Raw genomic sequence first — 69406 nt, forward strand, 5'->3', positions numbered from 1 at the left:
AAAAAAAAAAAAAAAAAAAAAAAAAAAATTGGGGCTCAAACAGGAACCTAATTCCATGAGTTGCATTTCAATTGGTTCGCAGAGAATGAGGGACCCATGGGTATGGGGGCATGAGCGGTGGCCCACCCACCTCGCCATTCGTATGAATGGGGCACAAGGAATTTTAGAGTCTCAATACTGGCTAACGAAAAAGAACAGCAAAGAAGTAGTTGTTCTACAATCCCCCGAAAGTGTATGCAGGCAAGGTCTTGCCTCATAAGGTTGGGAAGAGGATGAAGAAGGTAAGGGAGGAACAATTGTAGGTCCAATTATGGTAGATCTCCCTTAATGAATTTGATTAAGTTTCCTTATGGGTATTGATTTTCCTGCATCCTCAAGGTTCACGTGCTAATTTTTAGAATTGATAAGGTATTTTCCTTTTCAAATACTTTCATACTAAACAGCATATCGAAACTCGAATTTGAAAGTCAAGGGAGTCTTGGACCGAAAAAACCCTAAGTGCTTCACTTTGAACATCCAATGATCGATGGGTGGGGCTTAAGTTATTATGCGAAGATCATAAGGGATGATAATTGTTGACCTCAAGAATTGAACCATCCACGTGGCCAACGGATAGCTACTCCACGTAATCCTCCCTGCGCACGACAACACATGGTCAAAAGCACACGGTCGGAACTAGCGACGGTGATGGCGACCGCATACACTCCGACGATCAAGTCAGCGTTGGGTAATCGAAACAGTGCTCAAGTTATGCAAGAGAGTGGGGGGGAGAATATATATTTCTTAGTATGGAAAGCTAAGTTAATAAGAGTTTCATTACCTCTTTCTCTTGCCAAACCTTGGATATTTATAGATGTAGAGCACCGTTGGATGTGGGACACATGTATACATCTGACGGTGTGAGGCGTCTACTCATAGGCTTCAATCAGTCGCATCTAGAGTGGGCAGGCAATTAGTTCTTCTGGAGTTGATATAAAGTCGATACGTCACATCAACTAAATCTATGGAGACGTCATATCAATTGATCTTTGGAGATATCTATCTGACAGTGGCGATGGAAGGATCTGTTAAGGGAGTGCCTCGGAGTGTTCAGCGCTTGGGAGTTGAGGGACACTTCGGTTACTTTAGTGGATTTACTCTTTACCTTGCAACGCACCATGTTGAGGTCGTCAGGAGTTGGCATCACTTCGGAACCACTTCGGACGAATACGTGGCTGGGTGGCGTGACCGTTTCTCCAAAGTGGTTTAGCTAAAAGATGGACACGTGGGAGTGGTGTGACAGTTGTTCCAAAGTGATTTAGTTAGGGGTGTAATAGTCGTCCCCCCAAGTTCAGGCATGAATATTCATATCATGGATGGACTTGCTTTCCCGACTGTGTATGCCGACCTTAGAGTAAGTATTGTGGATTCTGATGAAGTGCTGATGTGGGAGGATGGAATAAGCATGCATGCCGAATAGGTGTTGGTTGAAGCAAAGTGATGACCGAGGTGGTGTGGGTAGGGCATTCTCTCGATTTCGCCGAAGTTTGTAACGGCAGGCTGAGGAGTTCATCTGCCACGGGCACGTTGACCCACAAGGGACGACGCGTTGGAAGATGGCTGAAACCTTGTAAAGCTGAGGGATCATGCGACTGAAGCGGTGACCCACAGGGGACTCCACGTTAGTGGCGCTGAAGCTTTTGAAGTTGGATGAAGAGCTCATCTTCTATCGGTGCGCTGACCAACAGGGGACGACGCGTTGGGAGATGGCTAAAACCTTGTAAAGTTGAGGGATAATACGACCAAAGCGGTGACCCACAGGGGACTCCGCTTCAGTGGCGCCGAAGCTTTTGAAGTTGGGTGAAGAACTTATCTGCTACCGGTGCGCTGACCAACAGAGAAAGACGCGTTGGGGGATGGCTAAAACCTTGTAAAGTTGAGGGATCATGCGACCGAAGCGGTGAGCCAAAGGGGGCTTCGGGTTAGTGGCGTCGAAGCTTTTGAAGTTGGGTGAAGAGCTCATCTGCTACTGGTACGCTGATCGATAGGGGACGACGCGTTGGGGAATGGCTAAAGCTTTGTGAAGCTGAGGAAACGTAGCGTCCGAGGCGCTGACCCACAGAGATCTCCGCATCAGATTCGTTAAAGCTTGTAAAGCTGGTTGAAGAGCTCATCTACTATCGATACACTGACCCACAGGGGACGACACGTTGAGAGATGGCTAAAGCTTTGTAAAGCTGAGGAAACACAGCGTCCGAGCTGATGACCCACAGGAATCTCCGCATCAGGTACATTGAAGCTTGTAAAGCTAGTTGAAGAGATCATCTGCTATCGATGTACTGACCCATAAGGAATGACGCGTTGGGAGATGACCAAAGCTTTGTAAAGTCGAGGAAACACATCGTCTGAGGTAATGACCCACGGGGATCTCCGCGTCAGGTGCGTTGAAACTTGCAAAGTTAAGTACTTCATCCAAGGTGTATTGGGATGTATTGTCTTGATATGAAGCGTCTGATTATGACGTTAATCGATGTGACAGCTGTCGCATATTTCAAGGCGACAGTTGGATGTGCTGCATGTTCCCATAAAAAAGGCTGATGGATGTTGTTGTTCGAGATGACACGCTTTATACATGCGTGAGGGGCATAGTCAGATCTTGGGCGTTGATCAAATATGGTGTTTCATTTCAACGATTCAGATTTGTGATGAGATGAAGGGTCTAGATTGACATCGTTTGAATTCAACGGTGCGGATCGTCTAAGGTCTTCTATAAAAGGAGGACTTAGTGCCATTCAAATGTTTTTACTTTTGAAAACTGAGAATCCCTATTGCTCTCTAAATTGTTTGCGATTTCCCACGAGTTTCAAGCATTTTTCGACAGTATTTTCAGCTTCCGGTGACTTTCAGAGGACCATTTCCTATTTTTCAACCGTAGAAACCCTAATCCGTTCGCTTCAGTAAATATTTCTGTAGTTTACGTTTTTTGAATTATAATGGCTTCTGAGAGTAGCAACGCTTCGGTGAGGGAACTGGGTGTAGTTCGGACGGATGACCCTATATTGGAGACGTCCAGTGAGGTGCCCGAGGCTATATTAGGGGGGAGAACATCTGATGGAGGCCTGATAGCCTGGTAGACACGTCAGAACACTGGGGGGCATCTGACTATCCATCGAAGTTGAAAAATGCCGACCTGGTTAGACTTAAGATCGAGTATAGAATCCCAGATACTGTGGGTTTGATACTCCCGAGGCCGAATGAGCGAGCTTGTTACCCAAAGTCGAGGTGCGTAGCTGTTAGTGAGTCCATATTGAGGATGGGGCTTAGGTTGCCCATCCACCCTTTTTTTAGATATGTATTAAAGTCCTAAGGCCTAGCCCCCACCCAATTGAATCCGAACTCCTGGAGCTAGATGGTGGGTTTGTGGATGCTATGGAAGGAGGCATCCTATGGAGAGGAGATGCCCTTTTCTGTTTTCTAAATAATGTATATACCCAAGGATGCGACGGGGGTGATAAGACGAAGGGATGGTACTACCTGACTTCCTGGGGTCTTACACTCCATTCGTGCTCGATCTGTCGAGCTTCATCAAAGAATGGAAGCATTTGTGGTTCTGGACTTCCGGGAGATGGGACACGATAAAGGGTGACCCCATGGCGCCCCTTACCGTTCCCACCAAATACTCCACATTTAGTGAGTACTAGTACCTCACTTCTGAAAATATGTTTATGTTCGGAATATAACTCCTTTTCTTACAGGTCCTCTTCCTCGGTGCGAGTTGTCTATAGAGGACTTCGACACCATCTGCATCGTCTATCAGCTTCTCCTGAAAATGAGGTCTTACAACGAGCTGATAAGGAAGAATATCCGTTTTGTGGATCACGAGCTGATGGCCTCTCAGGGGGAGTAGAGGTTACATCATTAGTCTATGGTTGAAGCATTCGAACTTAGTTGATTTTCTATTGTTTGTTGCAGATAACTTTAAAAAAAAAATGGCCTTTGAAGCTGAACTTTCAAAACCATCCAAAGAATGATGGCTGAGGCGATGGCCCTGAAGACCTCCTCTTCGACCTACAAGAAACAAATAGAGGACCTGGCAGCTGCTAGTAAGAAGCTCCCCCGGGCTAAGGAAGAAGAGCCCTTGCTGAAGAAGGGCAAGAGAATAACTAGGCCCCTACCATGGCGAGGGCGGCCTCGAGGCAGACGACGATCCCCAAAGCGGTTGTGATTGGAGAGAGCCCTGCCAGCCTACCTAAGACGACCTCTGTGCTGGCATCTGCCCATACTTTTGTAGCTTCTCCTATTTCGGCTCCTGTAGAGGAGAGGAAGAAGAGGGCTCGTCCTTCGAAGAAGTAAGACTTCTTGGGCTGCACCTCCGAAGAGCTCGTGAAGGGAGTATTGGAGACACTCCCTCTAGAAATTGCTACTGTGGCTCAGGTCCATTGTAAATACTGGACTAGGGCCTGGAGAGACCATACGTCATCTTGCTCAGCCGAGGACCTCGTAGCCGCCAACAGTACCTCCCTCGCCCGGGCATTGAGCACCAGTGTCCAGCTGGAGGGTCTAGTAAAGGACCTTAGGGCAAAGAACATCGACCTAGCCCAAAGGTTGGAGAAGGCCTCTCTTTATGAAGACGAGTTTAAGACGACCCGGGCCCAAGTAGAGAAGGCCAGGAAGGCAAAGGAGGAGGCAGAGGCGAGGGCGGTGGAAGCTTAGGCCACGTCAGAGCAGCTCAAGAAGGAATTGTATGAGACTGAATGCCAAGTAGCTGCTCTGGCAAGGTGGATCGACTATGTCAGTAAGCATCATCGCCTAGCGGTGGAGGCCTTTAACGCCTCGAATAAGGAGAATAGTGAGCTGAGGCAGCGGGTAGAGGCCCAAGTCGAAAAGATTGACTCTCTGAAGACAGAGGTAAGGATAGTTGGCGAGTCAGCCGTGCAGTACTTTATCGACCACTTTAAGAAGCATGAGCTGTATGACACCTTCACCAACTATTGGGCCTCGTGGAACACCCAGGCTATGTTGCAGCAACTTACGGAGGTCTATCCAAACCTGGACATTTTAGTCTTGGAGGAAGAGTTCAGTAGGCCTATCGGAGGTCGCCCCGACATGGCCACTGCTAAGGAGGCTGCTGCTCTGGGAGAGGTTACAGGGGGAGACACTGCTCCCAAAGAGGCCAAGGTAGGGACAGGGGCTATAGTGCCAGTAGAGTAGGATCTATGTAATGGCTTCGGTCCACCTTGTAATTTATTTTGATATTAATGGAATCAAAATTTTACCTAGTATTGTTGCTTTTCCTCTTTACTTTTATGTTGGACTGTCTATATCTTGATGAGTAAAGTAAATATTGAGCATTACTTACTAATAATAACCAGTTGATGGCAGAAGAACTGATCCACATAAAATATTGAAGAACTGAGGTATAAGTTGATTAAACCATATAACATAACGGAGAGTTGAGGTATTTTACTAAGACAGTTTCAGCACTTAGCAAGATAGGAATGTTACAATAGACTGGACAAAATGGAGATCGAATCAGAACATACACTTATTACTGATAGTATTTCCTCAAGTGTTTAATGTTCCACTGATGAGGCAGCACTTTCCCTACCATGTCTTCAATTTCATAAGTACCAGTTAGGGATTCGTTGAAGATACGATAAAGACCTTTCTAGTTCGGTCCAAACGCTCCGAACCCAGTTGGCTTTGTTGATTGGAAGACCCTTCTGAGGACGAGGTCCCCCACAAGAAGAGTTCGATTTCTGACCTTAGAGTTGTAATAACAGGTCATCTTTCTTTGATACTCAGCCAATTTTATTTGAGAGGAATCCCTCGTTTATTTAAGGAGGTTGAGCTCATGCACTCGAACCTCATCGTTGCTAATCTCAGTGAAATGTATCCGACAATGAGAGGGGACACCCACCTCGACAGGACTCATGGCTTCGAATCCGTAGGTGATGGAGAAGGGTGTTTCACCTGTTGCAGTTCGGCTGGTTGTTCGAATGGCCCAAAGGACATAGGGAAGTTCATCGACCCATGCCTCTTTCGAGGCGTCAAGCTTCCTTTTCAGGGTATGCTTGATAGTTTGTTCACTGCCTCAACCTGTCTGTTTGCTTGGGGGTGATAAGGTGTTGAGAAGTCCTTCCTTATGCTGAGTTCATCACACAAGTCTCGCATCTTCTTGTTGTCGAACTGTCTTCCGTTATCAGACACTAAATGCCGAACCTACAAATGATATTTTTCTAGAAGAACTTTGTGGTGTTCTCTTCAGTGATTTTTGCTAGAGGTTCAGCTTCAAATCACATGGTGAAGTAGTCAATGGCAACAATGGCAAAAGTAGCGCTTCCTCTTCCTTTTGGGAGCGGGTCAACAAAGTCTATACCTAACTTGGTGAACAGCCACAGGCTGTGACCACGGAGAGGCTTTGAGAAGGCCGCCTTTGAATGTTTGAGAAGCGTTGGCACTTGTCACACTTTTGAACAAACTGGCAAGAGTCCCTTTTCAGGGTCGGCCAGAAGTAGCCTTGTCGAAGTACTTTGTGTGCCAGAGCCGTTCATCTGGAGTGGTTACCTTAGACTCCCTCATGGATCTCCCTAAGTATATAAATGGCCTTTTCCCCTCCCCCGCATCGGAGAAGTGGGGAGGCAAAGCCCCTTTTGTAGAACACATCATCCTGAAGAACAAAGTGAGCAGCCCTCCTCCTCAATTTCTTCACCTAGTTTTTTGAGGCTGGCAATGATTGATCTTTGAGGTAGGCTATGATGGACTGCATCCAAAGTAGGGTGCCTTCAATCCATAGTACCTCTTCGCCTCCAGAGATGGAGGGCTTCGATAGGCGCTCAATTGGGACAATTTTTAGCAACTCTGATTCCCTGCTGCTGGCCAACTTAAATTGGGCGTCGACGTGTGTATTTTCGAGACGTGGGACTTGAACCAGTTCGAATCTCTCGAAGTGAGGTACTAGGTTCATAACCAATTTCAGATATGCAGCCATGCCACTGTCTTTGGCCACAAACATTTTGTTGACCTGACTTACGACAAGCTGGGAGTCGCTACTTGCTAGGAGCCTTTTTACTTGCAGTTCTTTCACTAGTCTTAGGCCCTCTAAGAGGGGCTCATATTCCACGGTGTTGTTCGAAGCTTTGAAGTCGAACCTGACTGTACAGTTTAGCTTATGGCCCTCTAGGTTATCCAAAACAACTCCTACTCCGGAGCAAGTGTCTCCTGACGATCCATCCACAAACAGGTTCCATGTTGGGGGCTTCATTGGTTCCATTGTCGCCTCCATTTCTAGGACTTTGGCAAACTCAACCACGAAATTTGCGAGGGCTCCGCCCTTTTTGGCATTTTGGAGTTGGAACAGGAGGTCGAACTCGCTGAGTTTGATTGCCCATTTTAGCAAACGGCCCGAAGCGTTTGTTCTCTACAACACTTGTTTCGGGGAGAAGTTGGTGAGAACCTCAATCGAATGGGCCTGAAAGTACGGTCTCAACTTCTTTGATGCTGTAAGAAGGGAGAGTGCAAGCTTTTTCATATCTGGGTAGCACGTCTCCGCTGGGAGTAATGTCTTGCTAATACAGTACACCGACAGTTGACGCGTGTTTTCCTTTCTGACAAGGACTATGCTGACAGCCTCGTCTGAGACCGCCAAGAACAACAGCAGTGGTTCTCGTAGTTCAGGTTTGGACAGTAGAGGTGCCTCTCCTAAGTGCTTCTTCAGCTCTTGGAAGGCTTCCTCGCACTCATCTGTCCATTGGAATTTCTTTCCTTATTTCAAGACTTTGAAGAATGATAGGCTCTTATCAGTGGGCCTGGAGATGAAGCGGCTGAGTGCGGCTATCCAACCGTTGAGGCTTTGAACCTCCTTTGGCTTCTGAGGTGACCTCATTTTTAGTAAGGCCCTTATCTTTTCAGGATTTGCCTCGATTCCTCTTTGGTTCACAATATACCCTAAAAATTGACCCGAAGCTACCTCGAAGGTACACTTCAGAGGGTTCAACTTCATTTTATACTTTCTAAGAATCTAAAAGTCTGGTCGAGGTGACTTACGTGGTCTTTCACCTAGAGGCTTTTAACTAGCATGTCATCCACGTAAACTTCCATAGTTTTGCCAACGAGCTCGACAAACATCATATTGACCAGCCTTTAGTAAGTAGCTCCGGCATTTTTCAACCTGAAGGGCATCATCTTATAGCAATACAATCCTCTGTCTGTGATGAACGATGTGGATTCCTCATCAGGTCAGAACATGGGTATCTGATTGTACCCTGAGTATGCGTCCATGAAGCTCAAAAGTTCATGTCCAACAATGGAGTCCACTAGCTGGTCTATCCTCAGGAGAAGGAAGCTATCTTTGGGACATGCCTTGTTCAAATTTGTGAAGTCTACACACACCCTCCATTTCTCGCTAAGTTTCTTTACGAGGATCGAGTTTGATATCCACTTCGGGTAGATAGCTTCTCTGATGAAGCCACTCCGACTGAGTTTGTCGACTTCCTCTTTGAGCGCCTCATATCGCTCTGAATTGAGAGCTCGTCTTTTCTATTGATGTGGGGTGCAAGAGGAGTTAATGTTAAGGTGGTGGCAACTGATCCTTGGGTCTATTCCCACCATATCTTCATGCTTCCATGCAAAGACATCCAAGTTCCTTTTCAGGAAGTTCATCATTCCTTCTTTCACTTTGGGGGGTAGTGCTTTCCGTATCCGCTAGACCTGAGTGGGGTCTCTAGGATTGATGGGAAAAGTCTCCAGTTCTTCCATTGGAGTAGCATTTGGTTCGGACTCGATAATTTGAGGATCCAACTCATCAAGAGGATGCCCTCTTCAGGGGCCTCTACCATGTCGACGTCTTCCTCCTGTTCGGAGGTATGCCTTTGATCAGGGGTGTCGAGCATTTCTATGTCCATGTTGGCTTCGTTGGTGGTACCGATTATGATGACATTAATAGTGCAGGGTTCAGATTTTCGTAGAGAGTTGAGGTAACATGCCCTTGAACCCATTTGGTCGCCTCGCACTGTAGCAATTCCCTGTTCAGTTGGGAACTTCATACACAAGTAATGGATGGATGTAACTGTCCAAAGATCTTTCAAGGCAGGTCGGCCCAATACTTCGTGGTAAGCTGATCTGTGGTCCACCACCAGGAACTCCATGAAGTGGAAGGCCACTAAGGGGCTGACCTCATCTCGACAGGTAGAGTAATTCGCCCTCATGGGATGATATTGTCGCCAATAAATCCAAATAGCAGGTCGGTCATGGGGATCAACCCGTGTTCAATTTGTATTTTATCAAAGGTAGATTTGAACAGTATAGTCATTGAGCTGCCATTATCGACGAGCATACGTTTGAGTCCGTTTCGAGCCACTACGGCTCTTACTACTAACGCATCACAATGGGGGTCGTGAACTCCTTGTGTATCCTTTTGAGAGAAAGTGATCGGAGCCATCTTGTTAGCCACCTGGGTCTGATTGATAATGTAAGTAATCATTGGTGGATCCTTTACTTCCCTTGTGTAGTTCCTCTGAGCATTCCTGGTGTTGCCCCCGATGTGAGGTCCTCCAATGATTGTATCAATTTTCCTGATAACTTGGCCTCCAGATGGGGCCTGATCCCTATGCCTAGATTTTCCTCTGTCCCTGAATTCTCTTCTCCGGGGCGATTGGTCTCTATATCGCCTTTCTTCCCTATTCGTGGAGTTGGACCTACGGGTGTATTCATCCCTTCTCGACGAGCGTTGGTTACTTTGGTTTGAGGATCGAGGAGCATCTTTACATTCGCTGGTGTCGTGTCCGTAAAGTTGGTAAAAGGTCCAAGTCTTACCCCTCCCAGGGGCTTGTTTGATTGCTTCTTCTTTTTCTTTCGATTGTTTGTTCCTCAGGATGGTCTTACTTTGGCAAGAGCATTTTCATAAACTAGCACTGGTACTGCATTTAGAGTGACTAAAGCCAACGCCTGTCCGGATGTGGGGACTACCGTGTGATCGACCTGGGTCCATTGTTGGGTAACGAGGTACGCGGTTGGTCCTTCACCCATCTGCCTCTGAGACGGGGAATGTCCCTAAGCTACACAGTTCCGGTGGTCAATCATCTCCTCATTGACGATTTCCACCCTCATCATTTCAATCAGCTCGCCATAGGTGGTGGGATTCTTGATGCGTACATCCCTCCAGAACAGAGTGTTCATGTTGAGGCCACCTTTCAAGGCTAAAAGGGCATCCCTGTTAGTGACTTGCTCGCAGTATGTGATTTCATCGGTAAATCTAGTGAGATAGCTTTTCAGCGTCTCAAGCTATCTCGCCAGGGGCTTGCCTCATATCTTGTAGGCGCTGCACTGGAGCCTCTCATTCTCTTCGTGAAAGGTATTGGTTCAAAAATGCCTACTTCAGATCTGGCCAACTTCTGATGCTCGGGGTGGTAATCTGCTATACCACACTTCAGCAGCTCTAGTGAGGGTTAGATGGAAGACCCTACATTTCAGTGTCGACGAGGCTCTTCTGAGGCTCATTTGCATCATGTACTTAGTCACGTGTTTCTGTGGGTCCTCTTTCCTTCATACATTGGGATTTTAGGAAGCATGAAGTTTGCAGGCATCGGGAAGCTTCAGATTTCTCTAGAGAAGGGGAGATTGTCATCATTGTCACCGATTTCGTAGGAGCAGCATGGCCCTTCAGAGCCTTCCTCCTCTGGTACATTTTGGGGAGGTGGAGGTGCCTCTTCTCGACTACCCCAATCCACTAGGTTTTTCCTCTCCCCACCTATTCCTAGGTAGAGGAAGTGCTTGTTCTTGCTCCTACTCTTGTCGGACAGATCTTTGTACGAAGCGGACCCTATTGCTAGAGTTCTGCCCTATTCTGTTGAAGACATCGACAGATCTTTGTGGTTCGTATTCTGGTGGGAAGTTATCTCCTAGCGGTGGTTCTACTGGTTGGCTTCCCTGCGCGTAGGATGTCACATCCACACATACTTTTCTTTCAAAGGGGTGTTCCCAGTGCTGGCCAGAATGGCCTTGGACATGAGGCGCAGGAATTTGAGCTGGATATGATCCTTGAGGCATCTGGAAGCCTTCATGGCCTTGGGCCTGCATGAAGAATTTACGCATCGCCACATTCTGAGCGGCGATGTCCCTCATTTCGGCAGCTATTTGAGCCATTCCTTCAGTGAGCGCCACTGTCCTGTTGCCTCGGTGACGCCGGTGATGGGATCTCCGATGAGTGACATTGGTCCTGATTACTTCTTCTTCAGAGGCATCCCTGTGCCCTTCAAAATTTGCATCTTCATTACTATAACTCATTTTGTTTACCCTTTCAAGGGTGTTAAGAACTTTGTATGTTGACTTTGTTCTTTTTCAAGAACGTGCCCTTTTCAGGGTAAGTCAATGGTTTGCGAATGGCTTTTCTGGTGGACAATGTGGAACTTTTGGATGGAAATATTCCCACAGATGGTGTCAATCTATTAACCTTGAGAATTGGACCCTTCACGTGGCCAACAGATAACTACTCCACGTAATCCTCCCTACACACGACAACACACGGTCAGAAGCACATGGCCGGAACCAGCGACGGTAGTGGCGGCCGCATACACTCCGACGATTAAGTCAGCGTTGGGTGATCAAAACAGTGCTCAAATTATACAAGAGAGTGGGAAGGAGAATATATATTTCTTCATATGGAGAGCTAAGTTAACAAGAGTTTCATTGCCTCTTTCTCTTGCCAAATCTTGGATATTTATAGATGTAGAGCACTGTTGGATGTGTGACACGTGTATGCATCTGACGATGTGAGGCGTCGGCTCATAAGCATCAATTAGCCGCATTTAGAGTGGGCGGGCAATTAGTTCTTCTGAGTTGAGTTGATATAAAGTCGATACGTCACATCAACTAGACCCATGGAGATGTCACATTAATTGATCTTTGGAGATATCTTTCTGACAATGGCAGCGGAGGGATCTATTAAGGAAGTGTCTCGGAGTGTTAGCGCTTCGGAGTTGAGGGACACTTTGGTTACTTTGATGGATCTACTCTTCACCTTGCAGCGCGTCATGTTGAGGTCGTCAGGAGTGGGCATCACTTCGAAACCACTTCGGACGAATACATGGCACTTCGGGGGGTGGCGTGACGGTTTCTCTGAAGTGGTTTAGCTAGGGGATGGACACATGGGAGTGGTGTGACTGTTGTTCTGAAGTGTGGACACGTGGGAGTGGTGTGACAATTGTTTCGAAGTGATTTAGTTAGGGTTGTAACAATAATAATGCCGAAGTCAACGCTGGTGGGTCAGATACCTTCACTCAAGAGAGCGAGGAGCAAGCTGAGTCGCCACCTAGCATATCCTAGAAGGCCATTGCCTTCACTGTCGCAATGATTCCTACGTGATGTTTTCGAAGATTTCGGGGTGCAACAATTATTTTTCAAGAATAGTTGAGGCGTTGAACATTTTTTTTACTATTGGAGCCTTTATGAGAAAAAGCATAATATCAATTATCTACAGAAATGCTGCAATAATTTCCATAATTCTTTAGCTTAAATGGGCAAAAAGGCAACAGCATGGCGAGTGAAGTCCTTTTTCTTGATATTCTGTAGTTACATAAACAAGTGGAGGCAGGCTAAAATTATTGCAACATTGATTGAAGTGGCCAACAGGAACTAATGACGAAAAGGTCGTTCATTTCTATTAGTACCACTGGCATATATAGTAAAAGTGGATATAGTTTTTAATAAACTCGATTGCAATATGCTTTATAATTAGAAATTCCTAGGCTACATTGTAGTGCTCCGTTGTAGAGGAAATTGGTTAATTTTCATGACCAACTAGAGCTAGATAATATTTAAATTGAAATTTTACAACCACGATCTTCAATTTTTGCCTCGTGTAACAAATGGAACCATAGTTAATTTTTGTATAAGATTCTAAACCTTTCATTTTCGGTACAAATTGGTCTTTAAATGAAAGCTGTAAAATATTCCGTCAAACAGTTCGCCTGACTCCTTTAGACGAAATGTTCGAGATCCTAAGAGAAATACATGATGAGCAATATTTTATTCACTAGTTTATTAGTTGACTATATTCCATGCACTTATTAAATTTTGTCGATCAAAATATTTCAACTCCATATACCAAATTAACAATATAAATCAGGTCATCCTACCTAAATAAAAATGGTTAGGTTTGTGATGAATCTGCAAACAGTAGAGCCTACGTGGTCCATCTTGCTTCGTCATGTCGTCTCACATTTTCTGAACATGTCAAGTTTATAATTATAGATGACTTGCAAAGAGATGAGTTAAGCAAGTGAAGTCGGTCCAAACAATTTACACAGCTACGCCAAACAAAACTCAACTGGTGTTGACGAGAGAGGCAGAAGGTAGGGTATTTAGTGCTATAACAAGAACACGTTGCTTTCTTATCATTTATGTCTATAGATACACGCCAACACATTCAATTATGTGTGGTCACATACGAGTAAAATGTCATTTGCCTTCAATTATTGTTAAGTCATGTTTGCTTTGTATTTTAATGACTTTTTTTTGGGAAAAATATTTTTTGAAATAGTGATTTTCGGAAATATGTGTGTGTGAGTGAGTGAGTGAGTGAGAGAGAGAGAGAGATTAAAAAGTAGGAAAATATTTTGAATTTACGTGCAAAATATTTTATGTGAATATGTAATTGAAAATGAATTTGAGGGGAAAAAAAAGAATTTTGATAAAATGAATGTCAAATTGGGGGCTAAACATTGTGAGGTATGTGAGTTTGCACTTTCAACCTTGACGTAAATGTTCCGACTTCCAACCTCCTTTTTTTCCACTCTTGAAAATTGTTATCGCGAAAATCATATCTGGGGAAAAGCTTAATGTCCAGATTTTGATAAAATTTACGAAATTTATGATTAAAAAATTGTGAATCTTATAAAATATGTAATTAATTTAGACTTAAATTTTAATCCAAAAAAAAAAAGTAATTTTTGGTTGAATGGAATGATTGAAATTTTTTTTTTTTTTTTTTTTTTTTTTTTTTTTCTTTTTTTTTTTTTTTTTTTTTTTTTTTTTTTTTTAAATTTGTTGGTATTATGCACTGAATTCACATGGTAAATTATTAATATTCGAATGGATCAGTCGCTCTCGATGACTCAACTCCTTGTGTATGGTAGTAACTTGGCAGCAAAAAATAAAAATAAAATAAAATTGCATTGATGTGGATTCTTCATGTTAATAACTTGAACTTGAAAATGACTCAAAATTTTGCAAAACAAGGTTGGTGAGTTCAAGTATCCTCAACTTCAACAAGACTGGTTTTATATTCTATCTAAGTATTTAATCATATAATTTTATTTTAACATATCAAGATATGCCATATATTTTTGAGTATTTGAATGTGTTTAGACATTCAAAAGTTTCACCAAATGCATATTTTAAGGGCGTGTATTAAATCTAAACTTTTAAAAATATTTAGAGGTTTAAAATATCTAGATATATTCAAAGATTCGTAAACTTTTAAAAAGAATTGTGCTAAATATACATTCGACGTTAACACCTCGGATGATAACTCCCTCACAAAAGGGGGGTTAGCGATTTTTTTATTACGCCTTTCTTATGAAAGGGATGTACAGACTATAAAACTCTTTTAAAAAGTCATTAAAAATCATGGGGTATAAAATGATATGGAAATGATAAACAAACAAGACTGGAGATAAGGGTTATTGACAGGGAGCAGAGGTGGTATCTCCCTGTCAATAGCCTTGTTTCCAGTCCTGTTGCTGTAGCAGAACTCTAAATGATATTAAATCATGACTTTTTAGAAATTTTAAAAGGTCGCAGATTATTCAAATTGTCAATGACTTGTATAAAATTCTTCACACAAGAAATTTAAAGCATAAAATATAAATACTCTTCTCGCATTCAGCAAAATAAATAAATAATATCTTTTTTCATTCAGATATGTCTCTTTCATCTGTCATTAAAAAAAAAACTGTAGTTTCTCTCTCTTCAACCTGTTATTATTTTTATTCTCTTTTTAATAATTTCTCGTCTTTTTCTCCTCCTTTCACATCATTCTCTCCTTTAATCTATGAAAAATATCAATTTGTAAACAATAATTCTTATAAAAATTTTAGTATTGAAATGTTTAATCTTTTTTGTAGTTTGGTTTATCTTTCTTATTTGAAAAATAATTTTATTACTGTGTGTTGTGGATCATTTGGTCATGAAGTAGTGGTTCACAAGGATGTGTAAAATCTATAGAAATTTATGAACATTTTCATTGATTTTGTAAAAGTCAATAAAAGTTCATTGAACTTTCCAAAAATCATTTACTTACAAAAGGTCTCTAAAATCCTTTAAAAATCAAAATTGAACATCCCCTTAATTTTCGGGAAAAGAGCTTTTTAAGAAAGTTCAAAATTGGAGTTTATGTTTATCTAAAGCAACTTTATTTTAGAAAATAAGCAAATTTATAAATTCAAAGAAAAGCATTTTATATTTAGAGATTAAGAAAAATCGATGGCTAAGAAAATAACTGCTTATGCAAATACAATGTACAGTTTTTGCATGCAATCCATCATTCCAAGCTAGTCGAAAAAGAAAAGAAGCATTTCAAAAAAAAATGTTGAACCCCAACCTTGAGGATCCTCACTGCCCCGCCTCTAGAGATTTGTGAGGGAGGTAAATCGCGTGACGTACCCCAGCAGGCCATGGAAAAAGAGCTGTCTGTACACTGCGCCTACAATTAGTCAAATTTCATGTTTCAAGAATTGAACCCCCACACTGCGGCTATCAGCAAGGCGTGAGATAACCTCATTTCTATTCTTTGCACCACTGGACTATGCCCTGGGGGGCGGAAAAAAAAAAAAAAGCATTTCTGAAACTATTAGAATGAGCATCTAAAGCATGAAAGACTACACCAAGAAATACGAGATAAACTCGATTGTGAAGTTAGAGGAACTATTCGATTTTAAAATGTAGTTATATTTACAATTCATTCACTATATTTTCTCTTGGTGAATATCTGAAAACACCTTCGTCTTCTTACTCTCACTCTCTTCTTGTAATCTATAATCCCCTTGGCCCCCTCCCCGTGTTTATGTTGAATCAATTATTTGAGTGACTCGATAGTGAAGTTTCTCTTGGGTAAGTGTGTTTAACTCAACAAGTAAATTGACATAGTATATTAATTTTCTCAAAATCAATTTCGGGTGAATAAGAAATTACGATCAAAATATGTTATTTGAAGTCAAAATAAATTTGAAATCAAATTTGTTGAAAATCGGAAAAGTGTGCAATCCCCTAGGAACATCATAAGCTGAAAAATCACTTTATATAGCTCAAGATTGACGATTGAATTTGAGCTCCAACAAATACCAATAATCTTTGAACGGAAGATGATCTACGTGCTAGTAGATTTGGTCGAAGCTCACAGGCATGACGCGCGATGGGCCAGGCTAGGTTGTCCACGAGCCATGGACCTTAGGCCTCGGGCTTGGACTTATAGTAGGACCAAGATGATGTGTATATATTTGGTATAATAATATTTTTAATGGTATCATTTTTAAAATTAATATATAAAATATTTTATTATATTATTTATTTATCTTCCGAATTTTCTCTGAATGACACGTGTTTACTTCTATAAGGTGACAAGTTGCATAATTATCTACCTAACAGCTGCTGTCCAAACATGCTTTATTTATTCAACACACAACCTTTCAGAAATTATATCTTTTTTATACGACAATTAATTTCTATAAATTGGCCCTTAGATCTTGAATTTTATTCATTCATAAAAATATTATTTTGCAAACTTTCTCTCTCGCACTATTCCATGTGCTTCATTTCAATCCCAAACATTATTTTTTGCTTATTTTAGTCATCTTCCTGCTCATAGAGATCAAAATGTTAATCAGCTCTTTAGGTCTTTCAATTTGAAGTGTTACTATTACGAGTTGTTGTATCTTGGAAAACGAATACCAGAGTACTGTCAATACCAATGTGGACATTATCGTCTTAAGAAAATATAGTCTAACGGTTGGCTCCACCATATTAATTTATCTACTTTATTCTCTTGTTCGAGTAAGTCGAAACTCTATTCAATTTTTCACTTATCAAAAAATTATTTTGAATATATATAAATGCATGGTAAATTCGTTATTGCATTTTCCCAAAAACGTCGATGTTCCAAGCTTGATTTTGCTTAGAAATTGGAGATTCGAGAGAAATTGGCAAAGAAAACGTGAAAAGTAAAGAATGGATACCTAATTTTGTATTCATTGGAGACTACCATTAATTGTGTACACCTAAATTTTGTATTAATTTGAATCATCTCTCTTTCACTCATTTTTAATTTTCACAGCGCCATGGCATGTCAACACAACATTTCATCACGTCAGTGGAGAAGACTCTTTCAAGATCGAAAAATGGAATTGATTATTAGTAACTTAAAATGCTTTTAAACTATTTTCACTTCGATTGTTTGATGAATTATTTGTAATCTTTAAAAATAAACGAATATTCAACAAATATTCATGAAATATTAAACGGTTAATGTTTGCCTATAAAAGTTTTGCATAATTCATCTTTATGGAAATGTACCGTCAAAATTGCTGTACTTAATTTAGTAAATCATTATCATTACTTATTAGACAATATTTTGTATGAGAATGAAATTTGATTTGTGTATTCAAGTTATAACTATATCTGTTTGTTAGTTTGTACTTTTATGATCTCGATGATTAATAATTTAAACTTGCTGAATGTTTAATGTTTATATTTTTATTTGGATATATATTATTAACTTATGAATATGATGCTAGTTTAAAAATTTAATAAATGAAACTAGAACCAAATCAAATCAAATCAGAAATGAATGGTTCGATTCCGATTTGATTTCATATATCAAAAAAAATAAAAATATTTGGTCTCATTAGAAAGAAGTTATTGATTCATAATTCAATTCGATTATCTTGAAACTAAAACCAAATAAAATTGTATATACCCTAATTTGTAGTGTCATTATCATTCTACAAAATTGCTATTCATAAATAAAAGTCCAACAAACCTAGAATACCACTTTTTGGCAGTTCAGAAGAATACTCCCACAGTAAGCATCTATCTCAGCTTTTATTAATCATTAACTATGGTCACGTAAGGCCATACGAACAAAAATAATCCAATTTCCCCAGAAAACTTACTTTTTCACTTGAGAGAAAAAGGCTTTCTTGCACCAGTTCTTGTTTCTTTTCATTTACTCAACTCTCTCTCTCTCTCTCTCTCTCTCTCTAAAATGACACAGATAAAGAATTCTTTAAGACCCTTCATTTCAGGCGGATAAACCGGTGTATCATCACAGATCCAAGAGTACAAAAAGCTTGGTAATTTTCTGTGCTTTCTTAACCATTTTTCAATGAGTCATTCTCTCGTTAACCATTACTTAATTTGTAGACACCCAATCTTTACATTTTGCTAGTTTACTGTTTAACTGGTGTGTTCTTGTTAATTGATGTTCTCAAATAAATAAGCCCATTGGTTTTTGGAGCACGTCTTAAGTGTGTGTTTTATATTTCCTTCTTAGCTTGTCAATAATCCTATCACTAACTCGACGTTTTACTGTTCTTAAGCTTTTTTTACCATCTGCCATGGCTGATCTGCACATTCCTTGAAAGTTTGTTTATATATTTAAGTGCAATAGGGTCTTTGAAGCAAGGTTTGTTTATATATTTAAGTGCAATAGGGTCTTTGAAGCAAGGTTTGTTTATATATTTAAGTGCAATAGGGTCTTTGAAGCAAGGTTTGTTTATATATTTAAGTGCAATAGGGTCTTTGAAGCAAGGTTTGTTTATATATTTAAGTGCAATAGGGTCTTTGAAGCAATTTCCAGCTGAATTTTGCTATGAAACGCATTAATTTCTCTCAAATTTGATCTAATTTTTTTTTTTTTTTTTTTTTTTTTTTTTTTTTTTTTTTTTTTTTTTTTTTTTTTTTTTTTTTTTTTTTTTTTTTTTTTTTTTTTTTTTTTTTTTTTTTTTTTTTTTTAGTGTGGAATTTTTTTGTCAAGAATTGATGGGACCTTTCTTTTGTTTATGCATAAGGTCCATTTCCTACTACTGCTTTTGTTTATATTCTCAGGCTTTGTTATTTAGCATATAATTTAAGGTGTAGAACTGTAGAATTATTCTTTCCTATCTGCTACTTCAATAGTGGGTCATCTCGGTATCTGTTCCTTCACAATATTTTTAATTATTTGAAGATTTCTTTTCTGAAATACAGAGAAAAAATTTCATTTTTCAACTTTTGTCACTAGAAAAGGTTAAGTAAATGGACGAGGGAGTCGATTTTCAACGATGGGATGAATTAATACCAGATGCGCTTGGTTTAATATTCAAGAATCTGTCACTTTTTGAGGTACTTACTGTAGTACCAAGGGTTTGCAAGTCATGGGGAAGAGCAGTACGGGGCCCTTATTGTTGGCAAGAGATAGATATTGAGGAATGGAGTCGAAACTCCAAGCCTGAAATTGTCGACCGAATGGTTCGATTACTTATTGCGAGAAGTGGTGGCTCCCTCAAGAAACTGTGTGTCTCCGGTCTCTCTAGTGACCAGACCATTTTGTTCATTGCAAACCAGTAAGTATATATCCTGTTTGAGGTTAATCTGATGTGTTTTATTACTAAATAAAGTTAACTCGATCAATTGATTGACACTATCATACCATTGGTGTGATTTACTCATTTTGGATCACAGTTTTGCTATAGTTGCATCAAGTTTAAGTGTTTGACATTGTTGTGAAATGACAGTTTTTTATACGTTGATTTTAACATCACTTAAAACACATCTTGGAATGTCAAAATAAATGTACACAAAGAATGTACAGGTAGTTTAATTCGTTGGATTATATTCATTTTCTTCTGTTTTGGTTGCAAGTGCGAAATCTCTGAGGACTCTGCGACTACCAAGAAGTGAAATAAATGATTCGATTATGGAAATGGCTGCTGGGATGCTTTCGACTATTACTTGTTTAGACTTGAGCTACTGCATTAACATAGGAGCCGAAGCCCTTGAAGCCTTAGGGAAGCACTGTAAATTTCTCACCAGTTTGCGCCGCATAATGCACCCACTGGAAGTGATCAACAAACTTTCCCAAGACGATGAAGCCCTCGCCATTGCTGCTACAATGCCTAGACTCAAGCACCTCGAGATTGCCTACTTGCTTGTTAGCACAGAAAGTGTAATCGAGATTCTTAAAAACTGCAAACAACTCGAGTTACTTGATCTACGGGGTTGTTGGAATGTCTATCTAGACGAGAAATTTGTGAAAAAGTTCACGAAATTGAAGGTGATTGGACCCTTAGTTGTTGATTGTTATGACATGAATGGTTGGGAGAACTGCTCGGATTATTCAGCCTCGTCTGGTTACCTAGCCTGGGACTTTGTGGCTGGCGATATAGACGATGATTATGCTGAGATGTTGGGTGATCTTTGGGAAGATGAACATCCTTTGGAGGACATTGAAATGTGGTTCTACGACGACGTCAATGCTATTGATGCTGGATATGATTGGCCTCAATCTCCCTAAGTTATGATGAATACTAATGTAATTTTAGCAGGCTTGTGCTGAGAGAACTTGCTTACCTTCTGCTGTCTGTTGGGCTTGTGCTTATTATATGTACTACCTACAAGTTTACAATTTGGCTCTGTATCTTACTAATGCACTCTAGTAACGGGTAATTGCTGTGATTAATTGAATAAAAAATACTTGTTTCTTTCTACTTCCAACTATTTTACGGAAGTGTCACATTTGTGAAGTGAAATAGATGGAAACAAAAGTTTTTGACATTTTACGGCTTTCGAAAGACTATTGAATCAATTTTAAACGACTGTTTACAGCCGTTTTCTGAATAACAAACAAATGCTATGTCAATAAGCAATTCTGGACAAAACAGTACAATTAACAAGATTTTAATTTGGAAAATGCCGAAGTGCCAGAATTTTGATGATCGACCCTCACATAGAGCGTGAATACCGTGTGAATAAAATAATGCTCGACCCCCGAGATCTGAGCGTTAAGTCATTTCGCATGTCAACAATTATGTTTATATAGCATGGTCCTTTGAATTTTCATTAACTGCTACAAGTGTGAAAGAGAGAAAAAATGAACAGATCTTTGCAGATTTTCCAAAAGTCAATTATCGTGTTCTTCAGTCCCATAACAACTTGCTTGACAGTTCATGGTTTCGATGTGGGTAACAGGAAAAATATTATTTGACCATCTCTGAGTTAATGAAACAAAGATTGCATCCATATTGCAAAATCCCAACCTAATAACCATCACGATGAATCAACAGCTGGGAGTTTGAACACGATCAGTCCAATTCTCAACAACTTACGACTTAGAAGTCGAGCATTCAGTCCGATATTTGGCCTCGTCTTCGACCACCATCGGTAACTGCCATGTTCCAAGCGGAGAACCACTCGTCTTTCCACCTAAAAATGTAAATTACACTTGAGTACTAGGGGAAAGGGAGTCGTTTGATATATATATGCATATAAAATGATTACAGCAGCTACAGCTAGGTTACGAGAGATCAACTAATATAAAAACAAGTCCCCTAAAATGGCATTACCTTCTTTGGTAGCTTCTTCACATCTTTTCTGATACTTCAGGGACAGTTCTGGACCTAATTTTTTCAATAACTGATCGTACTTTTCTTCTGCCTCAGTTATAAATTTTGCCTTGGTACAATAAAAAAGGTTCAAGACAATGACAATGTAATAAAGTTTAGCTTCTCAAATAAGTAAATACAAATAAATATCAATATTACATTTTTCCACAGTAACAAAGTAAATACATTATCTAAAATGATCAATTTAGTTTAGGATCAAATTATTGTAGCATCAGTTAAAGATGAATATTATGATGTCCCTAGTTTGCATTCCAGACTTATTTTTCTCTTGTATGTTTGATCAAGAATACATAAGTACACTATATATTATAGCCACAGTCAAGCCCAACTTCATTGCAAATTCAACTGCATCAATTTTCAAAACGAATAGAAGTAATGAAGTCCAAGTCAATTTAGGGACATGTATAAACATCTAAAACTCACAGAGACGTGCAGAAAGAGAATCGGAGATAGTATCAGCAAATAACTGAGTTTTTAGTGCTTTCCTAAATATGCATCCAGCACCAACAAACATATTAGTTGCTCAATAAAATTATTAACGGAAGATAATTCTCCAGTTACAAGAAAGTTGAGAACTTTGAGAAATTTGTCTTAATCTCGTGCAAGGACAAGCTGTTTCACTTTTTAGTTCAAAGAAACAAGTGCCACAACAAAAAGAAGAGTAATATATTAGTAGTTCTATCAAATGATTGCTTAAAAAGAAGAGTAAAATATTAGTAGTTGTTCTGTCAAATGATTGCTTAAAATATGTACAGTGACAGTCTTAAGTAAAATTCCAGAATGACAAAGTTAAATGGAGGACTTCTGGAAGTGCTAGTTTGAAATTTAATATCAAGAGGAAATTGCAGACCCATTATTTGTCTTTAATAACATCAAATGCCTATCACAAGTGTGATAGTTCCATTCATAAAACCTTTTTGCATTAACAAAAATTAATTTAATACTGACCAGCATGGCTGGTGCTGCAGAAGCACCATAGAATCTGACAAACATGCGCAGAATGTTGAAATTATTGTTCAAAATGTCATCCTACGAGGAATAAAAACATTTTTAGCTTCAACCAACTGCAAAATGCACTTGGCAAGACGAGTATCGAAAGGAATAAAAGATCAAAGAAAGACACACCTCGTAATCAAATCTGCAGCATTTCTTGAGATGTATCAATGACAATCAACCAAATTTTGCTTCTCACATGCATTACGAAAGTAAAGAACTTTTTGCACTTAGTTGTAAAATATAAACATCTGCAATGTAATAGCCCAAGTAGAAACCACAAAAGAGATGCCACCACCAGGAAGAAGAATCACTTACAGGTCGTCTGATACTTCAACGAGCAACTCTGAAAGTGATAGAAATTCCATATGCAATTCATTTACCTTCAAAACAGCCAAAAGAGAATAATCCGTGAACTATATCACTTCCTATATTTTGTAATATAATATTTACTAGGCTGTTTCTGTACCACTTATCAAACCTTTTAAATGACAAATATAAACTAAGTCTTGTACCCAGTAAATCTAGGTTCAGCTACACAGAACTTATTTTATAACTTAATTCAGCTTCAGTCTATCGCTAAGTGGCATCAACTGAAACATTTACTGTAGTTATATCCTTTACAACCACAACAAGAGATGGTAATTTTGGTCTACCTCTCCCTCCTCTAACGTGTTATATAAGCTCATTTCTTATCTTACTATTTTAGTGTAGCCACACATGTCCGTCTCAATCTTCATTTCTTATTCATCTTATGGAGACTGTTCTTTTGTTTGTTTCTAGATGGTACATCATTTAGACATAGAGCAAACTAGCTCTAGTTTGTTATGTAAAACATGTTTTTAACCTTATAATAATATTCCTATTACGTGGAATTCCTGTAATACTTCTCCATTCTAGCCAGCCGCTTGGATCCTGTACAATGCATCCTCTTCAAATCCTCATTCCTAGTTAATAATTGAACCACCTGAACCAATCCATCTTGGGGACAATGTTATCCATAGCAATTCCATTATCATTCTTGTTCCTACTATTCAGAAAATGACATAGAATTACTTCATCTTAGTTCTCCTTAACAAAGAATGATATGATCTGAATTGTTATTAAACTTAATAAACTACTTACCTTCTCTCAAAATTATAATTGGTTGTAAGGTACAAGCATAAACTTATGTCAAAAAAACAGACATAAGGTAATTGTTGAAAAGTTGCATCCTATTTTTAAGGATATTAATTTGAACTGAGTTTCATTTATTTGGATTAGTCTTCCTAACAGACCTCTTTGTTATAATTCTTTTATTGTATCTGTAGCCTATTATTTAGGATTATAGTTTCTTTTTATTACCTTTAAATGGATTACGAGTCTTTGTATCATTTGAGAGATACAATTTTTTTCCTCTCAAGTTAACGTGGTATCAAAGCTCTTGTGATCCATAAAATATCTTGTTTATGTTGATGATATAATTATAACTGGTAACAATGAAATTGCAGATCTTAAAAGGATTCTTTCTAGGGAAATTGAAATTAAACACCTTGGAGTTTTAAAATACTTTCTTGGTATGGAAGTAGCTCAATCAGCCAACATAATTGTAATGTCCCAAAGAAAATACAATTTCTGGAAGTCGGTCAAAAAAACCAAGTGAAACTCCAATTGATCACAATAAAAAATTGGCTGCTCTAAAGATGGAGGATCAGTGGACAAGGAAACGTACCAAAAGTTAGTGAGAAAGTTGATTTTTTATCTCATACACATCGTGACATCGCTCTCTCAGTAAGTGTACTGAGTCAATACATACACTCTCCAAAAATAGAACACTTGCAAGCAGTTTACACTTTACAAGATTCTGAAATATTTGAAAAACTTACTCCTGGGCGTGATTTGTTGTTTAAGAAAATTTTGAGAAATTATGTGTTAAGGCTTTTACCGACGCTCATTGGGTTGGTTCATCAGTGACATAAGGTCTATCTCAGGTTATTGCACATTTACCAATGATAATATGGTGACTTGGTGCAGTAAAATCAAAGTGAAGTCGCTAGAAGTAGCGCAGAGAGCAATTGCACTTGGAATGTGTTAACTATTGTGGCTCAAAAAACTTCTTGAGGATTTGAAGATCAGATTTGCTGTTTCCATGAGGTTATATACAAAAAATAAAGCAACAATTTGCATAGCTCACAATCCAGTGCAACATGGTAGGACAAAACACATGGAAATTGATAGACACTTTATATAAAAATAATAAAAAATAAAAAGGAAAAAGTAACCTTAAATTTGGCGTGATTTGTATGTCATTTGTTTTAACGAAGGAGCAACTCGAAGATTACCAATGGTTTATCAAAGGCAATGTTTGAGTCATTTTGTTCCAAGCCTGGTTTGTTTCACATTTACTAACTAGCTGGAGGGGAGAGTTGAAAAGTTGCACTTAAAGGATATTAATGTAATCTGAGCTTGTTTTGTTTGGAATAGTCTTTCTAAACTCAAGACTCTTTGTTGTAATCCTTTTATTGTATCTGTAGCCTATTATTTAGGATTATAGTCTCTGTTTATTATCTATAAATAGATTAGGAGTCTTTGAATTATTTGAGAAATACAGATATATTTTTGGTCTCAAGCTTACAGTGATTGTAGTCAGAAGTACTAAAGAAATATCTGTGGTATCATTTACTTTTCTAATTTCATTGTATAAGCAAATATATGACATTTGAAATTGCTTTATAGAACAATACCTTTTCGCCTCTCATGTGATACAATAGAAGGTTAAGCACGCGATAGTCAAAAGATTTCAGATGAATAGCCCTTATTGCATCCTCAATCGATATCTGTGCAAGAATATCTTAAATCAAATCCAGCAATGTAAAACATTGACCTTGCCTTGATAAAGGTTACTTAAATACAGTGTTGACAGGTATTACAGAGATATTGGAGGGCTATTCAGAGATAATCCCTTTTCAATTTTTCAAGTAAAATTTCATCATCTTCATTTCTTTTCTTCATTTTATGAATTAACTCTCTTTTCTGAAGAAACACGTCAACTTGGACAAGAAGTAGCCGTGATTAGTAATTATTTCTTGGCAAAAAGTGGCAAAGGAAATAAAGGTATACCTCATTATCACTCATCAGTGCACAACATAGCTTTCTTTCCAGAGCCCAGTATTCCACTCCACTCCTAAGTTCTTCTTTAATCCTGAATGCATCAAGGGGTGAATCAAACAAAGAAATTTAAGCACCTCGATGCCTAAGTTTTCAGTTAAGAGAAAGCGGGAAATGAAGAAAATAGAAGTGGAAGTAGAACAGAAAGAAGCATGATGCTGAACCTTTGTGTCAGAAGCCCATGATACTCAAGTATGACTACAAGAGGTTTAACGGGATCATGTCTTAACATTCTCACAGATGTAGAACTCAGGCTTAGTTCATCTTCCTGCACTTCAGTCAAAATTAAATGGGAGAATCAAATGCTGACTTGAACATTAGTTTTATACGGAGTTTTTAGGTTCCATTAAGTTCTCACATCATAATCTCTATCCAAAAGAGTAGCTCCACCGGTAGGCAGCTGCAGTAGCTTCTCATTTAAACCATCCAACTGTATCACAAAAATCATATGACAATCAGGACACAAAAATAAGTACAACCTTGAAGCTTAAGCTCCATCTTTTCTGATATCTGACACATAAACGATGCATTTTCAGGAAATTAAAGCCAATTATTCTTTTATCCATTGGGTAAAGTTAATCTCCCAAGGTCAAAAAAGAAAAAGAAAAAGAAAAGGAGGAGGACATTAGTAAAACAGCATCTGTTCCTCCATCTGCTTGAATTATTTAATTTTCTCTAGAATCATGACACATAGATTTACAACCACTGCACCAGCTTCACCTAATATACTCACAAACTGTTCAATTTTTTTACTCCACCAATAGGAGTTCAAAATTATTAAGACACTCACCTGATAAATATAACTTTCAGTGAATGAAAGCATTGGTAAATATCTGAAAATTGACTGTGGCTGGTACGCGTCCAATTTGTGGAACATAAAATATGACCTGCACTGTTAATTTGAAACGATTATACATCATTGTTTCTGATAAAACCATTATATACAAGTTCAGCAACCAGAACAGGATTTACTAATTATGTAACAAACAGTAAATTTGTCACAAAGGGTCCTAAAATGACGAGAAGAAATAGATTAAATTGAGGAAGTTTATAATAATCACAATCATGACAATGCTTTGAGCATATTCTCGACAATATTTCCAGTCGAAGAAATCCAACATGATATCATTTTTGCAGAGAAAGTGCAAGTTGTCAGCTTCACAATTTAATTGAACTTGATGGTTTAAAACTCATCAAAAACTTAAATCTCATGTGTCATATTGCTGATGATTGTAGATAAAACTTCACTCCTCGTAAGTAACAAAATCTTGCAAGAACAAAGCTTATATTAGTGATCTTCACCAGGTTATGCTCATAATTTGCCTTCTATGTTTCCTTTCTGTTAAATTTTGGGGGGGGGGAGGAATTGTCACTGGAGAATAGAAAAGAGAAGTAGTAAGCATCCATTCAGTGAAAGAGGGCATATTGTGGTATTTGAGTGCCCAATTCATCCCTACACAAGAAAATCACCACCAACCATAAAAGAAGGGGCATGAAATTGTTATACTAAATATACTAAATAGATTAAGCAGCACAAGGGAAGATATAAAGATAATTCAGAAAGAAATATGCAATCCTAAAATCTATCACTCAGATGCATCAAATTAGTACTCACAAAATCTTCTAGGGTTGAACTTGCTCTTAGCATTGCATCCAACCGCACCATTGCCACCTCATCAGAGATACTTTGCACTAGATCAGGATCTGCTTCATGGTAACAATGTAGTGATACAGCACTTTCAATCTGGTTTCCAACTGCAAATATACTTGATGTCTGAGCAACATAAAGATGAAGTTAAGACAGTTAAATTTTTACATCATAATGGCTATCTTGAAGTCCAAATCTGCTTGCGTTCATGGCTCATAGTCCAGATGACATGCAGGGCAATGCTGTCGATAGAGTTCCCATGTTCTTTCTGAAGAGCTATTTCCCCATGTATATGAAACGGACAATTAGCTATGGCTCACATCTGCTTTTGGGTATTTTAGAAGACGTGTCTACTGTCTTCTACTTCCTATCAGAACTGTGGATCACAGAGTTACAGGATGTACAGAAGACCATAATATCTATGTGAGGGAGAATAAGACATTTCAGGCTGGGAACAGATTTGGAGAGAGCGGATTTGGCCAAGGACAGAATCCTGGAGGAGACAAAACAGAATATTGGATCAGTGGTCATTGTAAAATGAAGAAGATAAGAGATGAGAATATGCGCCAAGAGGTAGAGCTTCACCAATTGAGTATAAATCAAGGACGGACACCTTAGATGGTTGGGATGTGTTTTGCATCGAAAATTGTCTCTAGTTCATAAGAGCGATGTGATATTGGTAGAACAAGTCAAAAGAAGGAGGGATGGACTAATTCATTCATCTGTTATAGTTGCCAAGCATCTAATTGCTTAAAATCTTGCAATAATCAGAACTGTTACTGAATGAGTGGAGAAAAAATATTTATGTAACCAACTCTAAATTTGAGGGGAAACAAGGCTTAGCTTGTTCGTGTTTTTCATTTCATCTCATATTAAGTGTAATACGGAACAATAAAAGGACCAAAATTTTAGATTTCTAATATTTTTTTTACTTTCAGATTCTTTATGAAATTTAGTTCTAAAATCATTCAAAGAATGATTTCTGATACAGAAGGAAAACCATGACCACCTAATAAGGAATAGTCACATAGAAGAATTATGATAACAATATTCATAGTAAGTCGACCATCACTATTGCTTTCAAATGAAACATACCTTCCCCACTATCACATTGCAATGCTCCCGTGAGATAAGCAGTTGAAATCTGCCAAACCAAAATATTAATAATATGTGCAAGCTTACAGTTCCCCTGGACTTGCCAAGGAATTGATAGCAGATTAACCATACCTTCGCAATATGTTCAGCAATCAATTGGCACTTAGTGGTAATGTCAAGCTTACCGCAATGTTGAACCTTCAATGCATTGTAGTTGAGATGAGCAAGAGGAAAGAGCTCATTCGATCAATTAGTATTTGTTTATGTTTAACAAAGTGAAGTTGTTAAAAACCAAAACAAAACCCCAGGATAAAGGAGAAATAAATTGTAAGAAGAAAGTTATTCACTCTCATGACTCGCACATTAGAATGAAAAACGTTTGACAGCGGCCAGATCAACATAATTCACATCAATTCTGGTGATATTATCATCAATACATACTCAACCTTTTTGACATTTTGCAAAGTACGAATGTGTAATAACTTTCCCTACATCCTATTATTGAATAACTTTCACTATACATTCAAAACAAATATGTATTATACAAGCGCACAGATATATCTTAATTCCTAACTAAATCATCAAACCACCTAAATGCAAAAGCCAAAGATTTCTCTTTTATTAAGGTATTACTGAAAAACAAGCAAAGTCTGAAACACTCTTGTCATTAGAGCCTAAAATACATTACATTCAATTTGTCTACTTCAAGATTACAGCATTATTAACCTAAGTAAGTTATTAACCTAAGCAAGTTACGAAATATGAGATAAGGAGGGAGTATAGGTGGGAGTGGTAAATAGGTACCAAAAGGAGGGTGAAATTTGCGAGGAAGCGATCGGAATCGGCGTTTTTGTTGGAAGGGTTAATAATGCCAATTGATTGAAGCACGCGTATCGTCCTCTGTACTTGTTCTAGCTTCTTCAGACCTTCCATTTCAGCGTGAGTGATACGAGAAGAATAACAGGGAGGAGAAAAGTGTAACGCCTATGTGCGCGTGATTCTGTTTCGCCTTGAAGGAAGGTACCGGAGCCGGATGAGGTAATGAACAGTTCAGGCGCCGGCCGGGGAAAGCAAGGAGAATGGGAAGAAAGTTCTAACAACGTGTTTCTAATTAAAACGTTAAGCAAAATGTAATTAATCTCCATTACAATGACAACTTTACCTCCAATACCCTTTTAAACGATTTGAGCTTCTCTTTTTTTTCTTTTTTTTTTTAATCAATGTGTCCGCTTCGGCGACTATTCCTTGGATTTGTGATCCCCTCTTCACACAAACCAGTTAAATCGCGAGATGTGCCTCCAACTGACAGTGTCCGAGACCTCTCCAACTGGACTGTCAAAGTGCCTAGTAAGCAAACCCATGTTGCGCCTTGCCTTCCAAGACAGTCCTGCCTTCAAGGATAAATCCTATCTTTCAGTATGTGTCTTGCCTTCCAAGAGCCCCAAGAATCGAATCCACGACCTCTTATATGCCAATTTTGAGAGAACACGCCCTTTGTCAGTGGAAAAGTACCCCGGGGGCGCCAATTGAGCTTTTCTCATACTGTTAAATGGGTCAAGCAATCGAATCCACGACCTCTGATCTGCCAATTTTGAGAGAACACGCCCTTTGTCAGTGGAAAAGTGCCCCAGTTCCAAGACAGTCCTGCCTTCAAGGATAAATCCTATCTTTCAGTATGTGTCTTGCCTTCCAAGAGCCCCAAGAATCGAATCCACGACCTCTGATCTGCCAATTTTGAGAGAACACGCCCTTTGTCAGTGGAAAAGTGCCCCGGGGGCGCCAATTGAGCTTTTCTCATACTGTTAAATGGGTCAAGCTGAATTGTCGACTCAATCATAGTTAGATACGATTCTATCCATCGTACAAGTTGACTTGTGCCCTTGTGTAATGCGAGTCGAGTTGATCACAACTCGCCTCACAAGCTTATCCTTTGTAGTGTAAGTCAAACCAACTTGCAGATTGCTCGTTGTTATTTTAAAAAATATGAAAAAAATTAAATTGAAAACTCACTTCAACTCCTCAAAGTGTAATGAAAACTCGCAAGGAATTTATATTTTATCAAAATAATTGTGTAAATGTAAGATAAAGGTAAACGCAAAAATCATCTTTCATCAAATGCATTATAAGTTAGTTGAAATCATCTTCCTTTTTTCAAGCTTGAATTGGTTACAATACGCAGATGAAGTTATAATTGTATAGAATGAATATTTTGTATATAATTTTTTTAAATAAATAAATATAATACAATAATGATTACGAAAACGAAATATAATTAGAATTTTACCTTAGTAATCTGCAGTTACACATTCAAAAGATGCTGAGAGATTGCCTTCATCTTCTTGAAGACCAATGTCTATACAAACATGTGCTTCTATTCGGGTTATAACGTTGATTAGATCATATGATACATCTCGATCTAACATATGATTTCTCATAATAGGTCTTATGTCTGTAAGTACTAATAAAATCATGAGTGTTGTGAACAAGTTCTTGGTTATACTAAAGAATACTGAATATTAAATTTAATGTGCATTCCACCATTGAAGTATATTGAAGAATATAGCCCATACTAATGTCACGTCCCGTGTTGGTATTCTAGTTATATTGATTTCATACATTTTGAACACAAAAAAGATTAAATCTATGTAGTTCGAACTAGGGTAAAAATTAAACAATTCTATAATTCATTCTTATAGTATTGTTATATTTGTTTCGAAGGTAAAATTAAATTATTTTGAAATAAATGAAAGCAATGTTTGGCGTCATTCAATTTGAGGCAGTGATCGCAAGTTGCAACTAGGAGAAAGATAATTAGTACAGAAAAAATATTTTTAATTGTATTTTCAGCGCGACACATGCCTTGAGTGATAGAGAATCTTCACCCTACAATGTAAGAAAACTAAATAAATTTAACAAAAAAGGTTAAAGAGGAACTTAAATTGGATAAATGGGTATCACATTGCACAGAACATGAAACTATGTTTAAAATAACAAAGTTTATATGTTCCACTAATCATCGATCAAAACAAATTCATTTTGAAATTAATGACAAAAAATAGTTTTCGGGTTTCTATAACAAATTAAAGTTCCCAGACAATTATAATTTTGTCCAAAATTTATGTGAAAAATGTTGGTTAATGAATTTTAATCATCACAATAGGAAATTATTTTTCCTTTGAAGATTAAAATTAAATAAGGATTTAATTGACCTTGAGATCAATTGATTATAAAATCCTCACATATATAGAATGTGGAGATGATAACCTTTTTGAAAGAGCTATTAATAGTCTAGCCAATTGCTTCCTCCCTTAGATCTTTTCCCTTGTTCTCCACTAGGTGTTATTCTTTTTGGGAAATGTGAAAAGTGGCTAACTCTAAAATCACACCAAAATATGTCAATAATGTGCATATTTATAATGATCTATTAGGGTTTGAAAATTGCACAAATTTTCTTAGACTTTATTGTAGTGTGCCAATTAAGTTACACACATTTTTATTGGAGCCAAGAGAGGGGCCTAATTGGACTCACATGACCAAGTTCCAATAGATGTTTTCAATTGGGTCAACTCTTGACCAATTGAGATACATCTATTAATCCCGACTTATTCTACCAAAAAATCAAGATTGCACTCTCGAATCGAGTGATAATTATAGAAACAAATTATGATCCAATAAAAATATCTTCTGATTATCGTTCCACAAGTCAATCCCCATTTAACCGTCAATATGTTGAAATTGGCAAAATGACCGTTTTTCCCTTAAACATGTATTACCCTCTAAGTTCTATTTTCATACGGTAAATTCGTTATGATCAAATCACAATGTAAAGTCCAACAATCTCATCGTCGACCTACTGAGTTCAGATTCAATTTGCCTAGGAAAATACCTTAGAGTGACGATCGTCTCATCTCAATGATTAATGGATTCCAATATTGTAAGTATATGATCTCTAATTATTTCGACCAAATTCCCAAAGCACCGAGATCAATCTTCTATATAAGACTTCACTTATTGGTACCTCAAAGAACTTGAACTAGTAATCAAAGATATATTACTCACTCAGGATTTAGGTGACCTGTTTGATAATCAAGTAGAATTTCATTTCAAACGGTAACTAATGAGTCATCTACACGATCCCGTTCAATGTGCATCAAAATACATTATTGTTCCTATTTCAAGATCTAGACAAATCTTAATAAGAACAATACAATCTTATCAACACAAAACGTCCAACTTTATGAACCGATTGTGAATGACATAATTTTTATCACATCACAAATTGTGTCTTACTATACCCGATCCATCGAGTATACAATTTGTGACATCCTCTATGATCATGGAACCTTAGGCAATCACTTCAAATTATAACACGCAAATAAACTAACGTAAATTCATAATGTGATTTTACAGAACATTACACGAAAAATGGGCGTCAAACTAACAAAAAAAAATGTAATTTGAATACCGTTAATACCGTTTTGGAGAATATGAGAAAAATTAAGTTTAAAATGACATTTATGCCTATATTTCCTATTTTGTATTACTAATTTTCCTAAAGTACCTTCTAATAAATGGGAAGATTTTTCTATTTGGCCTGTCATTATTCTTTTTTATTGAAAGGTCTATATTACCTTTAATAAAATGATTCTTTCTATATTACAATATATATCCTGATCTTTCAAACATTTTATCTTCTACTTTGAATATTTGAATATAAATTCATTTTATGATCTAATAAAATAAGAATAATCTGCAATATATATTTCATATTTTATAATTAAAATGCTATATTTCTCAAATGGTAAATTTATATTTTCTTTATTTTTCCTAACATTCTTTCTAATAGATTATCTAATTCTTCAATTGTATATCTTGTCATTTATACAAATAATTATCAATTAATCTCTATGATTCTTCTCTATGATTCTTTAAGATCTTAAAAAGATTCATGCTAATTTTAGCAAAAGTTTAATGATTTTATCTTAGGTTTGATCTGGACTTTTATTCTTAGAACAGAGTGACTTTCGAGCTCTGAATCTATAAACTGCTTCCTTCAACGACCTCCTGCCTTCATGGAATTGTTACTATTTCAACTACTTGCTCTCATTATATCAATTTCTAAAGAATAAAATTCTAGATTTCTGTTAAACAAAAACCTTCTTTTTGCTAAAATAAGAAGGAAACTTTTTATCAGATCCTTCAAGAATCAATGGGAATAAATATTTAGAAACTCATATTCATATCAAATTTTTGGAGTTTTATTTCTTATCAAAATTTATACAAGATTTCTATTTGGTACAAAGGAATTTCCAGAAAAACTGATTTTTCAAATTGAGAATGATTTTTAGAGTAACTATTGCTTACGACTCGAGATTTCAAGATAAGAGGAGATGTCCTCTATCTATCACAATGACTTTATTTATACAAGTTTATGAGACTCTATTACATCATTGAGTACATCAGCAAAGACACACTTGTCTCTCTATTATTTTTTCTCCTTGGACCTACATCTTCACATGTTGTTTCAACTTCTTATCCAAAGAGCATCTTTTTCTATTATTGCTCTTTTTCTTCAATGTTTCCACATGTAGCTGTATTATTGTCCTCCATACACTTTTGTCAAAGGTGCTCTATTATTGTCCTCTTCTTTTATTTTTTCACATGCAATTGGGGCACTCTCTTAACTGGCAGGATTCTTTTGTAGTGGTAGGACATCCTGAAAATTGATATATATTGAATCTTGTAATATAGTCCTTTAAATTTCTCATTTTTCATATCTTCCATTAGATACCAGCATCCAATTTTCATATTGGCGCAAGTATGAGAATTTTTTTATCAAACAAATTTTTTGCAATGTTGTAGATAGCTTTAATTCGAAGTGCTCTCCTGTGTCTGATCCATGATTTTGTCACTGTCAAAACTTTTCTATTATTTTTTGTAACATCAATGTGGAAATTGGCTGCAATATATCCAATTGAGATTATGTGTTCAATTGGATAGTAAATAAATCCATCATATCCTGTACTTATTGAATAGAATTTCAAATATATTTTCCTTCTTTTGGCAAATTCGGATACTTCTTTTATGAACATGTCATCAAATTTCAAAATTTCAATCAAATCTTTTTCTAGATATATCAAATCCATGAATCCATAATCTACCATAATTTTTATTAATGAAGAGTCTCTTCCTTCCATGACTGTTATTCTGAGATAAATATTATTTTTCGGAGAGATGAAATATGAATCACTCATTTTTATTTCATAAGCAATTTTGACTATTTCGACATATTTTTCTTCTTTTGGATCTAAAGGGATTTTATCTTCTTAATCTATGATGTTGATTGTTTTTGGTATTTTTTTTATCTCCATATATCATAACTTTTTTGATTAATAATACTGAAATGAAATCTCCTTTATTATCAATTGGTATGTTGTCACGTCTGGGTCCACTGCTGCTTCCAGCTGTCCCTGTTTGATATTGATTTAAAAAACTCATTTCTGAGCTCTTTGGTATATTTGTCTCAGACGGTATATCTTTTAGTTGTGCTGCAATAGCATCAACTTGATTTTTGAGTTCTATGGCATATTTATGATGCTCAGTAGTGAATATTCAACAGTATTTTTATATCTGAGTTGAACATCTCTGAGATTTGGGTTGCTCCAGGGTTTATATCTTTGAATTCTTCTTTAAGAAAATCTGTCCTTTTTTGTATATATAAGATAGATTGGTATAATTCCTCGACCTTGGCTTTATCCCATCAGCAAATTCTATATTCCTGCTAAGAAAATCTGCAAGAAACTTATTAACTCATTTAATATGAACTATATCAAAATTATAAAATGCTAAATAAGCTTGCTATCTATGGAGCCTTCTATATTGAGGTTCTGATGGTAGTTTATTCATGACTAATCCTGTAACTTGGGAATTATCAGTTTCAACAGTAAATTTCTTGGCTAATAAAAATAATGAGAACTTTTTTATTCCTCTAATAATTGCTAATAATTCTTTCTCGTGAGTAGTATAATTTATTTCTGTTTGGTTAAATGTTCCACTTGAATATCTACAAATTTCATTTAGATCTGTTTTTAATATTGCTGTCCAATATTTATCTGAGGCATCAGTATTATCTTAATTTTGGTAAATTTTTGCATTCTTTTTTTAATGATTTAACTATTTCTTTATGTTCTTCATTCCATCCTTTAATATTTGTTTTTTTAAGTAAAATATGGATTTTATGTCTTTTTTTACAAAGATTTTCAATAAATCTTTTTGCATAATTTAAACATTCTAAAAATTTTTGTATTTGTTCTTTAGATTCTAATTTATATGAATTTTTTTTATCTTTTTAGATATATGAGTCTGTAATTTTATCCCTCTTTTATCTATTGATAATCCAAGAAAGTCTATCTCTTGTTTTTTTATTATAGATTTCTTTTTAGATAGTACAGTTCCTTCTTTTTTATATTCGCAAATAAATTGGATTAAATAATTTCTATATTCCTCTTTACTATTAGAATATATTAATATATCATCTATATAAACAATTAAAAATTCATTAAACTTTTTAAATATATTATCCATCTTTCTTTGATATATTTGTGGTGCATTTTTTATACCAAATGGCATAACTAACTATTCTTATTTTGCAGTATATTGTATAATATTTTCCTCCATTTAATTTGTCAAAATCCTGATTTACAATCAAATTTAGAATAATATTGTTTTCCTCTTGCAAGATTTATTAACACTTCTTTATTTGATAGAAAGTAACCATCAAATTTAGTATATTTATTTAATTCTTTATAATTTATGATCATCCTAACTTTTCCTCTAACTTGTTCAGAACGTTTCATAACCATAAATGCTGGACTACTATGAGGTCCATTACTAAGTCTAATAAGTTTTTGTTCTAACAATTATTTTATCTGGTTTTTAAATTCTTGTGCACCTTCAATAGTATACATCATTGGTCTGACTCTTATTATAACATTTTCTATTAATTTTATTTTAGCTTTTGGTGATATAGTTTCCAAAATAATAATGGATTTTCTCCGTAAATTTTTTCTAGTTGTTCAATTATTTTTTCTATATTCATTTCTATTCCTATTTTTAGAACTTTTTTATACAATATTTTTTTATTTTTTATTTCATTATATATAATTGATTTTTTCTTCCATTTATCACCATGGGCTGACTGAACTCTATAAGGTTTAAATTCTCTATAAATTTTTAATAAGAGTCCACAAGGTGTTCGTAGCATTATCATATAATTATTTTATTTATAATATTGAAATTGCTGTATGAAGTCATTTCCTAATAATATATCACATTCTAATTTATCATATTTATAAATTTTATTTATTATTACTTGTTTACTTCCAAGAATTATACTAACTTTATCAGTACTATTAATTATTTAAGTACTTTCTCTTGTAATTCCAGTTATTTTTATATTACTATTATTATTTCACGATTTTATTAAAAAATTTTTAAATATTGTTATATCACTTCCTGTATCTATTAAAGTACAAGTTGTTATATTTGTTTCTACAATAGTAATTTGTATATACACAATTAATGGAAAACTTATCTGATTATTCATCTAATTCTTTTTACATAATGTAGTTTGTCCATATGAATAATATATAATTATTCTCTTTTTATACTATAATCTTCTAATTCATTTAAAAAACTCATTCCTAAAAGTATATGGGGGTTTATATTCATACTATTATCTATATAACATAGTACTAAAAGATTTATTCCTCCTATTTTTATTGGTACTTTTACTTCTAAATCTGTAATATGTACTTGTCCATCAAAATTTACATACTTATATGGCTCAATTTTATAAGTTATTAAACATTTATTTCTAATCGAAGCTATATCTCATTCACTAGCTCATGTATTTATTAATATATTTGGTTCATTTATATTTTCTCTTCCATTATAATATTCTCCTTCTATTTTCATATTTCCAGCATTCCTATATAATTTTACTTCTTTTATTTTGTTGACTTCTTCTAACTAGTTTTTATTATGTATTTTAAAACTTTTTGATCTTTTAATTAATTTTCCATCCTTAAATATAATATTATTAAAATATTCTCCTTCATTTAATTCTGTTATTTCAGATTTATTCTTTGTTATACTACTTTCATATTCTTCCAGAATTAAACTTATTTGTTTATTTGGTTATATTATTTTACTAATATATTTACATTCTTTATGAACTTCAATATATAGTTTATTGGAATAAATATTCCCATAATTAGAATTAGTAAATGTATACAAAGCTCTATATTCTATAGTCATAATTTGATTACTTGGTTACATGATATCATCTCCATGAAACTTAAAATGTAGTCCTAAAACTTCATTAAAGTTTCTATCTTTTAATGATATACAATATTTTGGATAACACGTAAACATAATTTTTTGATATACCAAATTTTCTTCTATTGTAGCTAAATAACTATCTTTTAAATTTATTATTCTTACATCATGTAAAGTTATAGTTAAGGGTGAGTCTATCCATTGTCTAAATAGTGATTGAAACATTATTTGTATTCATACTAAATAAATATATTGGATTTTTTTATTTTATTTTTTACTAACATTTGTTAATAGTTCTTCAACTGTATTTTTTCTTAAAAGATTTAATTTATGTTGTCCATAAGTTGTTCTTACATTTATGATTTTTTCTATTTTGTGATATTCATTTATTGCTATTCTTTCTCTTTTCCAAATTCTATCAAAAACTTCTCATTTTCCAATTTTTAAATCTAAAGATAATTTTTGTAATTTTATAAACTTGTTATTATCAAAAGTGACTTTAATCCCTATTCTTCTATTTTTTCATATTCTTGTATATTTATGTCATTACTTTCTATTTTTTCAATTTCTCTACTCAAATCCTGATTTATCTTATGTTTCACTTATATATACTTCTTGATTATAATATTCTCCAATATCTGATATTTCACTTAATTCATCTTTTATTTTTAAATGTTCTTTTTGTAATATTTTAACTTTCTTTTTATCACAACCAGGGGTTATATGACCTATTTTTCCACAATTTCAATATTTACATTGACTTTTATTTTTCTTTTTATTTTTCTGTTGATTATATGAGTTATTTTTTCTTTTGTAGTATCTTCTTCTAGGTTTTATATATATTTTTATTAAAAATCCTCAAATTTTTAAATTTTTTATTTTTAAATTTTATTTTATTAATTTTTCTTTCAAGATTACATTCCATTGCACGGAGGTTTTCATATCTTCACAACATATTTTAGTTAATTTTCTTGATTTTTTCATTAACTGTCTTTGTTGACATATATATGCAAGTTTTTCAAATAAAATTTTTATTCTTGAACCTAAAGTTCTAAGTATTCCAGTATTATTTCTAACATATTTTTCAAATTCTATTTTAAAATATATTTCCAATGAACCTGGTAACTTATTATAGTACATTTCTTGGTATACTTATTGATTTTCATTACTATAGAATTGAACATAATAGTAATTTTTAAATTCACACGCATATTCATTAATTTTACACATATCACATTTTGTTAAATTTATTAATTTTATTCTAGCATTATCTTTTTCTCTTATTGATTCTTTTTCAGCATTTCTTATCCAATTTTCTCCTAAAAATTCATCTGAAATATATTCTACTAATTTTTCTATACCTTGTCTATCCGACTTTATTATTTCTGTTTGTACATTTCTTTTTATTAATATTTTTGTATCATTGCTTATTCATTCCCACCAATTTCTAATATCTCCTTCAAAGGATGCTATTAAGAAATATATTATTCTTTCAGTATTTTTTCATATATCATCTTTATTATATAAAAAGAATAATATTATTGAATTTGCCTAAGTTAATAAGGTTTTTTTAGTATCTATTTTACAATCTAAATCTAGTTTTGTTCCTCCATGATTAATTGGTTTATCATAATTATCATTTAATTCAAACATTTCTTTGTATTTATTTCCTTTAGATAGTTGTCCATCTCTTACTTTATCATAAAATTGTTTATATGATTTATTAAATATAGGTACATAACTTTCATCTGTATCATGTAATTCATATTTAGTGGTTCCTGCTGGATTAGAACCTCTTCAGTATTCATTAAAACTTGACATTGACTTATATCAGTTAAATTTAATTGATCAAAATTTTCTATTAGTAAATCTAATTATTCATTCATTTTTATCTTCTTTTTCTTCTACTTTTGATTTTTCTTTAGATTTTTCTTCCTCTTCTAATATTTTTGGTAATATACTCCTTCTAAATTCATCATTCATATTTTCTGTTTCTATAACTATATTCTCTTTTTCTATATGTTTCTGAGTCATTTCTTTTTCTATAAATTTTTTTATCTATTTTCTTATATTTATTTTTATTATTTTCTTTTAATTCTCTAATTTCACTTTTTAATATATTTATATCGTTTCTTTTTTCTTTTACTTCATTTCTTAAGTCTTGTATATCATTTATTAATATTTTTATTAATGATTTTAATTCTTTCATATATTTACTTATTGACATTTTAATTTTTTTTATTTTTAACTCATAGGTTAATTTGCATATTTTATCTTCTTTTTTTATCTATTATTTTTCTAAATATTCTCTCAGCTGTATCTGGATCTACTAATTCTTCTTTTACTATAGCAAAATATCTACTCTTAAGTCTTAATCTTTCACATTTGAATTTTATTAATTGTCTATTATTTGATATTCTCATTCCTTCTGATATTAACATTATATTCCGTATTTCCTCTTGTATTTTTTCCATTTTTATAAGTAGATTATTTAATTTTAAATGTGTATTATTACTTGCATTCATACTTTTCTTTGTAATATAAATTATTTTCTTCATCTTCATATATATTAATAATTTTTTCATATGTATATATATCTTTTATTTTTTCTATTATTAATTTTTCTATTATTTGTTCCTTTATTTCTTTAGGCAACTTTTTAATTGTTGTTAGTGTCATTATTTTTAATCCATTATGTATAGATTTTAAAAATATATAACTACCTTTCTCTTCTTCTAGACGCCAATAATTATCTATTTTTCTTATTTTAATTTTCATTGTCTCTATGATTTTATCAGGATGTAAATATTCGTGTATTAAATCAATTATTATTTTAAAGACGTATAAATATTTCTTTAATTTTCTAATAGCTAATCTGTTATTTATTAAACTTATAAAAAATCTAAGTGTTAATCTAAATCTAATACTTTAAATAATCTATTTTTTATAGGTTTTCTAATGATCTCTATAGTTCTGATACCAATAAGGGGTTGCTACTTAGAGCGAACAAAAATCAAATAAATCAAGTTAAAAACATTTTAAAAAATTCAAATAAAAACTATCAAATTTCATCCTATATTAATTTTAAGGACTAAAATCGAGGATTTCTATATTATAGTGTCTTATTATGTAATATTCAAATGGAGGGTATTTTTGGTATGTAAATCGATCAAAGGTCATTTTGAAAAAGTGGCACTTTTGTAAAGGTTATTTCCATGTATGTCCCGAATATATGAGCACCATGTTCTATAATTGATTGTGAACACTTTACATAACAATTATATTTAAAAAAAAAAAAAAACTGCTGCAAACACCATATATATAACAACATTGTTAACAACAGTAAATGTTTTATTAATCAAATTAAAATAAGAATGTGCAGTAATTGTGCAATGTTAGTAGTATGTTCATTTGATAAAATGTATTTAACAGCAAATAATTTCTTCACAAGAGTCAGATATCATCATCAAGATATAATGCTACCAAATACGTAATGATTATTGCCAGCATAAAATATAATACTAAATGCCAAAGAAATGCTACATCTGTAGTTTTGGAAGAAAAGTTTTTATTCTTTTTTATTTTATCAAAGGCCACAGCACAATTGGTATTTTCGTTGAATATTTGAAAATTTGGTAAAAATTGAATATACTATATCCATTTCAAAAAAATGATGATGATGAGATAGTCATTGCGTAAAATACATACAATAACGCAATAAAAAAATAGAAGTAGAGGTTATGAAATGAAGAGAGTTATGAAATCGAAAGAGTGATTATTGTAAATTTATACTATTAAAGAGTTGAGAGTGATATATTAGATATATTGTAAAAAATGTTGAAAGATTTCCATAAACTCTGTTTATATTGGAACTTTTTATTAAAAAAATAATTAGAATTTCAGATTTGATGATTTAATGGCACCCTGCATGATGTAGGATGTCATCGACTCTGTATGTCTACAAAAGATTGTCAATTCAGGGGGCGGAGCCAGAAGGAGCAAAGTAAATTATAGTGGCAAGTACATCTAAAGAAAAAATTCATAAAAAAAATTTGTTTTACATACCGTTTTTAAACTTAAAAACCAAATGGGCTTGGAGCAGGCATGAGCTCTAGCTGTCATGCAGATTGCTCACCTAGGCAAGCCTATGAGCTCACGAGGTCGGCTCATGGAACAACTCATGGCTCGTAGTGAAGTCAGCCGAGTCGACGTCTCGACGAGCTACTCATCCCACTTAGCACTCCTAACGATGACATTTATTTTAATACATTAGCTAATTCAATATCTTGTTTCAAAGCTTATGTTCAGGAAATATTATTAATAATGTGTCGAGTAGAAGCTTAATTTAAAACAAATCTCTATGCACTCTATCCGCGTTTGATAGAGTTTCGATGAGCTGAGAAGAAGCTCAGGTTCAAGCAAACAACAATTCCATTTGCGCTCTGTGCGCGGAGTAGCTGCAGATATCCCAGCACAAGTTCCCACCCCATGCTCTAGAAAATACCCTATTCTAGGCTTCCTCCTCATCCTCTGCCGCCACCACCACCAAATAAGGAATATCACACCTATGGATCCCACACAGAAAAAGCCCCCCAAATCTATCTACTTAACAACCACCACCATCATCACCACCATCTCAGCCACCCTCTGCCAGATCCCACCACCACTCCCCCTTTCCTCTATCCAAAGCTTATCCAATCAGTTTTATGAAGGGGTAAAAACAATGTCACCGAATTATGCTATTTATGAGAAATAACCAAGCACCTATGACATGATACATAATTTAATTTGTGTATCAATTAATTTTTAGGATCTACGTGAACTTATTTATCAATTAATTAATCTGTTGTATTACAGGCGCTTAATATAAATTTAGCACTTGTACTAGTAGACCATTTTTGCTGAAACATAAATCTTGATACATCTTTAATGTCAAATTTAACTTCAAAACAACTGAAAACTCAAGACAAATGATAAAAATTAATACAATGTTTAATAATAATATAGATATAGAAGATATAAGGAAGCGTCAAAGTAAAAAACACTTGATTCATGCCTCCCGAGGCATAGCTCAATGTGTAAAGGATAGAAGTGAGGTTATCTCACGTCTTGTTGGCAGGTGCAGTGTGGAGATTCGATTCCTGAGACATAGAATTGGATTCCTTGTAGACGTCTGTTGAGGTATATCCCGCGATTTACCTCCCTCACAAAACTTTAGAAGCGAGACGGTGGAGGCCCTCAAAATTAGGGTTCAACCAAAAAAACACTTGATTCATATATTTAATTTGATTTGATTTGATATGATTTATAAAGAGAAAATGTAGAAAAGGATAAAATCAAGTGTACAGATGATTTCTTGCCTGAATTTTTCCAAATACTGCGTTGGTACTGTAAATATTTTCACAAGTCTATTCCTATCATCATAGGTGCATTTAATTTATGTCACATCCCAAGTCTTGAACCTAACCATTTATATTTCATTTTTCCACCTAATGATGTTTTTATTTGAATTTACGGTCCATCGATTGAAAAAGTGATCAGTTACCTTAAACGGGTCAAGAGTCTAGAGTTATACACGTAATCATTTATAGTTCAATTTTCTACGGATAATTAATTTTGAATTAGGCTCTTTGTACAGATAAAATGTTCAAAAAGCATTACAGATGATGAGGTGACAATGTTTAATTGGTTGGTTTAAATTTATTTTTTATCCAACATCCAATAAAATTGTGCCAGATGGCAATGTGTCAAATTGTGAAGCAAAAGTCCCTGCACATGATAAATATTTATTTGAATTTATGGTCCAAAAATAACCCATCGATATAATAAGTGATCTGGTACATTATTCGGCTCAAGAGTCGAGCCTTGCACACTATCCACAAAGATTAAGAAGATAGATGTAAAACGAAATAGAATAATGTCACTTGTACACAACCAAGTATATATCTGAACACAACTACACGCTACAGATTTGTTATCAAACAAAAACATTAATATGACAAATTTCAATACAGAAGTTCATTTTTCTCCACAAAATACAGTCCCAGATTCCTCCTTGCCACTTCCAGTCAAAGGTAACTCAAAACTTACAACTCTAAGAACGCAACATAAATTTGAACTGCCAAGCTTACCTCTATCGTTCTCCCATATGGTGTGATATGTGGCCAAACGACGGATTATTGGGAAAAACCTTGAAAACTTTTAGGTATTATCAGCTAATTAGAAATGCTTAATAGATCATAAAGCTGCCTACAGGCTGAGAGACGGAAGACGTTGAGATGCCATCCTCTTTTTCCTTAATCTCTCAGCAATGATGAAGGCGAGTTCAAGAGACTGAGAAGCGTTTAGTCTTGGATCACAATGTGTGTGATAGCGAGAACTCAAATCATCGTAAGTCACGTTTCTTGATCCTCCAATACATTCTGTCACATTCTGCCCAGTCATTTCCAAATGAATTCCACCGGGGTAGCTGCCTTCCTGCTCATGCACATCGAAGAAAGCTCTCACCTCGGCCTACAAAATAAAAACAGAATACGTTATTACAACCGTCATAACAGTGCATGTGCCCCAACACATTAAAAACATACTTCTTGTCCATCCATGTGCTATGTATCCCATTAATCAGGAATTCGGGATTAAATAATTAACCTGTACTTTAAAAACATACTTTTGTCCATCCATGTGCTATGTATCCCATTAATCAGGAATTCGGGATTAAATAATTAACCTGTAGTTTGATACTTCTTTTGCTTACCTATCATCAACTTGGGATACTGAAAAGATACTCAGACAACTAAAGACATTCAATAATTTAAGACTTGTTCACCTACCATCAACAATTTCCAGCAAGATGCAATAGTTTCAAGTTTCGGATCCTTGAAAATACTCGGATCTTCCAGTATTTGCAAGGTCAAAATATTATAAGACCAGAACTTCACAGTTTTTGTAACTAGCATGGCTGATTTAGCTTAAAGGTAAAGACATCGCTAGACACCAAAAGATTTAGGGTGTTTGATTTCTATTCTTTTGCGTTTTCTGAAGTGGTTTGGTGCGACTATATTTACAATTTAGTAAGATTCTAATAACGTTTTCATAAAAACATGACACATTATGTCCAGAGAGTGCAAGCAAATCAAATTCCAAATCAGGATTAGCAGTCAAGATGGAATCCAAACAGTTGCAAGAAATCAAGAAAAGAGATTATACCAAGATCGAATCAAAAGCACGTGTTTTGAGCCCACAAGGTGCCTTGATAGTGTTCCCGTGCATTGGGTCACACACCCAAGTCACAATTTGTCCTGCTCTGCGAACGGCCCTGATCAAGTGAGGAAGCTTGACTCTCATGTTCTCAGCACCCATTCTGACTATGACTGTTATTCTTCCAGGCTTGTTAATGGGATTCAGGATCTCTACCAGATTAACAAGTTCATTTGGATCCATCTTTTGGCTAACCTGCAAAAGAAATTCCATCTTAGCCAACTGATTACGACTGCGAAATATGAAATATCATGTCCACCATTCTTCAAAGCTACCAAGAGAAGACCACACGTGCCAGTTGATCATAATTATCAAAAGCCGAAAAGAAATAAAGCTATCATAATTGAATATATCACCTAATGCCATAAAGGTGACCCCAAGATCATTAGACAACAATCTCATGAACATATTGCTTATATTTTGAAATTTTCGGCCTGAGGCAAATCTAGCTTGTATAATTCATAATCAATGAATTTTTCCTCCTAAAACTAGTTTTCAGTCACAAGCAGAGTAGGACCCATTGAAGTCCGAGGTAGATTCCGCCAATCGGAAATTTACAAATGTCAATGGACTATTCTGTTCATTTACTTAAGGTATCACATAATTCCAACACATATAATAACAAGGTAATACTGAGATTTCTTAAAATGATTGAGCCCCTTTCTTTTATAAGAAAGATATATACCTTTATACCGAGTGGATTAGCGACTCCTCTCAAAAATTCAACATGCCCACCATCTAGTTGCCTGGTGCGTTCGCCAACCCAAAGCATGTGAGCCGAGCAACCATAATGGAGACCAGAGGTCGAATCCTTCCTAGCGAGTGATTGCTCGTAAGGTAACAGCAGGCACTCATGGGAAGTCCAGAATTCAGTTGTTGACATAACAGGGTGGTCAATGGTAAGTCCAGCAGCCTCCATGAAACCCAAGGCTTCATCAACTCTATGAGCCAGTTCTTGATACCTGATGAAAATTCCAATAACAAAAATATTAAATGGTATGAATTGCCATAGTTGAATCCCTGAGATCCTAATAAACCACATATAGGTTTCTTATTTAATGAAACCCACCTGTCTCCCTGCTCACTGTGCTCAACAAAATCAAGATTCCATTGAGTCACTCTCTGCATAGCAGCATAACCTCCAGTAGCAAAGGCTCGGAGAAGGTTAAGGGTCGATGCAGCCTGGGAATAGGCTCTTATCATCCTATGAGGATCTGGAATTCTCGATTTCTCATCAAAGGTATCACCATTTATGTTGTCTCCCTTGTAACTAGGCAGCTTTATTCCATCCTTCTCCTCAAATGGATCTGATCTTGGCTTGGCAAATTGACCAGCCATTCTTCCCACCTAAAATAAATAATCCAACAAGTTAACATCACAAAAACCGATTCCAATAAATTTAACAAAATAGGACAGGCCAGGACTACACAGTGGACAAGATTCAACTTCTAAAGAGCCAACACAATTAGCCAAAGAAGCCTAACTCAAGTGGCAAGAACTATGGCAAGATTCCACTTTGGATGGGTATGTTTATTCCGCGATTCTGTGTTTTAATCTTGTTGCTTCACTTAAAAGTAGGACCCAAGTAAATTTGAAATCTTTAATTATTTAGTTAAAATATATAACCAAAAAGGGCAGTAAAACTTTGAAGTATCTCCAATAGATCTGAAAGTGTTCCCCTAAAATAATAATGACTTAAAATCTGAAAAGTAATCTATAAATCAATAATTACCTTAACTACTGGCATTTGGCCACCGAAAGTGAGGACTACGCTCATCTGAAGAAGAATTCTGAAAGTGTCACGAATATAATTAGCACTGAACTCCTTGAAGCTCTCAGCACAATCCCCACCTTGTAAAAGGAAGGCTTTCCCCAATGCCGCCTCCCCCAGGCGCTCCTCCAGGCTCCTGACCTCTCCGGCAAACACCAAAGGAGGGTAGGCCTCGAGAGTCTTGAGCACAGACTCCAACTCAGCTGCATCAGGGTACTCGGGAAGCTGCAAAACCTTCTTGGTCTTCCAGCTCTCCGGAGCCCATTTAGCGGCGGAAGACGGAGCTGATGCAGTTTGCTTCTTGTTGCTGATGATGGGGGTTTTGGCAGGCTCAGCCGCATGCACAGCGGAGATGGGGTGGCGAATGGAATTAGTGGGATTAACCGACAATGTAGAGTGGTTCTGGGATAGAGAGGCGGGGAAGAGAGATTTAGATTGAAGGATTGATTTGGAGGATAAAGCAGCAGTATTTGACAGAGCCATTGTTGTCAATTTCTTGATTTAATTGCTTCTAGTGCTGATTTTTTTGCTCTCTCTCACACCTAACTCCCTGTTATTCGAGAAATTTAAAGAGAGAGAAATACGGAAGATTTTCTGGCTGCAGAAATGAATGAATTACATAATGGTTTATATAGAAGAGAAAGAAGTGTTGAGGTTGGTGGCGTCTCTCTGAGGGTCAAAGAAGCATTACGAAGGTTAGGTAAATATGGTGGCGCGTTGGTGGTTGTTAGTAGGTCTCCTCTTTATTTTTCTTCTTACCAATTCCTAGTCCTATCCACTTGTTCTATTCTATTCATATAATACTCATTCACTTGCTTACGATCCGTTGCATAATTACGCTGTATCGAACAAGAAAATTACAATGTATCTTGAACTAACACCCATTTATTCTCTTTCTACAATGACACACCCATTGGACGTTCGTCAAAGGAAAATATTAGATCAAACTATGATCGAGATGAAAATTGTCCAGTATATAAATTTGCTCTGCTCGTCCTACAAATAGCAAGTGCGTCAAAATTGAGGTACAACTAGCGCTGGGCAAAATATTCGAACCAAATCGAAACTGAACTGAACCGCATGATTTTTTTTTAAGTTAAATATCTGAACGGGTATCTAAATTGAGAATCGACGGGTTCGGTTCGATTCTCGATTCTAAACCAAGAACCGAAAAATCCAATCTCTTTAAATTTTTTAATTTTTTTACATTGAATAAATCAAATTATTTTAATTTTTTTCTAAATAAATTAGCAAATTAAGTAATTAATGTTCTAATTTTTAGTTTATTTATGTTTGTTAATTGTATTTTTTTCAAAATTTTGTTGTTGAGTTTCTTAGTAGTGAGTATTGTAAATCAAGCAATTGATAGTTAATTCAAATGTTTAAAATATCTTATCACTATAACTTTTAATTTATATTTCGTTTTTCACGTAGACTTAAATGTTTGAAGCAAATGAACCATTGAATGGATCATTGAAGTTTAGTATTTATTAATATCTACTTTTTGGTATTTGTATACATTGGTAAATTAATTTTGTTGGACAACTGATTATTTATTTGTTATTAAATTAAACTACGTTAGTTTGAAAAACTACGATTGAATGTGCCATTGATTGAATTTATATAGTATTGTTATAAATGTTAAAAATTTTAATTATAGTACGGCACCAAACGAAATTGAACCGGACCGAATCGAACCGAACGGTTCCATAATTATTTTTGGACCCGACGATTTCGTTTACTAAATACCCGAAAGTTTTTGGTTCGGTTCGGTTCGGTTCTCTTTAAAACCGAACCGAACCGAACATCGCCCAGGCCTAGGTACAACATTTGATTTTTTATTCCACGCCTTATATTGTTTGACCTAAAATAGATAGTGAATTTATTAGTCTTGTTTAAAAGTCTTAAAATAAAGTACTCACACGTATTTTTCATTCTGAATTTAAGTAAGTATTTAAACGAGACGATTAAAAAATGTTCGTATATGATAGTTGACCATCAATAAAAATATAGGGTATTGCAATATCTAATTCGATTATTCAAGTTGCATTTTAGATATTCATCTTAAGAACTATTTATTTTGTCACTAAAATTATTTGTTCATAAATTTATTTTATAGAAGCCTTTGCATATGTAAGGGCAATATTGGTATTTCATTCGAAACCATGTTCACATTTCATGCACTTTTGCAACAGAGAGTCGGCCAAATGGTCCCAAAGTATATTTTATACACAACCAACCGACCCAAAAAAAAGGAAACGTGAATTAAAACATAATTTATGATGGACTTGGGATTGGGGTAGGTTTGATTTAGATTTTTCAGAAGTGATTTTTGGAAAAATATGTCAAGATAGAGAAAAAGTTGTGGATGCACATTTTAGAATTGTATTATTGAAAGAATGTATGGTTAGAAATGAATTTTAAAAAATCTATGCCAAATAGTAACTTTTTATATATGTGAATGTAATTAAATGGATCGAATTAAACTGCTCAATTCATTCATTGTCGGCTCGACCGTCCACGCGATCCAACTTGCACTTCCACGTGAAATGGGCTGAGAGCGAGTTGGCTCATTTTTAAAAATTTCCATTCAGCTCGTCCAACCAACTTGCTCGTTGGTGGAAAATCAAGCAAGCTCGCAAGTCAACTCTTACAAGGTTTTCTCTATTTGGTTTGTGCCTGCAGCTCGTCCCACTTAATGCTCCTAACATTATACGACATTTTTATGTTTATTTGTGGGTATTTTTTTATGTTGCTTTGTTTTGTTTTCATTAAAAACAAAAGGGTATTTGGAATTTATTTATTTATTTATTTATTTATTTATTTATTTTTTACTCTAGGATAATCAAAGATTGATTAGCAATTCTTTAAATTTCGAGAATAAGAGTTAAATCAATCTTTAGATTGAAGTTTTTAAAATTTCTTGTTAGGGAAAAATTACGGCAACCATCTTCTACTTTTTTTTTTTTTTTTTTTTTTTTTAAACCACCTGTTTGAACTCAAATGGACTTATTATTTTTTTTTTTCTCTTAATCTAAAGCTAAATCATTCAAAATAATTTTCTAGTATTTAAATTGAAGGTAGCCCCTAGGGCACATCTCCAAGTGATAAAAGGGGAGGGTGAAGAAATTCAGCTTTGCTTGGGGTTGCTGCGTCAAGGGTTCGAATCCTGAAATATGGATTTGGCTCTTGGGTAAGTGTAAGTGTACAAGCAGCCTTCCACTCTATACCCTTGGAGGCATAACCTGCAATTTATATCCCTCACGATACTCCAGGGTAGGGGTGGTGGGGACCCTTAAGGTTAGGGTTTAACCTTTAGTATTTAAATTGAAGGTTAGAAATTAAAATACCATAACAAAATTGTAAATTCAAGTGCATTGAACTTTAAAAAACAAGACAACGGTATTTATTTCTCCATCTACAATAAAGAGTGTAGCACGGAAACACGTAACTAAGTTTCATTCAGTCGAGTTTAATTGATAATGATAGAGGCTTGTCGTTATGAGATTTTATTCACGTTTTATTAAAATGTAAATTATTTACAATTCGTTATTATTTAATTATTTATAAATTTGGACCAAATAAATTCAATAAAATCTTGAAGAATAATAGGGAAGGCAACGACGTGGGTTCGGTTCGTGGCGTGGCGAGCAGGACGGGACAATTTCCCATCCCGTACTCGCCCCGTTATCCATTTAAATCGAACAGGGCTCTTGTCCTGTTTACGTGCCCGTTTAATTTTTTTATAATTCATTTATTGCCATCTTTCATTAAAAGTGAAACAATAATATAGTTATTAAATTTTTTAATTAAATTAAATTATTTATTTTTAAAAGTTAAATTTATTCGAATATATTTGGTAAACTAAGATTTTTATTGTTTATCATATTTTTTAGATAATTTTAGTAGTCATCTTCTATTAGAATTGATGAAATTTCATAAAAATAGTTTATTTAAAGTATTGAATTCTTAAAAAATATATATACATAGCGGGGCGAGCAGTCTGGATGGGTCCTCTATTACCCGTACCCGTCTCGAGGCGAAATTCCTCACCCCGTACCCGAAATCCAATTAAGTGGATAATTTCCAACTTGTTCGGGATGAAGCTATGCGGGTATTGAATTTGACGGATTTAAAATATGTTGGAATCTGTCACGATGGGCAAAGACTTGTCTATTGTACTTTTAAATATTTATTATTACCAATGGACAACACTTAATTAATTTATGAGTTTAATTATTTTTTTCCTTTACTTTTAAGCACTTCAATCAAGATTATTGTATTTTTTGCAGGAATAATTGCAGTAATGATCCTCAACCTTTGAATTTTTAGCGGACTTTAAATTAACTTTGAGTTTGTACTAGCGAAGGTCCTAACCTTTGAAAAATTAGCATCTGGAGTTTAAATGGATCAATTTGACACTTAGTTAACCAAGAAAATTGGATTTTGACCAAATTGAAGGGGTAAAATGGTAACTTTAGAATTAACATTTTTTTTCGAATATTATTAACAATAAAAAAAATCAAAAATCTGCCCCACCCCCAACCCCATCTTCATATTCTTCCCCAACCCAACATCCACGCCTACACCCACCCAACATCCAACCAAACACAATTCAAAGCCATCGACTGCCACAACCAAACCCACAGTTAACTCAGTGAACAGTCACCCGTCTATCTCAAATTAACCAATTCAATTCTAAAAGAAATTACTGATGGAGAATCCCACCACCACCACATCTACTGCAACAGCAACATAGAACATCAGATCAAGTACTGACCAATGTGATGCACTTTCCTTAAGCAAATCAAGCTAGTGCTATAATTGAGATGCACTTTTCCCTCCTTGAAATCAAATGGCACGGTCCCTATGTATGGTGCAGAGATTGTGAATCCATGGCTTATGGCTTGGATCTTACTAAGAGATCACAAAATTGGTCAAAAATGGATTTTATGGACAAGAAAACGGAAACCATGTACACTATGGGAGAAGAGAAATTGGTAAGGATCACTCAAATAGATCTTCTGGAACTCCTGTAACTTTTGGGTTTAATTTAGTGGAGGTGATTATTGAGTTCAAAAGGAATGGAAGTGGAAGGTTATAGTTCAATTTAGTGAAGGTGGTTTCCGTTTTTGAGTGGTGGTGGGTTTGGTGAGGCGGTCAATGGCTTTGGATTATGGTTTGGTTGGATGTTGGGATTGGGGGTGCGTGGGGAAGAAGATGAAAATGGGGGTGGGGTAAAAAAAAAAAAAATTTAGTTGTTAATAATATTTGAAAAAAAAAATTGTTATTTCTAAAGTTACCATTTTGCCACTTTCGATTTGGTAAAAAATGGTCAAAGTCTAATTTTCTTGGTCAAGTAATGGTCAAATTGACACTTTTCATCCATTTGAACTTCAGATGCTAATTTTTTTAAAGGTTTGGGACCGTCACAGGTACAAACTAAAGGTTATGGTAAAGTTCACTGAAAATCCAAACGTTTGGGACCGCTGTTGCAATTATCCCCTTTTCAAATGACAAATTAAAAAAATAAAAAAAACTGAGGAATTTCTGATGCAACATCTTCCTTGAAATTTGTACAAAATAATTAAATCTTTGGTCGCACTTCGATTTTATTTCGATATTTTAATATTAACTTGTAATTATTGAACACTTAATTATGCATTACACCGATTAGCACAATGGAGATAACCGATTAAGCTACAAACACGTGTCCTCTTTTATTGGAATTATGTATAACTCCGTCTTACGAATCATAAGTGATCAAATAGGAGGAGAATTTAGGAGTTCTTTACGTGCAAGTTACAATAGGAACCACAGCTCATGTCAATTTTTTAACCACACATTTTTATAAAATTTTTATTAAAATTTAATAAAAAATTAATTTAGAATTAAATCAAACATCGACTGTAAAATTAATATCAAAATTCACGTGAAATAAACTTAAATTGTTAGAGAATTAAAATAATTATCTATATAGTATAATCAATTAATGTAATGTTTAAATAAAGACACTAGAAACATTATTTTAAAATATTAAATAAGTGTGTTATAATTTTTAATAATTCATTAACTTACAATAATAAGATTCTTCTCCAGCTCCTTAGTTAATTTATTTGATTATGAATAAATTAATTTGTTAATCTTTGGCTCTTGTTAGGTTTAGAATGGCTGGATCCAGACTCACCAACCAAGATTTGATGATTTAGTTGGCAACACGTGGATTATGGAAGTAAATTAACATATTATTTTGAACGGAGAAATTTACAGTTACTTAATACTCAGTGGTATCTTTGAAAATAAATTTAGAAATCCAAAGAATAAAATATTACTTTTCGAGTAATTTCCCTGTTTGGATCCAAGAATACAGAGAAGAAAGTGAAAGAAAGAGCAAAATTAGTGAAAATGGATTATCAGACGATAAAAAAATACCATGTTTGGTATACATTAAAATCTGATTTTAATCTTAGGTTAAAGTAAATAATTAATTTTAATCACACAATTTATAATATCAATAATTTTTCAATCATATATTTAATCGATTTTTATCAAAATTTACTAAATATCTTATTTTAATCTATACCAAACAGTGGTCAAATTTAAAAAGAACATGAAAACCATAAACTTTCGTGCTCCTAAAAATTCTTAGACTATGGATAATTTAAGGTGCTTATTCCCATCTATTTATCATGACAAAGGTGTAACCCATCTAGATTAGTTGATAAAATCAAATCACAATGACGTTATGTAAGTTCTCAGATTGTACAAAAGAAATGCCATTTGTACACTTCAAAGTGTACATCGTGTTTTATAATTGTTTAGTTGTAAAAAAATGACTGGAAGATTTTTTTTTTCTTTTTTTTTTTCATAAAATTGTCAAACTTTAGTAGAAGTGTACACTAAGCATGACTGATGAAAAAAAAAAATGAAAAAAAAAAAAAAAAAAAAAAAAAAAAAAGAATCGCACCAAATGAAGCAGTTTCTATCAAAATTGAATTAAAAATTTCACATGGTCATAAATTAATAATCATGCAACAGTATCAAAGAGATTGACATAATCCTTGATGTTACGCCTCACCATCGAGACTCCAAACTAAGCTCGCGTGGCAGTCAATGTGGAGGCACAAGTCAACAGAAGCCCCTATTTGTACACTCTAAAGTGTACATTATGTTTTATAATTGTTTAGTTGTAAAAAATTGATTGAAGGATTTTTTTTTTTTTTTAACTGTCAAACTTTAGTGGAAGTGTACACCAAGCATGATTGATTAAAATAAGAATTGAACCAAATGCGACACTTTCTATCAGAATTGAAAAATCAAAATAAAAATTTCACGTAGTCATAAATTAATAATCATGCAACAAAATCACAGAGATTGACATAATTCTTGATGTTACACCTCGCCATCGAGACTCCAAACTAAGCTTACGTGACAGTCCACGTGGAGACACAAGTCAACAGAAGCCCCTATTTTGTTAGAGCGATGGGGAAAAGAAGTGCCAAAGTCAAAACAAAAGCTTACGAAGCTCTCAATTTCGAAACCCATTTTGGCTAAAGTCCTCGCTGGCTCTTAAAAAGATCTTCATGCGATCTATAAGAATGATTGACATGACGTTTGTAATAATGAATGTGTCAAGTCTGTTAGCTTAGGTTGTAGGGTAGCTAACCCGTTATCAATATATTAAATATGTAGCAAACTAGTGATATGATACTTTGACCTGGGGAATTAAGCCATGAGCTCCTTCATCTAACGGTCACCACTTTGATTAGAACTTTATAAATATCAACCCTTGTAACACTTGAATCTAATGCAACTATCCACATTTAAAGCCATTCTTTGTTTTCTCTCTTGCTTATCTCACACTCTTGAGTTTAGATTATCTTGCTTTTAGTTGAGTTGTTCGTGATTGATAATTAATATGCAATCATCTTTAAAAATATTATTGGTGCCTGAACATTTTTGTACCACATCATAGGGTTCTCTCACTTCCATAAAACAATAATCTCTTTCAACTAAGTCTCCAGTCAAAACATGTTAAAATTTGCTTGTGTGCACGCGAGTGAGCCCAGCATCTGTTGTCTATGTCACCCTTATAAAAAACAAGGTCGACATTTGATATAATGCCACATGAAATTATATTATTAGACTATTTAAAACACAATAAACTTTTTCATCTAATCATATCTTGTCAAATCCAATATGTCACACCATCTATAAACATCTTTTTGAAAAAAATAGTATTATTCATAAATTAAAATAGACACAAATTGAACTGTCAGTCTATATGCATCGAGATTGAGATGTAAGGCGTGAAAATTGTGCCGTAAAAAGTATGCTTACACTTATTTACCTCCCTATTTTCCTATTTAAAATTAGAGATATACCAAAATATTTCTCTTCATACTAAGTGCTTATTTGGAAAAGTACATATTTTACCGATTCTACAACTTTTATCAACTTTTAAATATACATTTTTCAACTTTTATCTTGGTATATACCTTTTACACTGTACAGCAATGAACAAAAAGTTTAAACCTTATTCATTATTAGGGATGTCAGCAGGCCGAACCGAAACTTGAAACTTGAGCTAGGCTTGAGTAAAAACGGTTCGGGCTTTTTTGGCTCGAACCGAGCTAAGATGAGATTTTGTTCGTTCAAAAAATCTAGGCTCAACAAGACCTTTTTCAACTCGCCTTTTTTTTTTTTTTGTCATTCTATTGCTACATGTTAAGGCAGCAACAGACAGGCTACAATAGATACCTTAACAGGTACAGCTACATTCTTGTTGTTTTAAAAAGGTAATTTTTCTTTAAAAGTTTTGCAAAATTTGTTTATTTATTTATTTTAGACTCGGGTCGTTATAGGTTGAAAATGGCTCGTGTGGCTTGTCGAGTCACACAAGGGCTGAGCCACGAGTCAGACCTATTCAGGCTTTCCCTAGCCGAGCCACGGGTCATCTGAGTCGACGAGCAAAATTGACACACCTATTCATTAAACAGTCTAATCATATCGTTGAATCCTGTTTCGTACTATGTATTAAATATGTACATAATGATTAGTTTTAAAGTTAATTATACTGTGTACATTAGTAAATATTGAGTGTTCTAAAAGAATAGATAAATCTTATTCATTATATTGATAGTACCTGAGAGGCTATGAAGGGAAGAGGAATATCTGTGAGTATGCATGATTTGGTTCGGTCCGATTTTCAAGGAATTAAATCAAACGGAATACCAATGTGAATATTAAAAATGGAACCACTAGTTCCATATATAAATTATATAATCAAATCAAAATTGAAAGTTTGATTCGATCCAATTTTTTGTATTTAAAAATTATAAAAATAAAGTATAAAATTACTTGTCAGATTTAAAATAAACAAAAAGAGAGTACGAATTAATTGTCATTCTTGTAATCTAACAATACAAAAAAATCAATTTAACAAAAATCAACTCCAAAAGCTCAAGAGCAACTCATAATTGCCAAACAAATAATAAACTATTAAACGTAGTATAAACGGTAAAATCTAGATCGAAAATTAATTCTTAAAAAAAATCAATACAGAAATATATATATATATATATATATATATATATATATATATATTTTCTATTGAATTATATTAAAACTATGAATTTGTAAAGTATTTATAAAATTAGTTAAATTTTGATTTTAATCATCCATTAGGTTTTTCTGCAGAGAAAAGAATAATTGTATGAATTATGAAACTTTTAGGTGAGATAATTTTGAGATTAATGCATATTGGTGCAGTGGACCAGCAAAAAGAGAAATTCAAGTGGAAGGATCGGAGTTGAATGGATCGATTCTATTGGCTTCGATCCATAGAATCGATCCAGTTCCAAGGGAAAAATACCCATCCTAGTAGGGATGTCAATTGGGCCGAGCAGGCTCGGCTCGTGGAAAAGAGGCTTGTGGGCGGCTCGGGCTCGTGAAATCACGAGCCCGAGCACGAGCCGAGCAGGTCTCGCCCACGAGCAGCTCGTGGCTCGTGAGCCTGTTCAGTGACCAAAACGGTCACTGAACTTTTTTTTTCCCCCCCCCCCCCAATTTTTTTTACTATAAATACCCCCTTCCCCTAAAATTTTTTTTCATATCAATTGCTCTTCCAAGATTACAACTCTCTCAACTCTTTTTTATTATATCAATTATCGAGTTTTTACTCTCTTGTGCTGCAAAATATACAATATTAATTCAATTTCTCCAGTTTATTAGTTACAATTTCAATTCATCCAATTTTCAATTCTCACAATCTCACTACATTTATATTCATCTAGTCAAAATTTCATCATAAACAATCACAGAAATGGATCAACGTTCATTTGTTGAGAGCTTGTTCGATACAGGATGTGAGTCATTACCACATCATAGAGAATCGCCTAATACGCCGCAAAGTCAATTTCTAAATGAATTTGCCGGTCTAAATGACATACCGATACTTGAAGATGTTCACATTCACGGTCAGGGAAGCCACACTTCAATTGATTGGATGTTATTAACTTTCTCGAAGCGGAACATGAAGATGAAGATCAGCAATTAAATATCCCAAATGTGGGGAAAAAGCGAAAGGCCAAAAACAAGCAAAATGTTGAGATCACTTTAAATTGATTTCAACGGGAAAAGTCGTTAATGATCTTACAGAATCTAAAGCAGTATGTAAATACTGCCAACAAAGATTGGTATGGCAAAAAGGAATTGATACCACTCATCTCAACCGCCGCTACATGTGCAGCCAGACATGGACTTCTTCCAGCTGGTCAAACACAATTATAATTTGGCAGTCCAGGTGTCGGTTCTACAACTTCACCCCTATCCACGTGGGTGTATTCGGAGGATGAGACTCGAACTGGAATGGTGAAATTTGTTGCCGCCACTAAGTTGCCTCTGGCTATTGCAGACAACCAACACTTCGTCTCTTTCGTGAAAGAATATCTACAACCGAGGTATGTTGGGGTAAGTCGAAACACTCTTCATGCCGATACAATAAATTATTTCAATAATTCAAAATAACAATTAATTATGGATTTGCAATAATATGGGGGTGTTATATCCTTAACTTCTGATATATGGGAAGGGGTTAATAAAAGAACATATATAGCTGCAACCGCACACTATATAGACCCACTTTGGTGCATGCATAAGAAAATTATTGCTTTTAGAATTATTGAATTTCCTCACAATACTAATAATATATATAATGCTATTATCAGTATTGTTAGAGAATATCATTGTGAGAGTAAAATTCGATCTTTTACTTTTGATAATGCCAGCGTTAATAAGGCAATCGTCGATAAATTGTATAGGACACTTCAACCTGATTTTGGTGGGTGTTTGTTTCATATTCGTTGTGTGTGTCATATCTTGAATTTAATTGTGCAAGATGGTTTAAAACATATAAAGGATAAATTTCAAAGGATTAGGAATGCATTAATTTATATTATGATCTCTCCTAGTAGAAAACAAGCATTTGAAGATTTTTGTACCGAATTAGGGGTGATGATTGCTAAAACATTTGTTAACGACGTAGGTCATAGATGGAACTCTACATACTTGCTATTAAAATCATGTGAAGGTTTCGAAAATTTAATAACTAACTTTTATAATAACAGACATGTTAGAAGTGATGATGATGGTATGTTAAATGAATCCGATTGGATTTTAGTTTTGAAAGTTAAACGATTTTTGATATCTTTTTATGAGACCACAAAGATTTTATTCGGCGTTTATTATCCCACAAGTTATATGGTGCTTGAACGCCTTTATATAATTGCAAGAACATTTCATAAATATAAAAATGATCCTGCTTTTAGTGAAATTTTAATAAAGTCTAGAAAATATTAGAAAGAACTGCCTATGTTATTTCCTTTAGCATGCGCAATGAACTCTCGATATAATATTTCAGGAACTAAATACGTAATTGATCAAATCAATAAAGTTTTAATACTTGATATACCTATCACCTATAAGAATTTAGAGTAAACATTATGTGGAATGTATGATTTATATGCGGAAAGAATGGGTGCAAATGTTAGTCGGGTACCCTCTGCTGCACCTACTCCTTCTGCTGAAACTGAAGAAGATGTTGCGGAAATAATGAATTTATTTCAGGGCATTAATACATTTAGATATGATGCAACTGCAATGTGTTCATCTAGTGCCATGTCGTCTACATCTGCATCTCATCAAACATCGGTCGAAACTCAAAATGCGATGCCTGTCGAATTAATTGATTATTTCAATCATAATATGTCAACAGACAGAACAATTAAAAAAATTCAGAAGAAGTAATTGAATTCTAGCGAAAGTATGAAAGACGTTGGCCAATTGTTTCTACAATTGCGAAAGATCTATTGACACCTCCGGTTAGCACTGTTGTTTCGGAGTCTGCTTTTAGTGCAGGTAAAAGGGTTTTGACTGATGTCAGGAGCCGACTGAAAGAAAATATTTTGGAAGCGTTAATGTGTGTGAAGGATTGGCAGGACGCTCATTTTCGACTACAAGATAAATACGCTAAAATTGCATGTCGTCAGGTAAGTGATATTTGATTTAATTATATTAATCAAATTTTTTATTTGTTAATCGTTAAATTTAATTTTCTTTAAAAAATTGTACACGTTACAACAAATTGTTCGTGTACAATTTTTAACTCCGCCTACTTAAAATTGATGTAGCCGGCTCCAAACCCGGATAAAAGAGAAGGGTTTACATTTTATTAACTTTAAAAATAAATAAATAAAATATATTTTTTATAAATGTATTTCAAAAAATAATTCGTTTTCATTATATAAATATTTTATACTTTATAAAAAGTATTGCAAATTACAATATGATATAAATAAAAAAAAATAAAAACTTGTTCTCGTTAAATTATTTGTATTTTTTAATACTTTTTATTTTTAAAACTCTATTCTTTATTAACTTTAAAAAGAAATAAAAAAAACTATTTTTTGTAAATGTATTTCAAAAAATAATTCGTTTTCATTATATGAATATTTTATACTTTATAAAAAGTATTACAAATTACAATATGATATAAATAAAAAAATAAAAACTTGTTTTCGTTAAATTATTTGTATTTTTTTAACACTTTTTATTTTTAAAACTCTATTCTTTATTTTATAAAAAAAATAAAAATAAAAAAATAGGCGAGCCCACTAGCCGAAGCTCGGCTCGGCTCACGAGCTCGGACGAGCCACGAACTCGTGGGCCGAGCTGAGCTCGCCCAATTTCAACGAGCTGAGCCCGAGCTCTGCTCGCCACGAGCACGAGCCCAGCTCGTGGCATTGGCTCAACCCATTGCCAACCCTACATCCTAAGAATATCTTCAATGCTGAAACAATTATCAACCACTTGGTTTTATAAAAAATAATAATAATAATTGAGGAAATTGCAAGAAATGATCACTTTCGCATGGTCATTTGCAAAAATGTCTTAAATTTGTTCGCTGTCCATTTTTGCAATAATTTAGGCCAAAATACCATTTTTAGTAGTTTCTTATTCCACAAAAGTTTTCATATAATTATAAACTCTATTGGCCAATAAGAATATGACACATAACCTATAGACTATTAATTTGAAAACTACTATGTCAATTCATACATTAGATGCTTATTTTTCCCTAGAATGAAAATAAACCCATTTATCCATAGAGACGACTGACCCATCAAAATACAAATCAGATCATATTGAGGTTAGAAATGTCCATAAAACCCACATAACCCAACAGGCCCATGAAATCGACCGAAACCCTCATAATTCGACCTAGATAATTGAACCAAATTTAAACATAACCCATTCTATCCATTCACCCGTTTGTCTAGCCCTAGGGATTTCCAAATTTCTTCATTGTCTTAGACTATCATTTGCCACGGACCTAATTTCATTACATCCAAATAACTAGAATCGTGTGGCCTTAACATTCGACAATTCTCGTCCCTCACGATAAAACGTTAAGTCAGCATTTTTACGGTCACAAATAATTTAACCAATGAGGCTAAATTATAACCATTTTGAGAAGAGAATTTTGAAGTAAAGGATATATGGAAAACAAGTAAGGTTGGGGAAACTTTCTTTCTATAAATGAAAGGGAAAACTTTACAATCTCTCTAATGGATAAAACTCACTTCACTCTATATGATTTATAAATGAGATTTCCATCTCTATTTAAATGCAAAAGCCTTGAAAGTTGCTTTCAAATCAATTGTCAAGATTAATTTGATCCAAGGGCCCTCATTGGAGGCAAATTGCCTTAACCTCTTTTGATCAAATTGCATTCCACTTTACAACTCATGCTTAGTTGACATCAAGTGGATATTCTCTACCATTTTCCTTGCAAGTGGATATATCATTTTCATGGTGTCAACTTGTACTTAGCTTGCATCTTGATATTATCTTTGCCAAATCAATCTTAGCTTTGCATCTTGATAATATATTGCAAGTGGCATAAGTGGACAAGTTGTGCAAGCTGCCCACTTGCATCCCTAAAAATATTCGGCTACAGGTTCATGTATTTTTCCTTCCAAAATGGCAGGTTCGGGACTTAGAAAAATCTCATTAACATGCTGGAAAACTGTCTGCTTCAGGCAGCCTATGTTTTGCCAAACAGGCTGCCTGTGTCCCCAGCCTGAGTCTGTCTGCGTCCCCTTCTTGAATCTGCTTGCGTCCTCTACCATAAGCTATCTGCGTCCCCTGACAAATCTGCCTGTGTCTGCTACCGCAAGTTGTTCTGTCCTGCTGAAGCACGTTACCCGCGTTATTTTGTGGGCGCTACCGAGGCCCTTGTGGGGCGTAAGTCATTCCCCCACCAAATCTAGCGACACCCTCATCACCATGTAGTTTCATACCTCTGACTCAAATTTCCATAGATGTCCTTCATTTTCCCAAGTAGCTTCGAACTCGGGAAATCCCTTCTACTTGATTAAGTATTGAATACAAGGGGGAACACCTTTCCGTCTCACCACTCGATTTGCCAAAATGGATTCAACATCTTTCTCAAAAAATTTTGTGACAATGGGAGGCGCCCTTTTTGATTTGTTTCTCCACGAATCCTCCAAGTCCGGCCTATATGGCTTCAACATGCTCACATGAAAAATCGGATGAATCTTTAAAGTGCTTGGAAGATCTAGCTGATTGGAAACTCTTCCAACTTTAGCTATGATGGAAAATGAACCTTCATACTTTCTAACAAAATCTTTATGAACTTTTCGGTAGGCTTTGAATTGTTGAGGCAATACTTTCACAAGCACTTGATCTCCAATGTTGAATTCCAATGGTCTCCATCTCTCATCGGCCCATTTTTTCATCCACTTACGGGCTTTCTCTGAGCAAGAGCTTGTTAAGTCTACATGATCTCCCCAAGACTTAGTCATTTTTATTGCTTTGGGCTTCGGTTGGAATTACCAACCATAGGCAATGTGTGGGGCGTTGTAGGTTGTCGCCCCATTGTAAGTTCAAATGGACTACGTCCCGTGGATTCACTTTTCTGCAAATTATAGGAATACTGAGCTATGTCCATCAGCTTCTCCCAATCCCGCTGATTAGCACCAACAAAGTGCCAAAGATAACATTCCAACAATGCATTTACCCATTTTATCTGTCCATTCGTCTGCGGGTGAAAACTACTAGAAAAGTGCAAATCTGATCCAAGAAGTTTAAACAACTCCGTCCACAATTTTCCTGTGAAGCGGGGATCCCGATTGCTAACAATATGTTTAGGAAATCCCCAATACTTCACAACATGCTTGAAAAATAATCTTGCCGTCTCCTCCGTAGTGCAATCCTTAGGGGCCAAAATGAAAGTAGCAACTTGGAAAACAGATCAACAACAACAATTATTGATTCAAACCCTTCAGATTTTGGCAAGGCACTAATGAAATCCATGGTGACCACATCCCATGGTTGATTCAGAACAGGAAAAGGATCACGAAGTCCCGTCGGTAATTTATTCTCCACTTTGTCTTGTTGGCACACAAGACATGTTCGAACATATGTCTCCACTTGATTACGCATTTGCGGCCAATAATATGCTCGTTTAATCAAAGACTAATCCAAGGAAAGACCGCAACTCCGTCACCTTAGTAGGTGGCTCCCATTCATTGATTGCTTTTACTTTGGCTCCGTCCATTTTCAAGTGACCATGCCTGATGATATGTCCCAAGAAATTCACCTCTTATTTGGCAAATGAACATTTCTCCTTCTTGTTGTACATTTCATTTTCCCGCATCACTTGAAAGATAATTTTCAAGTGTTCAAAATGTTCCTCCAATGTATTGTTGTAGATGACAATATCATCAAGATAGACCACCACAAACTTATCCAAGTATGGATAAAATATTTTGTTCATCAAGGTGCAAAAAGTGGTCGGGGTATTGGTTAAATAGAATGGCATGACAAGCCATTTATAGGAACCATATCGAGTAATGCAAATAGTTTTGGGCTCATCTCTCTCCGCTATTCGAACTTGATAGTAGCTTTTTTGCAAATCAACATTGGTGTAAATTTTAGCACTACCAAGCCAATCAAATAAATTCGCAATCAATGGAATATGATACTTATTTTTCACCGTCACCTTGTTTAGTGCCCGCTAATCAATGCACATCCTTAACGTCCCATCCGGCTTCTTTTGGAATAACATCGGGACGCCATAGGGAGCTTTGGATGGTCTAATCCTTCCCATCTCAACAAGCTCCGTAAGTTGTTTTCGAAGCTCCTCCAACTCCGGGAGTGCTATGGCTGGGGGTTTAGCATGGGGCTCCAACTCGATGCAATATCAACTTCCCTCCTAGGCGGAAGTTTCTTTGGCAACTCCTTGGGCATCACGTCCTTATTTTCCTCAAGGACTTTTGTAATAACATCCGATAAATCATCATTATTAGTGGTGACTTCAGTTGCAACCGACAATTGAGCAATGAATGTCAGCTCACCTTTTTTCCATCCTTTCGCTAATTGTGTAGTCGAAAGTTGTCCCGCTTCCATCCCCATGGAAATGGTAGGAACCATACATGATGACCATTTTTTAAAAATGCACATAGAACCAAAGGAAGGCATAGGAATTGCATTAACCTTCCTCAAGAAATCCAAGCCCAATACTAGCTTGAAATCATCCATTAGTGCCATAGAAATATCAATGGGTCCATGCTATGAACCCAACCGTAGTTCCGCTCCTTGAACTACGCTTGCTAATGGCCTCATGGTTGCATTCAATGTCTTCAACAATCCACCTCCATGGTGAATATTCAAGCCTAGCCTCCATGCTTCATCCTCCGTGATGAAATTGTGCATGGCTCCGGTATCAACTAATGCTTGTGTTTTCCGTCCATTGATTTTAGCAAGTACGAACATCAATCCTTTTTCTCCGTTCGCCCCTAGAACGGTTTTGGCATTCAAAGCATTGAAAATTTGTAATGAACCCATGTGACTTGCACTCTCTTCCTTGCCATGGGAAGCCTCCGGTTGAGTCTCTGTAATAGATGCCAAGGATCCAAGTTTAGGGCAATCCCGCATGATATGTGGCCCTTTGCAAATGAAGTAACTACGAGGAGCAAAATTACCCCTCTTTTTATCATTATACTCCTTCCGCTAAGCAGTTGGTTTGTTGCCATCGGGTTTGTAATCAACTTTGGGAATTGGCCTCCAATCCGACTTACTCCGTTGTTTGTCTTTTCGCACATCACCTCTGACTTTGCCAAAATTCCCTTTAGTTGGTTTGAAAGTCCTTGCTTGTGTCTCCGTACTCCTTTGGAACTCCATCAAAAATTTGGCAACCGTAATTGCCTTATCCACATTTTTTATCCCACGACGTTGTAATTCTTTCCACACCCATGTTGTACATCCATCCATGAAATAGAATAGCAAGACATCCTCTGGCATGCTCGGGATTTGAAGCATAAGGGTCGTGAACTCTTTGACATAGTCATGAAAAGTCCCTTTTTGTTTCAATTCCCTTAGTTTCTTGCGGGCCTTGTACACAACGTTCTCAAGGTAAAATTGTCTTTTTAGCTCCCTTTTGAACTCGTCCCAAGTATCAATTCTGCAAGCTCCATTTTCAACATCAGCATGACGCCACCAAGAGATGCGGTGTCGGTAAGATACATAGAAGCGGTCCGAACTTTCATAGCTTCATCAACAAGATTTAAGCCTTCAAAGTAGACTTCCATTTGACATAGGTAGTTTTCCACATCTTTGACATCTCGTCGCTCATCATAATGTTTAGGCTTGGGATATTCAATCCTTGGGCCAACAATAGTTGAAGCAGCACCTCCGCTTGTATCGACAGTGGATTGCTTGTATTGATCAATCTCTTTGCTCATTCTTTCCATCATCATGGCCAATCGGTTAACTTGGTCATGCATGGTGGAAACGACATCTAAGACTTTGGTTTGGAGACGACCAAAATCATCCGTCACCGTGGCTTGTCCAACAACCACAGCTTGAACATCTTCTTTCATCGTTTGGACATCATTTTACAACAATGCTTGTGTGTCCATCACCTCTTGGACATTAATTTGTAGAGTTTCTAACTTTCCAATGGCTTGTCCCTCCAACGCCTCGAAGGAGCTTTCATGAGATTCGACCCGATCACCCATATTTGCGATAATTCGGTCAAGTTTACCCTCCATGTTGGTGGCTTCCCTCGTCTTACTTTTGCCTGTAGTTTTCCTTACTTCAGTGTGGGCAGCATCTCGACCCCTCTCCTCAATCTCAATATCAACAGTTTGTTGAGAATCCGCCATTATAACGACATACAAACGAGGCTCTGATACCACTTGTCACGGACCTAGTTTTGTTACACCTGAACAACTAGAACCGTGCGACCTTAACGCTTGACAATTCCCGTCCCTCATGAGAAAACGTTAAGTCAGCCTTTCCACGCTCACAAATAATTTAACCAATGAGACTAAATTATAACCACTTTGAGAAGAGAATTTTGGAGTAAGAAATATATGAAAAATAAGTAAGGTTGGGGAAACTTTCTTTGTATAAATGAAAGGGAAAACTCTATTTATAGGCAAAAATCTTACAGGTTGCTTTCAAATCAATGACCATGATTTATTTGATCCAAGGGCTCTCATTTGATGCAAGTTGATTTAAACCTCATTTGACACGTTGCATTCTAATTTACAACTCATGCTTAGTTGTCATTAAGTGGACATTCTCTATCATTTTCCTTGCACGTGGATACAACTCGTGCTTAGCTTGCATCTTGATATTATCCTTGTCAACTCGATCTTAGCTTGCATCTTGACAATATCTTGCAAGTGGCCAAGTGGCATAAGTAGACAAGTTGTGCAAGTTGCCCACTTGCATCCCCAAAATATTCGGCTGCAGGTTCATGTGTTTTTCCTTCCAAAATGGCTGGTTTGGGATTTAGAAAAATCTCATTAACGTGTTGGAAAACTACCTTACTTCAAGCAGCTTGCGTTCTGCCCAATAGCTGCCTGTGTCCCCAGCCTGAGTCTGTCTTTGTCCCCTATCACAAGTTGTCTGCATCCCCTGCCTGAATTTGCCTGCGTCCCCTGCAGCAAGCTGTCTGCGTCCCCTGCCAAATCTGCCCGCTTCTCCTACCGCAAGCTATTTCGTCCTACTGAAGCATTTCCCGCGCTGTTTTGTGGTCGCTATCGGGACGGATCGGTTGCGACCGTGTGGGGCGTAAACTCTCACAAGCCAAGATCGCTAGTTGGCTTGCATTAGTTGCATGCGAGTTAATGAGCTTTCATTAGAGTCGATCCGGTGAGCGGCTCGCCTACTTAAGACTCCCAAATATTGGTAATTAGTACCAATTTAGATGACATTTGATGTCAATAATACATTTATGAATAGTATTTGACTGATTATATTGTCTACGCAATTTTTATATCATACACTAGATTTTAATTACGGTTAAGTTCCCCAATCTTTGTTCATTGTAGCAATTATTTTCTTTAACTTTTTTCAGTCCAATTCTTATTTTCAATCTACTATTAATTGTTATGTCTTGTCCTTGATGAAGATTTATATCAAAATATTTTATTTTTATGCTTTAAAATGAAGGGAAAAAAAAAATACTTTTTTCACTTTTTATTTTTTTAGAAATATGATTGAATAAAAGTAGTTTTACGTCATTTCAATGGACTTACGTTACAAAACTGTTATCAAATACAAAATGTGTTAACTATCGAAAAGTTTAAGGATAAGAAAGACATGAAAAATTATTACAGACATAAGTACTATAATAAGGCCCTGTTTGGTACACATTAATGTAAAAATGAGAATGAAAAATATAACCGTTACGGGCCCTACACAAGAGATAGAAAGTCAAATATGGTGACTTGATGTAATAGATAACAGTCATATTTTTCATTTTAATGGACAAATAATGGAAAACAAACGGGGCTAAATGAAGATTAAGAACTTTAAGTACAATTAAAATGTGATGCAATAAATAAAAATTATTGTGTGAACATAATTAACTATAGCATTATCCATCATTAATTGTAACTTCAACTTAGGTGACAGTGCGTCACTTGATTCACCATCTAATGAAATTATAGTGTATTTTAACGACAATGCTATAAATAGAGAAAAAATAAATAGAAATTTTACAGAAATAATACTTGGAGGGTTTTCATTTGAAAATTAAATAAAAAAAAGGTCAGTAGGGATAAAAAAAGCCTGTACTTGAGGCTTTTCCTATTTTAATACATTGGACAATAAATTAAATGACACACTGCTACTTAGTCTATTGATTGTTCTAAAAAGTTGATATGTTAGTCTATGCCTGTTTGAGGGGCATTTTTTAAAAAATGAGAATGAAATTTTCAACCATTGGATTCACCTCTCTACACAAATTGTGAGAAACAAGTCAAACTTGTCATGTCAGGTGAGGCCCAACAACAACTCTTTTTCTTCTAAAAATGGAGGAAAAAATAAGAAACAAACAGGGCTCAATGGTACATATATATTGTTTAAGCCCTTGTTTGAGCCACATTATTTTCCTTATAATGCATTTTGAATAGTGTATTGATGAGAAATGAGTGGTTAAAAAATAAAAAAAATTTAAATTGACGTGTAATATTATTTTATTGAAGAATATGTGGTTGAAATGATGTCAAATCATCATTTCAGAATTTTTATTTATTATTATTATTTTTTAAAAATATAGCTCAAACATGACCTAAATCTCTTTAGCTTTGAACGTGCAAGAGCAATTTTTTTTTTTTTTTTGGCTATTTCAAAGCCTTGCGGACAATCCATTTTAAATAGGTGGCAATGAGAATTAAAATTCAAAACCTTTATATGCTTTGATATCATATTGAATCACCTTATTTTAAAACTTAAAATTGTCAACAATTTCGCATTTATATTATTTAAATTATATCTTCAACGGTTATGATCATGACTAATAATGAATACCATTACTATTATCCAATAAATAAATAAAAATGAACAATGTTATGTATTATTAATTTTGATCATCTTTGTTTGGGTGACAATGAGTTTTTTTGCGCGATAGTAAGCCCATGTTTGGACTTTATTAAAATTATTTTTTTTGGAGAAAATGTATTTTTGGACTAGTGGTTTCTAAGAGAATGTGTGGTAAAAAAAAAAAAGAATTTTTTTTGAGTTTACATGTAATATTTTATAGAATAATGTGGTTGAAAATAAATTTCTCTTCTTTTAAGCTTTTGAAGAATGGAGCCCAAATAGGGACTACTTTTCTTGAACAATGTGATGATGACTCCACCGCTATGTTAATTTGATCTAATTATCTATTAAAATAAATAGCATTACTGAGCGAATTAATATCCTAACATCACAAACAATGCAACATAATAAAGAATAGATCCTCTTAAATAAATCTCTAAAAACCTTGCTTTTAGCAATAAACTCTTTTTATCAACTCCAAATAATTTGAATTGCTCATCACCTTAGGAGGATTGAATAAACAAATCAATCTTGCCTATGATTTTTATTACTTGAGTTTTATAGAAGATATTATAATGGAAAGTACATTAATTTTTGTTTGAAAACTAATTTTAAAAGAATTTTATATTCCTAAAATGTTTTTAAATGAAATTACATTATATCAACTTTCTTTAAAAGAAGAAGCACTTTCATAAAAATTAGCCAAACAAATTCAAAAGCAACTTTTGGTTCTCAAAAATTTCTTTTGACTTTTCAAAAGTCATATCAAATGAACTCTGAGAAGATTGAATAAAACAATCAATCCGGCCTTTGATTTTTATTATGACAACCTATTATCAAAATAAATTGAAATAAGGACTTCTCTCTAGCTAATTCATCATATACTAAAAAATGATTTCTAACAATCTTTAAAATTTTTAATTTTGTGTTAATTTTAAGTACCAAACATGTATATTATACTATGAAATCAAACAGACTTTGTATCAAAATTTAGTCAAGCAAATGATTATTTGAAAATTACTAAGAAACTTATGCAAAATTATCATTAATCAAGTTGTCGGTCATCCAATAATAAACCCGAATTGTGGACTCACGGTTATTACA

General features: G+C 35.0%; 3 protein-coding genes across 6 annotated transcripts; 1 reads left to right on the plus strand and 2 right to left on the minus strand.

Annotated features, from left to right (window-relative positions):
- The first annotated feature begins 18053 nt into the window (after positions 1–18053).
- Positions 18054–20717, plus strand: LOC111401158 (F-box protein FBW2-like). 3 transcript variants are annotated; one of them, XM_023028768.1, is made up of 3 exons: positions 18054–18323; positions 19258–19574; positions 19873–20717. In XM_023028768.1, exons 2-3 carry the CDS (start codon positions 19267–19269, stop codon positions 20522–20524), a joined length of 960 nt encoding a protein of 319 aa, XP_022884536.1. In that variant the 5' UTR covers positions 18054–18323; positions 19258–19266; the 3' UTR covers positions 20525–20717. The 3 variants fall into 3 exon arrangements, with proteins under 3 accessions (XP_022884536.1, XP_022884535.1, XP_022884533.1); XM_023028767.1 differs by having other exon boundaries at positions 18055–18323; positions 19219–19574; XM_023028765.1 differs by having other exon boundaries at positions 18055–18323; positions 19253–19574.
- A 368-nt stretch (positions 20718–21085) lies between these two features.
- LOC111401159 lies at positions 21086–29672 on the minus strand. 2 transcript variants are annotated; one of them, XM_023028769.1, is made up of 14 exons: positions 29320–29672; positions 28648–28713; positions 28516–28564; positions 27388–27527; positions 26563–26664; positions 26131–26202; positions 25937–26040; positions 25725–25806; positions 25349–25441; positions 22944–23008; positions 22758–22770; positions 22581–22661; positions 21573–21681; positions 21086–21432 (listed from the first exon to the last, which is right to left on the minus strand). In XM_023028769.1, exons 1-14 carry the CDS (start codon positions 29446–29448, stop codon positions 21332–21334), a joined length of 1206 nt encoding a protein of 401 aa, XP_022884537.1. In that variant the 5' UTR covers positions 29449–29672; the 3' UTR covers positions 21086–21331. The 2 variants fall into 2 exon arrangements, with proteins under 2 accessions (XP_022884537.1, XP_022884538.1); XM_023028770.1 differs by lacking the exon at positions 22581–22661.
- Positions 29673–43735: 14063 nt separating this feature from the next.
- LOC111401160 (phospho-2-dehydro-3-deoxyheptonate aldolase 2, chloroplastic-like) lies at positions 43736–47626 on the minus strand. Its single transcript, XM_023028771.1, has 5 exons — positions 46844–47626; positions 46181–46458; positions 45797–46073; positions 45061–45306; positions 43736–44367 (listed from the first exon to the last, which is right to left on the minus strand). Exons 1-5 carry the CDS (start codon positions 47363–47365, stop codon positions 44104–44106), a joined length of 1587 nt encoding a protein of 528 aa, XP_022884539.1. The 5' UTR covers positions 47366–47626; the 3' UTR covers positions 43736–44103.
- Between the last annotated feature and the right edge of the window lie 21780 nt (positions 47627–69406).

The sequence above is a fragment of the Olea europaea genome, chromosome 10, assembly GCF_002742605.1.
Source record: "Olea europaea var. sylvestris chromosome 10, O_europaea_v1, whole genome shotgun sequence".
Taxonomy (NCBI): domain Eukaryota; kingdom Viridiplantae; phylum Streptophyta; class Magnoliopsida; order Lamiales; family Oleaceae; genus Olea; species Olea europaea.

What these genes read in the sequence shown, in the direction of transcription:
- LOC111401158 (XM_023028768.1), top strand. Translation starts at nt 19,267, where the DNA reads ATGGACGAGGGAGTCGATTTTCAACGATGGGATGAATTAATACCAGAT. An exon ending in ATTTTGTTCATTGCAAACCA is followed by an intron (nt 19,575 to 19,872) that starts GTAAGTATATAT and finishes TTTGGTTGCAAG; the next exon opens with TGCGAAATCTCTGAGGACTC.
- LOC111401160 (XM_023028771.1), bottom strand. Translation starts at nt 47,365, where the DNA reads ATGGCTCTGTCAAATACTGCTGCTTTATCCTCCAAATCAATCCTTCAA. An exon ending in CACAGTGAGCAGGGAGACAG is followed by an intron (nt 46,074 to 46,180) that starts GTGGGTTTCATT and finishes AATTTTCATCAG; the next exon opens with GTATCAAGAACTGGCTCATA. An exon ending in GTGCTTTTGATTCGATCTTG is followed by an intron (nt 44,368 to 45,060) that starts GTATAATCTCTT and finishes TTTATTTTGTAG; the next exon opens with GCCGAGGTGAGAGCTTTCTT.
- LOC111401159 (XM_023028769.1), bottom strand. Translation starts at nt 29,448, where the DNA reads ATGGAAGGTCTGAAGAAGCTAGAACAAGTACAGAGGACGATACGCGTG. An exon ending in GCAATGTGATAGTGGGGAAG is followed by an intron (nt 27,528 to 28,515) that starts GTATGTTTCATT and finishes GTATATTTGCAG; the next exon opens with TTGGAAACCAGATTGAAAGT. An exon ending in ATCACATGAGAGGCGAAAAG is followed by an intron (nt 23,009 to 25,348) that starts GTATTGTTCTAT and finishes GCTGTTTTGAAG; the next exon opens with GTAAATGAATTGCATATGGA.